The following is a 71,368-nucleotide window of genomic DNA, read 5'->3' on the forward strand; positions in this document are numbered from 1 at the left end:
CCGGTGCCGGATCTCGTTCTTGTGTCGTCGTTCGCGCGAGGCGTTGATGGAGCTCCGTGCGTCTCGCCGACTGTTGATGGCGTGTCGTAGATCACTCGGTGGATGAGCGAGAGGTAGAAGGTGATTAGCTGCCCGGGTGAACAGCCACCGATAGCCCTCGGCGTCTGGAGTCCGGGGGAGGCCATCGGCTATCCGAGCCAATACTCCACCGACCTCACTTGGTGTGTTCATGGCTCGGGCGAAGTCGGGGTTCAGGTTGCGTCCGAAAAGTGGATTCTCTCGGTGTTGCCTCGCTTCCTGCTCAGCCTGCTCTTGAGCTTGTCGACGGTCACGTCGTCGGGAATTCCTCCTTTCCCTGAAGACCCATTCTTCTGGAGTTTCTCCTATCTCCGAGACCTCGTCTCGTGATACGGGCTGCGCCGGGTCCCGCTCTCTGGCCTCATGATGTCGCCGAATATTTCGGCGTCGGTTCCTTCATCGGCGGGATTCCCGCTGAGGAGGTTATTCCCCGAGCGCAGTTGGTTCATCGTCAGAGACGGGGGGCGACTCCACTCTCCTGATGAAGAGGACGTCGGGGTAGAATGGAACCACCGCTGTGACGAGCTTCTTTCCGTTCTCCTTTGAGGACGGAGGCACCGAAAGAGCAGTTTGACAATCCTTTACCTTGTTCGCTTCCTTTTTCCTTGTGATCCGTGTCCATTTTTCCGTCGGAGAGGTGGACAGTGGAGTTCTCCGGGTAGACGGACTCTCAACTCCTAGCTTGCTGAAGGTGGTCTTTGCTCGGAGCGCTAGAGGTTGCGCTTTTTCCTGCTTCACTTCGACTTTCCCGGAGATTTTTGAGGAATACTTTCTCTCTGGCGGATCCGCGATGCGATGTAGAGTTCCTTCTTCATCTGTTACGGACGAAATGGTTCCGAAGCACAACACGGACCCGGGGCGGGGGACGATCCTGTGCTGGAAAGTGACGGCCATTGAGCTAGCTTGGATCAGTGACACACACCCTACCTGGCGCGCCAGCTGTCGGTGTTTTGGGTCCGACCGCGCACCCGGGGTTGCCCCTCGAGGTGCTTTTTGGAGTAGGACGGTGTTACCGACTATAGCTCGATGGTTCGCGCTAGATGCACGAGAGACAGTGGACAATTTTGAACAGGTTCGGGCCGCTTTGAGATGCGTAACACCCTACGTCCTGGCGTGAATACTTTGTGTGGTGGGTTACAAGGAGGTTCTCTAGTACCGAGGATGTTAGAGAACTGGGTGGATGGCTAAGTAGTGAGAGTTCTCTTTGAGGGGATGCCCCCTAGGCCTTATATACTTGACCGTGGGGCATTACATGTGGATATGATAACAATGAGAGCCTAAGTAATAGTGAACCAACTGAACCTACCTTCCTATAATTCTGCCGACATATCCCCGCTCTGTTCCGATGTACGAGGCCCCTGCGCGGGAAGGTCGGATCCTTGTTGCGGTTTTCGTTCAAACTCATCGGGTCGCCTGGGCCAGCGTCGATCCAATCTTGTGTCAATGCACTTTAGCGGGCGCTCCTCCCTCGGCCCACAAAGAAGTGACCTTGCGAATTATTGAGCCCACTAGCCTTTCGCAAGGTCTTTTATCCTTCCAGTGGACCCGGGGGATATCTGTCCCCCACACCCTCGTACTGTTCACGCTTTTTCCTGTAATCGCTCGCGTGCAACACTTGGATTTTTGCCTTCTGTCAAGCCGAAGGTATAAATGTAATTAAATATCATATTCAATATCCAAGTTTACATAATGATAACATGTGAGTGATATTATGTATTTGTTCATATTATCTTTCATATCCCATATATTTCACTTTTCATTATCTTATAACCGTGATCATGAAGGTACGTCCTTTATGACCTTCGTCCGAAGATCGTTATATCCTAAGGGAAATAATGCTTCGAGGGACGAAGGACATTAACATTTAATACTTCGTGTTGCCTTGTTCTTGACTCATAGCATTTGAGAACAAGTCTCCAACATTGGCGCCCACCTCCGGTGAACTCACTTCCACTATTGAGCTGATGGCTTCATCCAACATCCAAGCTGAAGTTGCTTCGGCTACGAAGCTGGTGCTCCCAATAACAGGTGGTTCATGCTCAGAACCAGCCAACAAGAAGCAGAAGGAGGAGGCTCAGAGAAGGGTACAACATGTTGGGGTGCAGGGACCCTTCATCAAGTCAAAATGGTCCCACATCCCAATCACCTTCTCCCAGGAGGACCTTCAGCTCAAGGATTATCCTCATAATGATGCTATGGTCATATCTTGTGTCATCAAGGGATTTCTGGTCCACAATGTTTTGGTTGATACAGGCAGTGCAACTGACATCATATTTGCTAAGGCCTTCAGACAGATGCAAGAGCTAGAGGACAAGATTCATGATGCTACACACCCTCTTTGTGGCTTCGGAGGAAGGCAGATTGCATCGCTCGGCAAAATTATGATGTCAGTGACTTTCGGCTTCGTCCACAATACAAGGACTGAACAGGTTGTATTCGATATTGTTGACATGGAATATCCCTACAATGCAATCATTGGTTGTGGAACACTCAACGCTTTCGAAGCAATACTTCATCCAGCATATCTATGCATGAAGATACCTTCAGAACAAGGACCCATTGCTGTTCATGGCAGTCAGGAAGCTGCTAGAAAAGTTGAAGGAAACTGGATAGATTCAAAAGCAATCCACAACATAGATGGAAATGAAGCTTGTGAACAGTACAAGTACAGAAGAGAGAAGGCTGCCTCAGCTGATCAGCCGAAGCCTATGCTTCTATGTGAAGACATAGCAGAGCAGAAGGTATTGCTAGGATCTCAGTTATCTGAAGAGCAGGAGAAAACCTTGATAAGGTTTTTATTCAACAACAAAGATGTGTTTGCTTGGTCAGCTAATGATCTTTGCGGTGTCAACAGAGATGTCATTGAGCACTCACTCAATGTGGATCCATCTTTCAGGCCAAGAAAACAAAGGCTTCGGAAAATGTCCGATGACAAAGCTGAAGGTGCTCGGAACGAAGTGAAGAGGCTTCTTAGTGCTGGCGTTATCAGAGAGGTCAAATACGCAGAGTGGCTAGCTAACACTATTATGGTGAAGAAGGCAAATGGTAAATGGAGAATGTGCATCGATTTTACAGATCTTAACAAGGCTTGTCCAAAGGATGAGTTCCCATTGCTAAGAATAGATTCTCTAGTAGATGCAGCAGCTTCATCAAAGCTTATGAGTTTACTAGATTGTTATTCAGGCTACCACCAAATCTGGATGAAGAAGGAAGATGAGCTGAAGACCAGCTTCATAACCCCCAGTGGTACATATTGCTATCTTCGGATGCCCGAGGGGCTCAAGAATGCTGGAGGAAGCTTCAGCAGAATGACAGCCAAGGTCCTTCATTCTCAGATAGGCAGAAATGTGCTAACATATGTTGATGACATCATAGTAAAAAGTACGAAGCAAGAAAAACATATCACTGATCTGCAAGAAACATTTGCTAATTTCAGGCAAGCTAGCCTGAAATTAAATCCTGAAAAATATGTCTTTGGAGTAAAGAAGGGTAAGTTTCTTGGTTGCCTAGTTTCAGCGAAGGGAATCGAAGCTAATCCAAGCAAGATCAAAGCCATACTTTGAATGGAACTGCCAAGTACAAAGAAGGGGGCCCAGCGGTTGGCAGGAAGATTGGCTTCATTGAACAAATTTATATCTAGATCAGCAGAAAGAAACTTGCTATTCTTTGAAATACTAAAGTCAGCCGAAGTCTTTCAGTGGGGCCCAGCTCAACAGAAAGCCTTCGAAGAGCTGAAGTAATACTTGATTGATCTAACAACATTAACTCCACCTGCGCCAGGGGCTCTGTTACTATTATATGTGGCAGCTTCGCACTCTGCAGTGAGTGCGGCGCTTGTGCAGGAGAAATTGGAAGGACAAATCAAAACGCAAGCCCTAGTATACTTTGTCTCCAAAGTTCTAAGCTTATCAAAGAAAAATTATACAAAATTGGAGAAGGTGTTGTATGCTGTCTTAATGGCCTCCAGGAAGCTTCGGCATTATTTTCAAGCATTTCATATAATTGTTCCTTCGTCACAGCCTCTGAAGGATATCATGAGGAACAGAGAAGCTACTGGAAGGATTGAAAAGTGGGCTGCGGAACTCAACGAATTCAGCATTGATTATGTGCATAGATCCTCGATTCAATCCCAGGCGCTAGCAGACTTCATTGCTGACTGGACGCCCGGGGCTCAGGAAGAAGAAGCAAATAAAGATGCCGAAGCTTGGATAGTATTCTATGACGGTTCCTGAGGAACCTTTGGGGCAGGTGCAGCTGCTGTCTTGGTTGCACCTTCCAAAGTCAGAACATGCTATGCAATAAGGCTTGATTTCAGCTGCACAAATAATATTGCTGAATACGAAGCTTTGCTTTTGGGGCTTCGGAAGTTAAAGGCAATGGGGATAAGAAGGGTGGTCCTTAAAACCGATTCCCAAGTTATTTCTGGTCATGTTGACAAGAGTTATAGAGCAAGAGACCCGAAGCTTGAGAAATACCTGGATACAGTTCGAAGGCTTGAAGCTTCTTTCGAAGGGTTTTCTGTCAAGAATATCCCACGAGGAGAAAATGAGCACGCTGATCTGCTAGCCAAGTCAGCGACACAGGGGCTGCCTTTACCTTCGGAAGTATTCTTTGAGACAATAAGAGCACCTTCGGTGCAACTTCTTGAAAGAGCAGTGCTCAATATATCTCCTGTTCATAGTGAAGATTGGAGAACCGAGATTATATCTTTTCTCCAAGGCAACTGTCTTTCAGATGATGAAGCTTATAATAAGAGAATAGAGGCAAGAGCTCGACCATATGTAATAATAGAAGGGGAGTTATACAAACATGGAGTCTGCTCTCCACTGCTCAAGTGTCTATCCAGAGCTGAAGGTATAGAATTGATGAAGGAAATACATGCAGGATTGTGTGGATCTCACATTGGATCTAGACCTTTGCTGGGGAAAGTCTTTAGACAAGGATTTAATTGGCCGAAGGCAACTTCGGATGCAGCGGATCTGGTTCAAAAATGTGAAAATTGCCAAAAATGCGCAAGAGACCAGAAACAACCGTCGTCGTTAACCCAACTGATACAACCAACCTGGCCATTGCAAAGATGGGGCCTGGATTTGTTAGGTCCACTTCCACCAGCACAAGGCAATCTAAAATATGTTGTGGTGGCTGTGGAATATTTTTCCAAGTGGATTGAAGCGAAGCCTTTGGCCACAATAACTTCGGTCACAGTCCAGAAATTCTTTTGGCAAAACATTGTTTGTCGCTTCGGCGTACCAAAGGCTATAACTGTGGACAATGGAACACAGTTTGATGCCGAAACCTTCAAGGAATTTTGTGATCAAATCGGCACGAAGATCCATTTTGCGTCAGTCAGACATCCAGAATCAAATGGACTTGTCGAAAGAGCAAATGGTATTATAATGACAGGAATAATGAAGTTAATTTTTAACTAGCCTAGAGGAAAGTGGTCGGAAGAGTTGATTAAAGTGGTGTGGAGCCACAACACGACTGTATCAAGATCAACAGGTTTTACGCCATTCAAGCTATTATTTGGTGACGGAGCCATAACTCCAGAAGAAGCTAAAACGGGGTCAATAAGAACAACAGCTTCGACTGATGACGAAGCTGATTATCATGTAGCAAAAGACACTATAGAAGGGGTCAGACTTCATGTTGTGGAAAATATTAATAAATATCAAGCCGAAACAATAAAATGGCGCGACAGAAAAGTTCGGCTGAAAAATATCAAGCCAGGGCATCTGGTGCTTCGGAGAGTCGCTAATCCGGACACAGTAGGCAAACTACAGTTGAAGTGGGAGGGACCTTTTCTGGTCGTATCTTCATCAAGGCCCGATTCTTACAGACTAAAAGATATGGATGGTAATGATATTCCTAGGTCCTAGAATGCGGATGAGCTTCGACGGTATTATGTATAGATTCATGTAATCTTTTTCTATTTTTCTATGGCACCCTTTTCCTTTCCGAAGGGGGGGAAAGGTTTTTAATGGGGCCATAGTATGTAATCTTTTCCTTTCTTATTCAGCTCCACGAGAGCAAAATCCCCCAAATATGTAAATGTCAAATCTGAGCATGCACCATCGAGTGCAGAGAAAAAGAAAAAACAGGGAGAAGCTCGAAAGTCGTCCCTAAGGGGATGCAGAGCATGACGAAGCTGCAAAAGTCATTCCTAAGGGAGCGCAGCGTAAGTTTTCTGCTCAAAAGTCGTTCCTTAGGGAATGCAGAGCCAAATACCACCGAAATATAAGGCGAAGTGCGAAAAGTCAACGCGAATACCGCCGAAATAGAAGGCGAAGAAGTTCAAAAGACGCTCCTTAGGGAATGCAGAACTTACACCAAAAAATAAACGGTGCAGCCGAAAAATAAACGGTAAAGAGATTTCAGTCATTCCTTAGGGAATGAAGGTTGTGGATGAAGCTTCAGATGTGTGTGTTTGGGCATTCATGTGCACGATACATTACATCATACATTGCATACATAAACATTCATTTAGACATACATAGGATCATCATCATCATCACATCATACAGATACAGACAGTTGCTTCGGCTCTAAGAATGCAGCTTCGAAAGCAGAATCATGCTTCATTGTGTACGAAAAGAAGGGAAGGTGTTTTTCGCCTTTGGCTCAAAAAGTACAAAGTTTCGTTCACATCGAAGCATATCACACATTGATGGAAAGGTAAAAATATATTACAAAGGTATGGACAAAATTTACATAGTTGAATCTAATTCTTAAATTACAATATTCTTTATAAAGGTTAATACAAGAGTTCTTAGAGTTTTTTCCACAGCTAGCTATTCAAGCTTCATCACCATCTATTGTGCTTCGGATCGTCTGCTAAGCTTCGGCTTTGTGCTCTTCGGCTTCATCATCCTGCACATATTAAAGTGTTATAAGGAAAATTCAAGTTTAAAGAAAAAGGTAAGCATAAGGTATGATTTTGTTACCGGCTTAAGATGACTTCGAGCTTCGTCACCAGCTAAGCTTCGTCCACCCTTCGTCCATACTAGCTTTATAAATCTGTTTCCTATGCTTCGGGCAAGACCGGGAATATCAATCAGATCTTCTGGTGATAAGCTAAAGTTTGGTCTATTGACAATCTTCCCATGTGTGCAACCAGATTTCAGGAAGGCAACAGCTGTGCCCCGAGAAGCTACCAGGGCACAGAAATCGCTGTGTCTAGCTATAATTTCATCAAGAGCATCAATTTCACCCTCGATATGTTCGAAGGCCCCTGGCAGGTCTTCAATCGAAGGACTAAATTTTTCATAGCCGGCTCCAACCGAATTGAAGATCTGTTTCAGCCGTTTCACACATTGGTTGCTGAACTCCAGACATTTATTTTGAAGCTCTTTCAATGATTTTTGCAAATTTGAACTTTTTTTGACCTCAGCCTCAAATTTTGCATCAAATTTCTGTTTTTCTTGTTCGAAGCTTTCTGACTTTGAGAGAAGCTCCGTATTCAACTTTGCGATTTTAGCTTCAGCTTCTGCCAATAAACCATCCGCTGTCTGAAGTTCGAAATCCTTCTTTTCAAGAGCAGCTGCTTGATCTTTTATTTTGCTTTCTAAACCCTCAATTATAACTTCATGCTTTTTATCTTCAAGATCTTGTTGCATCCTCAAATCTTTACTCAATAACATGCTCTGTGCAAAAGCAACCTTCGTTAGAAAACACCTTCATTGTTAAAAACAATAAAAAGACGAAGAAAAGTTTTACCTTGAAATTAGAATAGAATAAACTACCGACGATATGCTGTCATCGGTAGTGGCTGATGTCAGTCTCAAGCTTCGGGAAACCAATACTCTTCGACATAGTACCAATAACCTTCGCTCCGGTTCGGTCTCGGAGACAGCCTAAGCTTTCGTCGTCAACACCACCGAAGAGTAACGCCCCTGGTTCATACCCACAGGATATGGCATAGTCTCTCAATTCTTCTTTCTCAGCCTTCGACAATTCTTGTCCAATTAAGTTTTGAAAATTGAAATTTTCTTCTTCCGAAGCATCTTCGGCTATTTCCTTCTCTTTCTCAGGCACTGTGGCCATAGCTTCTTCGGCGGCTGTAGCAGCTTCTTCTGTGGCCATATCAAGAAGTATCTTATCAATATTAGAAAGTGTGCTTTCTAGATTTGCATCTTCGGCCGGTTCAGCTTCGACAGTTGCAGCTTTAGTAGGTACAGCTTCGGTAGCTGTAGCGCTCTCAACAGCTAGTGCCTTTGAAGCTGAAGTTGGTCGTGGTGTTTCTTCAATAGCTTCTGACACAGTAATAATTCTTCATTTTTTTGGCCCAACTGCCTTCTTCGCTATCAAAGGCTCTTTCTTCTTCTGAAAAAGCTTCGTCAGATGTGGCCCCAACGGACTTAGCTTGATAGGCAAGGATTCAGTCATTACCTTTAAAATTTCTTCCACGTCGGTAGCAGAAGGTGTTGCAGGAGTTTAATCTTCTATATCAGTCGCCTTCTGCTTTGGAGCCATAGCTTTTCTCTTCTTCGGAGTAGCTGCCTTCGGCTCAGGGCTCAACTTTCTCTTCTTCAGGTTTTCTTCATCTTCTTTTACCATTCTAGCGGCCTGTCGGCCCACAACACTGACAACTCTTTTTCTTTTCTGCCCTTTGGCGCCCTTGTTCAATCCCTCATAATCAGGATATTCAAAATGTAGAGCATCCATTACTCAATTCAATCTTCGCTTCGATCGGGAGCCGAAGGCTGCAGTCATCAACTGATCTTCTTTTTTCGTATAGTTCCCTAAAATCTCATTGCACATAACTTCGATCGTATCCAACCATTCTTGGCAGGGTTCCTTGAAGTGTTTTTTGAACTTAAAGTTATAGGGCAGCCGAACGAGTTCACTCTTCTTCTCTCCTTCAAGCTTCGGCATACTCCACTCCCTCAGCGTTGGGAATACTCTGTTGGCTAGGTATTCCTAGACTAAATCCCTAGTTCCAATATGTTCAGACACAATTCTAAACTCGTACACAACATGTTGGCATGGATCCCCCGGCATCATGTTGCACTGAGGCCTAGTCAGCCCGAAGATTAGCTTCAACGAGCTCTGAACTAGCTTCTATTTTTTCTCATCAATTTTAACATAAATCCATTCAGATTTCCAACCGGTCGACCATTTAGTACGATAGCTGACCACCGGTGTCTTCATATCCTTCCGATAAGAAAAATTATAGCAGCCGAAGTTCTCATGCAATCCGTCTTCTCTAGCCTTCGTCTGATAGTGAAGTTCATGTACTCGACAGAATGCTTCGGCGAGCGGCTCTACCCCTTGACTTCGGAGAGCCCAGATGTACACGCTGAGCCTAACAATGGCGTTAGGGGTCAGCTGATGAAGGTAAATCCCGAATTTTTCCAAGACTTCTGCAATCATTCCGTGCAGCGGAAATCTCAACCCTGCTTTGAAGAAGCTCTTAAAAACTACAACTTCATCATTTTCTGGTTTCGGAATAGTCTCTTCCCCACCAAAGCGAACCAACCCCTTCTCGGCTTCTCTGAAGTAGCCTAGCTTCGTCATCATAGTCATATCAGCTTCAGACACAGTCGATTTCCCAAAATCCAAATGGCTGGGCTTCGATGGCATAATGACGTTATAATCAATTTCTCCTTCATTAGCATCACCCTCTTCAATATCTGCCTGCTCGGCTTCAGCAGCGGGTGCTTCCTCGTCAGAAGCACCTTCAGTCACAACCAAACTCGATCGCCTCATAACTTTGGAGATCGGAGCAGTTTTAGCAGCTTCGGCTTCCTCTCCGTCGCGAGTAACCCTAGCTATTGAGCGCACCCTGGCCATTTGATGTTGAATTTCTTGCGTTTTGATGAAGTTGAAATTTTTTTATCTTTGCCGAAGCTCCCTCTTGTCACGAAGCTAGAGCAAAATGATCCTTCGATTGAGAATACAGTGAGCAAGCTTCGGCTATGGTCAAATTTTTCGGCAGCACAACGATGCAATAGCAGTAAATGTTGTGGTAACTTCACACCTACCCGTCTGTTTATATAGTGCTACAGGTGGGAAGGCGAATCGTCAAGCCGCTCGCACCCGTTGAACAGTCACCCGCACTCGCTGAACGGTGGACCATAGAGCCCAAGAAGCCGAATCGCCAGATCACGCATAACCGTTGCATGGTGGGACCATCCTTCACTCGGAATATTTTAATCGTTTCTCGGCAACAAGCTCAGGGAAGGTGTTTTTCGGACCTTCGGCATTCCAAAGCCTGAGAGAGTTTTTCATGGGTCGAGCTCGTCATGAAAAACGATCTGGTACCGTGAATGGGCTACTGTTGGGGTCTGCTTCGTCGCCGAAGGTCCCATAAGAAGAAACACCTTTGAAAGATTGACACAAAGCTAAAGCTATCAATCAAAAGGCTTTGGAGTATATTTCCAAATGCACCGACTTAAAGATGAAATGACCAACCGGCCCATGACAACTTATGTTATGATTGTAAACCTTTGTAAGGGGTATGAATGTAATTTCCCACAGGTTGTGTCCTGTGCCTATAAATAGATGAACTGTACCCCTGTACTGTTCACACTTTTTCCTGTAATCGCTCGCGTGCAACACTTGGATTTTTGCCTTCTGTCAAGCCGAAGGTATAAATGTAATTAAATATCATATTCAATATCCAAGTTTACATAATGATAACATGTGAGTGATATTATGTATTTGTTCATATTATCTTTCATATCCCATATATTTCACTTTTCATTATCTTATAACTGTGATCATGAAGGTACGTCCTTTATGACCTTCGTCCTAAGATCGTTGTATCCTAAGGGAAATAATGCTTCGAGGGACGAAGGACATTAACATTTAATACTTCGTGTTGCCTTGTTCTTGACTCATAGCATTTGAGAACAAGTCTCCAACATGTGCGATTTGAAAAAAAATGGGCCCGATTCGAATTCCGAGGCAAAAGTTATGGCCGTTTTAAGTTTGGACTCCGAATCAGGGTTTCTGGCGAGGTGTTGGAAGAGTGGGGGTTCGGTTTTGTGGATAGAGTCGGTTTTAGAGATATGATCTATTTTGTGGATATGGTCGGTTGTAGAGATAGGATCTATTTTGTGGATAGGGTCGGTTTTAGAGATAGGATTTGTTTTGTAGATATGGTCGGTTTAGATACAGGATCTGTTTTGTGGATAGGGTCGGTTTTAGAGATATGATATGTTTTTGTGGATAGGGTCGGTTTTAGGGATATGATCTGTTTTGTGGATAGGGTCGGTTTTGTAGGATTGAAGCGGATGGATAAAATCAAACTGAACCAAAACAAATCTAAACCAGCAACCAAACTCAACCTAGAACACGAACTAAGAACTGCGGACTCTAAAACTGAATTGTGCAAAGGCTAAGGCGATGGCTTTAGGTCGGAATAAACTGATCGTAATTATTTTTTTTTGGCTTTTTGTGGACTATGGGACGAAACAAAACTAATCTAAAGGTAGGATTATACCTCACGGGCAACCTGGAAATCTGATACCAATTGATAGAAGACGCGGCCCGATCTTCCGTGAGATACGATAACTTGATTGAGTGGAGATCTCGACGTTGATGATCCAAGGCTCCAAGCGAACGGTTCCTCGCAATCACTACACCATGGCTCCGTTGGTTATCACCCGTGACACACGAGTGACCTCGCCACGAAGGCTTATCCCTGCAAGCACAATCAAGAACAAAAGCAAGAACAGGAAAGAAACGCAACCAAAATTGTATTGATTACGAGATGGGGTCTAACAAACCGATGACGGCGACACTGTTCAATGACAAAATTAATCTAAGCAAAACCCAAACCTAATGTGGCGGCAACTACTGAATAAATAGAGTATTAGGGCATGCGTGACCCCCGGACTCGCCCCTAATGGGCTCCGACGCAATACACGGCCCAACGGCCCAACAGACGTTGTCGCAGCACCAAAACAGAATCTGAATGCTGAATTATTTCAACGATTCCCGTTGACTCCGAATGCATTTTAGGGTGGAACCAGTTGGTTGGTTAGATAATCTCTTTATCTTTCCAACCATATCAAGTCCATCACAATCGGAGTCCGGATGCATCTTGGGCGTCCATTTTAGTGCAGACTGGTCCTAGAACCCGAGATGGAGTCGCAGCCGAGTCGGACATGATCTCCTCCCTGTTGTGGGCGCCCTTGCTGCTCCTCCTTAACACCTAGGCCTTTCCCAAGTCCTTGCTGGTCCTCTCCAAGGTTCCTAATCATCAAAACATCGATGGCCCCAAGCGTAAGCTCTGAAACACAATTGACTAGGGTAGAACGTACCTGGAGATTTAGCTGTCGTGCACGCGATCGTGTTATCGGTCCATTCATTGTATGTATAGAAGTGATGTCCTCATCACGACCTCCATGCCGGGGAGTGGTGGATGGTGTTGAGTGGGGTTTGGTGCATCGCGGGTGGGGAAGGGGTTTGGGTTGCGCGATGTGCGCGTGAGGCCTCACGAACGCGAGCATCGCGGCGGGGGTAACGGGGGTGGGGGCATCAGGGTAGGGGCCATCCCTCGCACCTCCAACCTCCGAGGCGGGGGTCGGGCGGCGGGATCAGACGGCTGGCGACGGTGAAATCGGGGAAGGAAGAAAGGGAGGGTCGCGATGAATTCGGGGTCCGGGCGGCTCGTGGGCGAGATCGAACGATTGAAATTGCAGAACAACGGAATGGACGGTTGAGGTTGCAGGATGGCAGAATGGTAGAACAACAGGAGACAGACTACTCTTACACTCTTAATAAGTAGTATAGATAGACAGTTGTCATCAAGAGAAGGCAGAATATAACAATTATGCATACTATAACATGACCCAATTTAGTTTAGTAGAAGTACTAGAAATCAGATAAACAAATCTGAATATACATGCCCCAAATGATCTGCCATTTCAAGTAGCATATAAGTGTAACTATTATTTATCAAGGAAAGACTACAATCTTGCCTTAGGACTTGATTTACAATCGAATTAAATCTTAGAGCAAGAAAATCAATATTGTTCTTTGATGTTGCTGCTGGAGTTGGCACATGGTAAGACAACATACACTAATCAAAACTCATGTTAAAATACAATGTGATAATAATTCATGACATAACAAGGCATGTTAAACCTTTGATAGCAGGGATAAAAACTAAAATTTGTAGAGGATGACTGACCTCACTGATGGGAAGATCAAAAGTTGTTCTAGAAAAAGCACCTTTACCTGCTTCAGTAGGTCCAAGAAGAGGAAAGCCTAAAGCACAAAAAGTCAGAAATTGAAGATTAGTGGAGACGATTACAATGTTAGTGTAGACGATCCGCACAACCACGTATAAACACCAGACCAGAAGCATTCCCAAACAACCCATAGTCGATTTCATGATTAGATGTTCATGTAGATTACCTAGACACACAATTAACTTAATTTCTCTAGTAAAATGGGGCTGCCAGACTAAAGCTCGACTGCTAAATAGAAGAGAGGTTCCTGCAACATTTAAAAGATGCATAATATATAGCATGGAAGCCACTGACAGTTTATTCAATATAAGTAAAACCAACCATGCTCCCACAAATTATGCTTCAAGCCTTATTCTGCAACCTGATCTATATAGTACCAGCGTCAAACATTAGAATTTAGACAAACAAGTTAGCAAAAATAAATGTTGAAATTGTAAGTGCCAAACATATGTTTTTATAACTCTACGAAGGTTTGCAATGATATATCACTATATTTGGTCATTCCTGCTGATGATGTAGATGAACTCTTCAGCAGTCTGTTCCGCCTCTTGGAAAAAGTCACCTGCCTACTCATCGAGTTGTCTATCCTCCTTACCACTATCTTCCCCTCCTCATCAAATAGAACTCGATGCCTCTTGATTGACTGCTACAAAATTAAAATCTTGTGAATTACAGCGGGAAATTGGAGCTCACCTTCACGAGCTCACAGTCGTGTGGTGTAGTTGTGGTCGGGAGAGGAGAGCGCCAAGCAGAGAGCGGCGGCAGCGTGCGGCTAGGAGCACATGGCCAACTGCTGATGGGAATTAAACATGACATCCTACATGCTTGCACTAAATTGTGCCTTCTAATGGCAGTAGGCGTGCAAGAGGAAAATGATGTATTTTTGGCATCTCTACATTGTCTTTGTAGGTGATGCTAGATGCTACTTGCTAATAGGTAATAACTCGGAGGAAAAAGGATCTCAAGTATTGATTTTTGGTTGCTTGTGTTCTGATCAAGCAGGAGACGAAGACAGTTCAACTGATATATAGATCAGAGTTGAACTTCATCCATAGATGTACTGATGATTGCTACTTCAGTAATAAGACCCTATAATTACATTGTTGAGCAGCGACAAGCTCATGCATAGCTCTCATATTGATAAAAGTATTATCCCACAGAGGAAAATGAATAAGATAACAAATATAGTCTAGAGAACACGTCGATTCTGTCATTTGCACCAAAGGCTATGTTTCCACAGACTAAAGCAGTGTTATAACTAACTGGTAATGACAAAGCGCTAGAACTATTTTTTAAAAAAAAATAATGCCAAATCACATGACTATTATGTAATAACAACTTAAATTATGGTATTCCCAAACACAAACGAATAGAATCGAAACGAGCACATCGATGAACGAGCCATGGATGCTCACCTGGGGCGGGCAAAGGAGATCTGGAGGGTGTGGGGGATAGATATCCCCTGGGTCCACTAAAGAAGTAAAAGGCCTCACGAAAGGCCCGAGGGCCCAATAATTCGTAAGGTCATTCTTTCGTGGGCCTAGGGAAAGACCGCCAACAAAGAAGAGAAGACGTGAGACCCGAACGGCCCACAACGTCGAACGAATGAATCACAACAAAGACCCGACTTTCCCGCGCTGAAGCCCCCATGAAGCGCAGCATGCGAGGATAAGTCGGCAAGGGTTACGTAGGGATAAACTCAAAGAGGTTCACTATCTTTTAGCTACTTGTTGTTATCATATCACATGTACTGCTCCACGGTCGAGTATATAAGGCCTAGGGGGCACCCCTTCAGAACGATCGACTCTGTTCTACTTAGCCACCCACAAAAACTCTCTGCGCCCTCTACCCAGAGAATCCTCTTGTAACCACGCTCGTATACTCACCAGGACGTAGGGTATTACGCACTTCTAAGCGGCCCGAACCTGTAAATCTTATCCATCGTCCCTCGTGCGATCGGCACGAACCATTTTGCTACAGTCGTCGACACCGTCCTACTCCTAAAAACACCTTGAGGGGCAACCCCGGGTGTGCGGTCGGACCCAAAACACCGACAGCTGGCGCGCCAGGTAGGGGGTGTGTCGACGATCCAAGCTAGCTCAATGGCCGTCACCTTCCACAGCAAGATCACCATGCGTCCCGGATCCATATTCTGCTTCGGGACAATCTCATCCGTGGCGGACGAAGAAGGAATCCTACACCGCCTCGCGGATCTGCCGGAACAGAAGTCTCCTCCAACAAACTCCGAAAATGCTGGAAAGACGCTACCTCCGGCTCTTTGGAACAAGATCGTCTCCGGGGAGGCTGGAGCTAGAAGCTCGCTGACCCGGAAGACTCCGCTGTCTACTTCCCCGACGAAAGAATGGACACAGATCATGAGAAGGAAGGAGATCAGGGAGAGGCCGGTCGTTCTTCCCGTTCCTCCGACCTCAAAGGAGAACGGAAAGAAAGTCGCCGCGGCAGCAATACCGTTCTACCCCAACGTCCTCTTCATCGGGAGGGCAGAGTCGCCCGCCGTCTCCGATGATGAACCGACCGCGCCCGGAGAAGAACCGCCTCAGCGAGAATCCCGCCGACGAAGGAACCGACGCAGAAACGTTCGACGACATCACGCAGCTGGAGAACGGGATCCGGAGCAGCCTGTCTCGCGAGACGAGGTCTCAGAGATAGGAGAAACTCCGGAAGAACGCGTCTTCAGGGAACGAAGGAACTCCCGACGACGTGATCGCCGTCGGACTCAGGAGCAAGCCGAACAAGATGCAAGGCAACGACGCGAGAATCCGCTCTTCGGGCGTAACTTGAACCCTGACTTCGCCCGAGCTATGAACACGCCGAGCGAGGTCGGAGGCGTTCTAGCCCGGATAGCTGACGGACTTCCTCGGATCCCCGACGCCGAGGGATACCGGCGCCTGTTCACTCAGGCAGCCAACCATCTTCTACCGCTCGCTCACCCGCCGAACGATCTGCGACACGCCATCAACAGTCGCCGAGACGCGCGGAGCTCTATCAATGCTTCGCGCGAACGGCGGCACGAGAACGAAATTCGCCGTCGGGAGGAGTATGACCGAGATCATGGCTTCCCGACTCAAAGCCAGGCCACCCGAACTGAGTCAGCAACAGCTTCAACTGGTGGAACCACCCGGGGACGGTCGAGGAACCACCACCGCCACTCCCCTCCCCGGGACAGACGACATCCTCGACGACAGGAGGACACGTGCGGAGTATCTGCCCTTACTCCGCGCCTTAGGGCCATCCAATGGCCTCCCAACTTCAAGGTATCCAATGTCGACAAATATGAACCTAAGCAGGACCCAGGGGGCTGGTTGGCCGTCTACACCACCGCTGCTCGGGCTGCCGGGGCATCCGAGGACGTCATGACTGCGTATCTGCCCATCGTCCTCGGGCAAGACGCGCTACAGTGGCTACGACATCTACCTCGACACTGCATCGACGACTGGGGAGACTTCAGTCGACGTTTCACCGCCAACTTCCAGTCTCTCTCCGACAAGCCAGCGCAACCATGGGACCTCAAATCCATCAAGCGCCGGGGGGATGAGACTCTCCGGTCATACCTTAAAAGGTTCCAGACCATGAGAAACCGCATCCCCGAGGTCACGGAGGCGGCCGTGATCGAGGACTTCTACAGAGGATCTAACGACTCGGCTTTCGTCCGAGCCATACTGCAAAAGGCGCCGACTACCTCCGAGGAGCTGTTTCGGGAAGCCGACCTCTACATCACCGCTGACGAGCGGGCCCAGGACCTCATCGGAGGAGCAAAGCCCGCACCGGCGGCGCCACGACGCGACGCGAACCAGCCGCCCGACAAGCGCTGGGAGAAGAGGCCTCGCGAAGAAGTACACGCTGCCGGACCACCCGCCTCTCGCGCCCGAGGAGGACCTCGTGGAGGCGAACGCACGCTGGACGACATCCTCGACGCCCAGTGCCCGTACCACAAGGATATGCGCCACACTCTCCGCAACTGCCGGGATTTCAAGCACTCCGTCGGGCATGGCCGACCTTTCCAACCTCTACCACCTCCTCCGCCGAGGGGAGGACCAGATGAACCACGACAGCCCCATCAGCCGGAGGAGGGGGGAGGAGGAGCATTCCCGCGCGTTGACAGGGAGGTCAATGTCATCTTCGGTGGACATGGGTCGCAGGAGAACAAGAGACAACAAAAGCTCAACGATCGCCAGATACTGGTGGCGACCACCGGCCCTCCCGCTCCGTACCGGTGGTCGGAGCACCCAATCACGTTCACTCGGGAGGATCAATGGCTCAACTTCGACCACCCGGGCAAATATCTGCTCCTCGTCGATCCGGTGATCCGAGAGAGCCGGGTGAAGAAGGTGCTAGTGGACGGAGGGAGCAGCATCAACGTCACCTTCCCCCGTACGCTCCAAGGCTTGGGAGTTCACCTCAAAGAGCTCCACGAGTCAGACACTCCTTTCTTCGGCATCGTGCCGACGGAAGGGGAGTACCCGCTGGGCCACATCTACATGCCGGTCACCTTCGGGACTCCGGATAACTACAGAACCGAGTTCCTGAGGTTCGAGGTGGCGAACTTCGACTGCGGGTACAACGCCATCATCGGGAGGCCGGGGCTGGCCAAATTCATGGCCATCCCACACTATACGTACATGATACTGAAGATGCCAGGGCCGCAAGGAATCATAACTGTACGCGCCGACTTCCAAGGCGCCGCAGAATGCTTCCGAGTGGCCATCCAAGCAGCCCTCACCACCAAGCCATCAGCGGTTCCTTCAACACCGGCGAACTCTAAGCCTGAAGAAGACCTCGCCGTGCCGGCAAACGAAGCTCAGGCCGCGACCTCTATGCGGCCGACTGAGGACACCAAGCGGATCAACCTAGGGTTCGCTGATGAGCGCAAGACGGCCATCATCAGCTCCAGTTTGAGTGACAAATAGGAAAGCGCGCTCGTCCAGTTCCTGCAAGATAACCGAGACGTATTCACATGGCAACCTGCGGATATGCCGGGAGTCCCAAGAGAACTGGCCGAGCACAAATTGAAGGTCTATCCCCAGGCGAGGCCGATCCAGCAAAAGCTGCGTCGTTTCACGCCCGACAAGAGAGAGGCCATTCGTGCCGAGTTAGCCCGCTTGGTCGTGGCCGGATTTATTAGAGAAGTATTACACCCCGAGTGGTTAGCCAACCCTGTTCTTGTACTCAAAAAGAATAAAGTGGATTGGCGCATGTGCGTCGACTATACTGATCTCAACAAACACTGTCCGAAGGATCCCTTCGGGCTCCCGAGGATAGATCAGGTGGTGGATTCCACCGTTGGATGTTCGATGTTGTCTTTCTTAGATTGCTATTCCGGGTATCATCAGATTAGTTTGGCAAAAGAAGACGAGGAAAAAACGGCGTTCATCACCCCGTTTGGTGCTTTCTGTTATACCTCCATGCCGTTCGGCCTCAAAAACGCTGGAGCGACTTATCAGAGAGCTATTCAAACATGCTTAGCCGATCACTGGGGCAAGCGTGTGGAGGCTTACGTAGACGACGTGGTGATTAAAACGGAGAATCCGGAAAATTTCATTGAAGATTTACAGCTGGTTTTCAATAGCCTGAGAAGATATAGATGGAAGCTCAATCCTGAGAAATGCGTCTTCGGGGTACCAGCAGGAAAGTTACTCGGATTTATTGTCAGCCACCGGGGAATTGAAGCTAATCCAGATAAGATTGAAGCTATCATGAAGATGGAAGCTCCTCGATCGCAAAAGAAGATTCAGCGACTCACTGGATGTATGGCAGCCCTGAGCAGATTCATATCCAGGCTGGGAGAAAAAGGTCTACCATTTTATAAATTGCTGAAGAAGGTGGATAAGTTTCAATGGACTTCAGAGGCACAGGAAGCTCTAGACGCACTGAAGAAATTCCTGACAACACCGCCAGTATTGAAACCGCCGCGGCGAGCTACGCCGACTCAGCCAGCTGAAGATTTGCTGCTATATATCTCTTGCACGACTCACGTGGTAAGCACTGCGTTGGTAGTCGAGCGAGTGGAAGAAGGGCATGCCTACCCGGTACAACATCCCGTCTATTTCATCAGTGAGGTTCTAGGCCCATCGAAGAAAAAGTATCCTCAAGTTCAGAAGCTATTATATGCAGTACTTCTAACTGCCCGCAAGCTGCGCCACTACTTTGACGACCACAAAGTCATAGTAGTTACTGGTTTTCCAATAGGGGACATTCTTCACAACAAGGAAGCCATTGGCCGAATAGCCAAGTGGGCTTGCGAGTTGGGGTCTCATGATATCAAGTTCCGACCTCGCACTGCCATCAAAACTCAAGCACTGGTCGATTTCGTATCAGAGTGGACAGAACAGCAAGTGCCGGATAATCCAGAAACCGCAGAAGTATGGCGAATGTATTTTGATGGCTCGCTGAAGCTGCAGGGAGCAGGAGCAGTGTCACGGAACCTCCCAAGTAATTAGGCCCACCTACAGTTGTCCTTGTCCAACGGACATCAGACAACCCTGTAGGTGCCCCTGAACTACTTGACAAGTTCGGTATCTTTCCTTACCTTACCAGGAACGTCTCACCCATCTTGTAGACATTACAGAACATCGGAGATAAAGAAATGCGGAAGCGAATTACATAATCTTACATTTATTTCAAAAGTAAGCTTGAGTTATATTATTACAGACCAGCCTAAAAGTGAGTGCATAAGAGTAATATTATACAAACCAGGGAGGCAAAAACTCCTCCCGAGAAGATAAAAGCAAAAGATCCTAGGTGGAGGACCGAGTCCTCCCGCACTTTAGTCTTGATTTTCTTCTTTCGGAACCACCTTGGCACAGAAGTAGCAAAAGTCTGCTACTTCCTCACCTAAAAACAACAAAGGGATAAACCCTGAGTATGGAATACTCAGCAAGTCTTACCCGACTAAAGAAAAGACTCTCAAGGGTATGCTGGTTATGTGGGAGTCAAGGTAAGGCTTTTCAATCTTCAAAGACTCTGTTTTGCAGAAATGCTTACTAAAGTGGATCCTTAAAAATCCAGTTTTAATTTGTCAAGTTAAATAAAATTACCTGTACTAGAGTTCTTTCTACCCTAGTTCAATCACTGGTCCTGCACTAGCCAATTTCTTAACAAAAACCCATCATCTTTAGTGGAATGCTACGTGTAAGTCAGTGGCCAAGTCTCCATAACCGCGGAGGTACGGCGATCCGAATCGATTATACTCAGCTGAGGATCTCCAATCACACGACATATGTAGCACTTAACCCTTGCATATGTCAACCCGCCACCGGGGTTCTTAAGACCGGATCAGGTTCACGCAGACCGAGAGCACAGATACACCACCGTCCAGCCTCTTGCCACGGAGGGTACACGCTACTCTCGCCACCGCTCCACGCCCATCTCGTGTTATCTTATTCTGGCCTTAGTCTGCCCGAGGCAAGGCTTACCCATGACGAGGCATGTGACCAGTTAAAGGGTCCTCGGTCAGCAGGCCTACATCGAGACGGTCCTTAATCGACTCAGACGGAGACACTACACCGAGACTCCTTTCTCGTGCAAGTCACCCGCCCGGTCTCAGCTTAATCATTTCAAACCCAAAGTTTGGTACCTGGCAGAGGTACATCTTTTCCGATGTTGAATCCATCACGGCCGTGATGGATCCACCATCAAGTTTTATTTTTGAAAACAACCCTCCCACTTTGCCAAACATCTTTTGTAAAACAAATCCTTTTGTTTTTCTAAAGCAATACTAAGCATAGTAAAACCTTTTTGTAAAAACAGGGTTTCAAGGAGGGTAATCAAAATCAAGGAAGGTAATGCAGGAATTGTTTAACAATCAACTCCTATAACTTAATGCAGCAAGCAAGTGAGAAAGATTTTAAAAACATCAAGGGAGGTGGCAAATGCACCGGGGCTTGCCTTCGTTTACAGGTGATTCAGGCTCGGATCCACAAATGTCGAAGCAGAAACTATTCCTGGCCTGAGTGTCCAAAGGTGGTTGCACTTGCTTTTCAGTTACTTCTATCTCTTCTTCTCGTTCTAATCATAACCATACGTATGTATAAGAATGGATGCCATGGGATGCTCATGAGGATGCAAAGACAATATAAACTTATTATTTATGTCTTGAATACAACTTGCCTTCACGGAGTTCCGGGAACTTAGGGTTTCCGGAGTCGGTAAAGGAGTTCAAAGGGCAGGGGGGTGTTTTGGGGTTTGGTGATCATACAAGGTCCAAATCAATTCAAACTTTACCCAAGGCTTCTAAGTATTGTATAAAACTCATATAAAAAGTTTGGGCAATTTTGGGATTACCATTTATCCTTTAAAAATCCAGAACTACTTCTTTAAGCTATTTTAAATACTCTAAAATTCCCTATTTGATTTAAAAATCATGAGTTTATTTTTATTGAATACTACAGGAATTTAGGGTTCTAGGAAAATTGGTCTCATATTTTTAGGATTTTTCTACCATTTTTAACAATTTTCTAAAGCTTCACTGAAAAAGAAAAAGGAAAAACTCTACACAGTACTGGGCCAAATCTAGCTCAAGCGGCCCACACCAGAGAGAAAACGCGCCCACGCGCGGCCGCGCCCTGGCGGCTTTGCAGAACGACCCCCGCGTTTTTAACTAAATGCAAACGAGTTTCTTTACTATTCCTATGTGTCGCTGACCGATCACAAAAAGGCTCCTGCGTTTCTTCCTATTCCTGATTAAAAGTCCTCGACGGCGCTCGCGCACCGCCGCGCTCTGGTGAGGTCCTGGACCGGCCGAACGGGGCCATGACCGGCGCTCAGCTTTGAACTAAACCAAATTCACGACCTAGAGAGTATTTCCCCTAAGTTAATTGCTTATTTGGTGAGCTATCAAGCTCTGTCCGCGAGAACCGAATGGGTGGCGGATAATTGGGTGCGTTCCCGGCGACCAGAGGGCTCATAGCGCAATTGTGTGGGTCGGCGAGCATCACAGGCATACGAGAGCACTTAAACAAGATTTGAATTTGACAGAGTTTTACCAGAACAGACTAGCCACGGTGAAGGCCGATTCACGGTGTTCTTCGACTGGATTGGGGCGAATGCGAAATTAGAGCTCGCTAGTGAGGGATTTGGGATGCAGGTGGGTGCGTTGGCTTCGCAATTAGCTAGTGCAACAGGCCGGGGGCTCAATTTATAGGCGGAGCAAGCGGTGGCCGCGAATTTGGGCGACGACGCGCGGCGGCCGGAGGTAGAAGAAGAACCTGGGTGCGGTGACTTCGTGGCAAATGGCGTGGCGAGCTCCCCGTCGACGATGGGATGGCTTAGAGGAGTCACGACGGTACGGTGTAAAGACAGAGCCACGCGGCGGACGCCGGTAATGGCTCAACGGCGGTGAAATCCTTATCCGAAGGATCGGTGAGCAAGGGGGAATGGATTACGGCGGGCCGAGGTGGCATCCAGCCCACCGGCGGCAAAGATTTTTACCGAGCGGAGCTTATCCGATGGCCACGACGCACGAATCACGGCGAGCGGTAATCGACGGCGGCGGTCACCGGCGATGGGCAAGGGGGGGGTGAACCTGTGATCTTCTTCAGTACTGTACCATGGCGATCCCATTCAGACAGTCTGTCAGCCGAACTTGGAGCATTATTATCTCTTAATTTCTAATGTCAACACATGTCGAGCTCTGCAGCAAAACTGTAGAGCAATATACCAACTACAATTCGACTATAGGACTTGAACATATTTGAGCACTGGATTATGCTCAAAATCTAGCTTGAAGTCGAGGTCAGCTCACTGCTAGTCTGAAAATTCAGACATAACAGCCTGACAACCCAACTTTAGGCTTGGTTTTCTCCAAATTCTTCTTAACAACTAAGCTCCCAACCTTAAGCAAAGTTGTTCTCCTATAATGGGTCTTCAACTTTGATGTGGTGACCTAGGGCAAAAACCCTATACTTTGTAAGTTACAAAGCCCCAAAGTTGAGTCCATTCACTGATTTTCAGACTTAGAGCAAAACTCAAATGAGGTCCATTTTGCACTTAGGTCCAAAACCTTGGGTTTTGCTTTCAAGTACACATTTTTGTGAACCAAGGGACTTAAGAAACCTATTTGGCTTGGTTTTTGCACTTTAGCCCAAAAGTGGGCTAATTTTGCATATAAGCCCCTAGGGTTTGGTTTAGGGTTTTCCAGGGTTCCAATTAGGGTTTCTGGTATCTCAGGGGTACAAAAGTGATTCAAGTTTATTTTTAGGGTCATTTTATGACTTTTACCCTAAAGTGTTTAGGTTTTCTTAACTTGGGTAAAGTTTTACCCCTAGAATCCCCATTTAGGGTTAAGTTCCTTAACTAGGGTTCTAGTTGCAAAATACTTAAAACAATACAACTTGTTTGAAATTTTTGCCTAGTGAATGCACTCTAGGTGTGTCAAACATATGCAATGCCAATGCTCATGATGCCATGCTCAAGTTTTAGTTATAGTAACACCAGGGGTGTTACATCCTTCCCCCCATAAAAGAATCTCGTCCCGAGATTAAAAATCCTAGGGTAGGTAATGGTAAAGGAAACGCATCACATTTTTATTTCCTTATTTTTGGTACAAGACAGGGGTGATGTGGGGGTTACTTCTTTATTACAACTATACAGGCTTTACAATTTACATGAGGCTAGAAAGCCTGGGAAATTCTTATTCAAGAAGTCTTGGGTTTCCCATGTAGCCTCATCTTCCGAATGCTGGTTCCACTGTATCTTGTAGAACTTGAGAGTCTTTCTTCGGGTGACCCTGTCCTTTTGATCCAGAACTCGAAGAGGATGTTCCGAGTATGTTAAGTCTGGTTCCAGGACAACATCAGTCACTTCAACGGTTCGATCAGGAACCCGAAGACATTTCTTCAATTGTGACACGTGGAGCATATTATGCACAGCAGACAAGGTTTCGGGTAGTTGGAGTCGGTATGCCACTGGTCCACATTGCTCAAGTACCAGGAACGGACCAATGTACCTAGGTGCAAGCTTCCCTTTAATCCCGAAACGCGATACACCCTTTATTGGTGAAACTTTTAAGTAGACATAGTCGTCTACCAGAAAGCATAAGGGTTGTCGTCGTCGGTCTGCATAACTCTTTTGTCAAGTTTGAGCTTTCTTCATATTATGAATAATTCTCTGAACCTCTTCTTCGACCTCTTTCACCATATCAGGTCTAAAGAAGCATCTTTCTCCAGGTTCAGACCAATTTAGCGGAGTACGACATCGTCGTCCATATAAAGCTTCGAAGAGTGCCATCTTGATATTTTCTTGATAGCTATTATTATATGAAAACTCCACTAAGGGCAAACATTCATCCCATTTCTGTGGGAATTCCAGAACACATGCCCGTAGCATATCTTCCAGTACTTGATTGACTCTCTCAGTCTGTCCGCTAGGCCGAACTGTGGAGCAGCTTGGTATCCAGGGAATTATGAAGTTCTTCCCAAAATTTGGATACGAATTGCGATCCACGATCCGACACCATGGTCTTCGAGACACCATGCAGACTAAGAATGTGAGCAATGTATAATTGGGCATAGACAGTAACCGGGTGATTTGTCTTGACTGGCAGAAAATGAGAAATTTTCGTAAGCCGATCAACAATAACCCAGATAGAGTCATACCCTTTTGTATTCCTGGTTAATCCCACAATGAAGTCCATACTAATGTCTTCCCATTTCCACGTGTGCAACTTGCTTTTTCTGATGACACTGTACTATCTGGGTCTGTTGGGTGGTAATCATGCAACTTTACCCAAATAGAATCAGATGCACCATCTTGGGTAAAACGCACCAGAAGAGGTTTACCAACAAGTGGTTACAGTGAGTTCATAGCACACGAGACGAGTGTGAATGTCGAGTAACATCACGGTCAACTCGTGTTAGCCAGGGAATCCAAATTCACGAAAGGTGATATTGATTCAAGAAAAATCACCAGTGGAGGGATCTAAAAATGCGGACTTTGCAACTAGTCCATTTTATCGGGCACTAGACATGGCTCGACCCAATCACTTATGCTGGAAAAGCATACATGAGGCAATCGAGGCACGACTAGAGCGATGGTTAGGTGGTTATTGACCGACTTAATCTCGATTCTTGAAAATTCTTCCTTAAGAGGGGTTGTATAAAAGTGAGCTTAGACAATTCGATAAAACGATCTCTAAACTCAACCTTCGTTCACCAGGCAGTTGCACGTTAGTGAAACCAACTTGTTGAACTACTTTTGACATTGAGCAAGTCCTCTCAGTACCATCGGTAAACCAAGGGTTGAGAGTTCACATTTGCAAGCCAAAGGTCATGCATTTGGATAGAAATCCATTTGGTCAGGTTGTTCATCCGTTTCTTCAAGCGAGATGAATTATCCACTTGGTTAGGGAATACATAGATTAATTGGGAAAGCGAATGAACAAACTCCTGCATTTCAGCAGCAGGGGAAAGTCAATCTCCAATTTGAGAGCTAATTAGTTGTTTTCTTACACTAAAAAGCTCCAAGGCTTCACCTTTGCACAAAGGATGCAAAGGGAACTTGTGAGAGTAGTCACTACCAAGATCAAAAGAAATAAGACCACACATGAAAGTGGTATGCCCTTTTGATCCAATGGAAATGACAGATGTTGCTTGATCTCTTCAAGACAACATAGAGAGTGTTTCAAGGAAAGGTCAATGGAAGACAACACATCAGTGTAATTCCATAATGGATCATGACTAGAGACCTCGATTCCGACATGCGCCAAGCAGCAAAATCCTGGGTGAGGTTCTCAGCTTCGCCGCGGTACCATAAGTTCTTAACCATGTCACCACTAGATTGAGCAAGGGTGATTATACACAACGAAATACTCCACTAATAAAGATGATCACAAGTAAGAAGCCAAATAAATCATGGCCCAAGGCATGGCCATAATCTAAACTTGATAGAAGGAGTACGATGGGAGACTGTTAATTCAGCCCAATCATATTTCTATGCCCATCGCAGAGATCACAAGGTCAAGGCTTAAGTTGGTAGGCCTTCGATAGATATGAAGAAACCAAAGGCATCAAATTTAAGGAAATGGTCGAACATGGCTTTTCTAGGTTGGGTTAATAGAGCAACACGACAATCCGTAAAGAGAGGCCAAATACACTAGAGACTTCAACCTGTATCAGCTGATCAAGAGAATGGCTCTAAAAGGAGACACAACTTGAGATCCTTGTTTGAAATCCAGGTACACTTTAGGTCCGACAAAGAAATTATCTAGGCACGGATTTGTACGAGTGTGGTCATGAAGTGATAACGGAAAATTCGACTTTGGGCCGGGTCATGATTCACTAAATACGAATATAGCCTAATTCTTAGGTTTAGGCAATCAGATCATCAACTCTCTATTGGTTATAACTCAACCTGATGGTTCTCGGATCAAGGTTGAGAATTGCTTTTTGCTGGGCTAACCAGTTCATGCCCAAGATGACATCTATGTCTTGGCCTTTCAGAACGATCATATTAGTAGGAAAGTCCTGTCTGGCCAATGTTAAGGGCACCTGATAAACCACTTCTTTTCACTTTTGGTAGCTTTACTGTCGGGCGTAAAAGACCATTCGTCAACCAACTTCATAGAGGGAGGGGGCCTGAAAAGGTCCGGTTCACCATCACGTGCTCCTCCCGCTACATGAGAAGGTCCGGCTTCTGTCTCGACAAGATTCGCAGGGACGTTCGGGTGCAGTTGTGAATACAACACATGCACTTCTTCATGTAGTGCATTACAACAGACCTGCAAGTTATCCATGGCTAAGCTAAGCTCCTCCACACGGGCTCGAGCTTTGGCTTCCTTAGCCCAGACGAATGGACGAGAGTTAACCGTCCAATCGAGCGCTAGATCTCGTTTCGCGAGTTGGTCTTGCAAGTAGCGGATGGCTGCATCCGCGACCCATAGATCATTCCTGTGACGGAGTTCTGATTGAAGCAGTTTAACTTGTGCTTCCAAATCCCGATAGGATCGTTGCTACCACTGCTGCTACTTTCATGTCGAGGAGCCAATTGATGCCGAGGCACCCCAATTGGTCCCGTGGTACGTGGCGGCATCTTTTCTAAGGGGGAAAATGTTATTAGTATGATTCTTAGCATGATGCATGTATAATTACAGAATCAACCTTAGTCGATTCAACCTTCTATGTGTTGCACTCTTCCTATCTGGTCTTTAAGATAGACTTCTTCAGAATACTTAGGTAAGAAGAGAAAAAATTTTTAGGTAAGACTCTTGAAAATTCTTTTGAAGATGCTTCATAATATCTGCCAAGAAGGGCTACGCTCCGATACCAGCTGTCACGGAACCTCCCAAGTAATTAGGCCCACCTACAGTTGTCCTTGTCCAACGGACATCAGACAACCCTGTAGGTGCCCCTGAACTACTTGACAAGTTCGGTATCTTTCCTTACCTTACCAGGAACGTCTCACCCATCTTGTAGACATTACAGAACATCGGAGATAAAGAAATGCGGAAGCGAATTACATAATCTTACATTTATTTCAAAAGTAAGCTTGAGTTATATTATTACAGACCAGCCTAAAAGTGAGTGCATAAGAGTAATATTATACAAACCAGGGAGGCAAAAACTCCTCCCGAGAAGATAAAAGCAAAAGATCATAGGTGGAGGACCGAGTCCTCCCGCACTTTAGTCTTGATTTTCTTCTTTCGGAACCACCTTGGCACAGAAGTAGCAAAAGTCTGCTACTTCCTCACCTAAAAACAACAAAGGGATAAACCCTGAGTATGGAATACTCAGCAAGTCTTACCCGACTAAAGAAAAGACTCTCAAGGGTATGCTGGTTATGTGGGAGTCAAGGTAAGGCTTTTCAATCTTCAAAGACTCTGTTTTGCAGAAATGCTTACTAAAGTGGATCCTTAAAAATCCAGTTTTAATTTGTCAAGTTAAATAAAATTACCTGTACTAGAGTTCTTTCTACCCTAGTTCAATCACTGGTCCTGCACTAGCCAATTTCTTAACAAAAACCCATCATCTTTAGTGGAATGCTACGTGTAAGTCAGTGGCCAAGTCTCCATAACCGCGGAGGTACGGCGATCCGAATCGATTATACTCAGCTGAGGATCTCCAATCACACGACATATGTAGCACTTAACCCTTGCATATGTCAACCCGCCACCGGGGTTCTTAAGACCGGATCAGGTTCACGCAGACCGAGAGCACAGATACACCACCGTCCAGCCTCTTGCCACGGAGGGTACACGCTACTCTCGCCACCGCTCCACGCCCATCTCGTGTTATCTTATTCCGGCCTTAGTCTGCCCGAGGCAAGGCTTACCCATGACGAGGCATGTGACCAGTTAAAGGGTCCTCGGTCAGCAGGCCTACATCGAGACGGTCCTTAATCGACTCAGACGGAGACACTACACCGAGACTCCTTTCTCGTGCAAGTCACCCGCCCGGTCTCAGCTTAATCATTTCAAACCCAAAGTTTGGTACCTGGCAGAGGTACATCTTTTCCGATGTTGAATCCATCACGGCCGTGATGGATCCACCATCAAGTTTTATTTTTGAAAACAACCCTCCCACTTTGCCAAACATCTTTTGTAAAACAAATCCTTTTGTTTTTCTAAAGCAATACTAAGCATAGTAAAACCTTTTTGTAAAAACAGGGTTTCAAGGAGGGTAATCAAAATCAAGGAAGGTAATGCAGGAATTGTTTAACAATCAACTCCTATAACTTAATGCAGCAAGCAAGTGAGAAAGATTTTAAAAACATCAAGGGAGGTGGCAAATGCACCGGGGCTTGCCTTCGTTTACAGGTGATTCAGGCTCGGATCCACAAATGTCGAAGCAGAAACTATTCCTGGCCTGAGTGTCCAAAGGTGGTTGCACTTGCTTTTCAGTTACTTCTATCTCTTCTTCTCGTTCTAATCATAACCATACGTATGTATAAGAATGGATGCCATGGGATGCTCATGAGGATGCAAAGACAATATAAACTTATTATTTATGTCTTGAATACAACTTGCCTTCACGGAGTTCCGGGAACTTAGGGTTTCCGGAGTCGGTAAAGGAGTTCAAAGGGCAGGGGGGTGTTTTGGGGTTTGGTGATCATACAAGGTCCAAATCAATTCAAACTTTACCCAAGGCTTCTAAGTATTGTATAAAACTCATATAAAAAGTTTGGGCAATTTTGGGATTACCATTTATCCTTTAAAAATCCAGAACTACTTCTTTAAGCTATTTTAAATACTCTAAAATTCCCTATTTGATTTAAAAATCATGAGTTTATTTTTATTGAATACTACAGGAATTTAGGGTTCTAGGAAAATTGGTCTCATATTTTTAGGGTTTTTCTACCATTTTTAACAATTTTCTAAAGCTTCACTGAAAAAGAAAAAGGAAAAACTCTACACAGTACTGGGCCAAATCTAGCTCAAGCGGCCCACACCAGAGAGAAAACGCGCCCACGCGCGGCCGCGCCCTGGCGGCTTTGCAGAACGACCCCCGCGTTTTTAACTAAATGCAAACGAGTTTCTTTACTATTCCTATGTGTCGCTGACCGATCACAAAAAGGCTCCTGCGTTTCTTCCTATTCCTGATTAAAAGTCCTCGACGGCGCTCGCGCACCGCCGCGCTCTGGTGAGGTCCTGGACCGGCCGAACGGGGCCATGACCGGCGCTCAGCTTTGAACTAAACCAAATTCACGACCTAGAGAGTATTTCCCCTAAGTTAATTGCTTATTTGGTGAGCTATCAAGCTCTGTCCGCGAGAACCGAATGGGTGGCGGATAATTGGGTGCGTCCCCGGCGACCAGAGGGCTCATAGCGCAATTGTGTGGGTCGGCGAGCATCACAGGCATACGAGAGCACTTAAACAAGATTTGAATTTGACAGAGTTTTACCAGAACAGACTGGCCACGGTGAAGGCCGATTCACGGTGTTCTTCGACTGGATTGGGGCGAATGCGAAATTAGAGCTCGCTAGTGAGGGATTTGGGATGCAGGTGGGTGCGTTGGCTTCGCAATTAGCTAGTGCAACAGGCCGGGGGCTCAATTTATAGGCGGAGCAAGCGGTGGCCGCGAATTTGGGCGACGACGCGCGGCGGCCGGAGGTAGAAGAAGAACCTGGGTGCGGTGACTTCGTGGCAAATGGCGTGGCGAGCTCCCCGTCGACGATGGGATGGCTTAGAGGAGTCACGACGGTACGGTGTAAAGACAGAGCCACGCGGCGGACGCCGGTAATGGCTCAACGGCGGTGAAATCCTTATCCGAAGGATCGGTGAGCAAGGGGGAATGGATTACGGCGGGCCGAGGTGGCATCCAGCCCACCGGCGGCAAAGATTTTTACCGAGCGGAGCTTATCCGATGGCCACGACGCACGAATCACGGCGAGCGGTAATCGACGGCGGCGGTCACCGGCGATGGGCAAGGGGGGGTGAACCTGTGATCTTCTTCAGTACTGTACCATGGCGATCCCATTCAGACAGTCTATCAGCCGAACTTGGAGCATTATTATCTCTTAATTTCTAATGTCAACACATGTCGAGCTCTATAGCAAAACTGTAGAGCAATATACCAACTACAATTCGACTATAGGACTTGAACATATTTGAGCACTGGATTATGCTCAAAATCTAGCTTGAAGTCGAGGTCAGCTCACTGCTAGTCTGAAAATTCAGACATAACAGCCTGACAACCCAACTTTAGGCTTGGTTTTCTCCAAATTCTTCTTAACAACTAAGCTCCCAACCTTAAGCAAAGTTGTTCTCCTATAATGGGTCTTCAACTTTGATGTGGTGACCTAGGGCAAAAACCCTATACTTTGTAAGTTACAAAGCCCCAAAGTTGAGTCCATTCACTGATTTTCAGACTTAGAGCAAAACTCAAATGAGGTCCATTTTGCACTTAGGTCCAAAACCTTGGGTTTTGCTTTCAAGTACACATTTTTGTGAACCAAGGGACTTAAGAAACCTATTTGGCTTGGTTTTTGCACTTTAGCCCAAAAGTGGGCTAATTTTGCATATAAGCCCCTAGGGTTTGGTTTAGGGTTTTCCAGGGTTCCAATTAGGGTTTCTGGTATCTCAGGGGTACAAAAGTGATTCAAGTTTATTTTTAGGGTCATTTTATGACTTTTACCCTAAAGTGTTTAGGTTTTCTTAACTTGGGTAAAGTTTTACCCCTAGAATCCCCATTTAGGGTTAAGTTCCTTAACTAGGGTTCTAGTTGCAAAATACTTAAAACAATACAACTTGTTTGAAATTTTTGCCTAGTGAATGCACTCTAGGTGTGTCAAACATATGCAATGCCAATGCTCATGATGCCATGCTCAAGTTTTAGTTATAGTAACACCAGGGGTGTTACAAGCAGGAATTCTTTTCACTGCACCTGGAGGCGAGCACCTCAAGTATGCTTTCCAGTTGCTATTCCCGGCATCTAACAATGCTGCCGAGTATGAAGCTTTGATACACGGATTAAACATCGCCATATCACTGGGTGTCAAGAGACTGATGGTGTACGGAGATTCTCTGGTAGTCATCAGTCAAATAAACAAGGAATGGGATTGCTCAAGAGATTCAATGGGAAGATACTGCGCCGCCGTCCGAAAGCTAGAAGATAAATTCGAAGGTCTGGAGTTTCATCATATAGAAAGAGATCGGAACACGGCGGCTGATGTACTGTCCAAGCTCGGATCCGGTCGGACTCAAGTCCCGCCTGGGGTCTTCGTGCAAGAAATCCTTCAGCCGAGCATCTCGACGGATCAAATAGAAGAGTGCAACATCATAGACCAACCCGAGTCAGACTCTGATGACTGGAGGCAACCGATTATTAAGTATATAAAGAATGAAGAAGAACCAGATGACAAGAACTCGGCAGAGCGCGTTGCCAGACAATCAGCTCACTATACACTCATTGGGGAGATATTATACAGGAGGGGCGCGTCAGGCGTCCTCATGAAGTGCGTTCTCCCGTCCACCGGGAAGCAACTTCTGGAGGAAGTCCATGCTGGGCAGTGCGGAGTACATGCAGCATCCAGAACGTTAGTCGGGAAGGTTTTCAGGTCAGGATTCTATTGGCCGACGGCGAAGAATGATGCAGCCGAGCTAGTTCAGAGATGCGAAGCTTGCCAATACCTGTCAAAACAACAGCACATGCCAGCACAGCAGCTACAAACCATACCAGTAACTTGGCCTTTCGCATGCTGGGGATTGGATATGATTGGACCTTTCAAGAAAGCTCAAGGAGGATACACCCATGTATTGGTGGCAATTGACAAGTTCACTAAATGGATAGAGTTTCAGCCCATTGCCTCCTTAACCTCTGCTAAAGCCGTGGAATTCATACAAAGCATAATATTCAGATTTGGAATACCGAACAGTATCATCACTGACTTGGGATCCAACTTCACCAGTTCAGAATTCTTTGACTTCTGCGAGCAAAAAAGCATTCAGATCAAGTATGCATCTGTAGCCCATCCGAGAGCCAACGGGCAGGTTGAGCGAGCCAACGGAATGATATTGGAGGCACTTAGAAAAAGGGTCTTTGATAAAAATGAAAAATTCGCAGGAAAATGGATAAGAGAATTGCCTTATGTTGTTTGGAGCTTGAGAACTCAACCTAGCCGGGCCCTGCATGGAAACACTCCTTTCTTTATGGTCTATGGGTCGGAGGCAGTGCTACCCGCTGATCTCAAGTTTGGGGCGCCAAGATTGATCTTCGAAAGCATAGCAGAAGCCGAAGCCACTAGGCTGGAGGATATTGACGTACTCGAGGAAGAACGACTGAATGCGGTGATTCAATCAGCACGATACCAGCAGACTCTAAGGCGCTACCACGACAAAGCTGTGCGGCAACGTTTCTTTTCGATAGGAGACCTCGTCCTCCGCCGAATTCTAACGGGGGAGGGACGGCACAAGTTATCACCCTTATGGGAAGGACCTTTCATAGTAGCAGAAGTCACTCGTCCCGGATCATATCGCCTCACCCAAATGGATGGTACAGAAGTCGGGAACTCCTGGAACATAGAGCACCTCCGAAAGTTTTACCCCTAGCTATATCTCAAAACAGCCAGGGTGACCATGTATTCTGTATAAGGGAAATACGTCATCAATAAGGAGAGATTTCAAAGATACTTGGCTCATTTATGATTGACTTGCATTCTTACTTAACTCGGGGTGACCACTATGCCCTACCAACGGAGCAATCGACTTAAGTCGGCAACGACTTAAGGCGGTGCAACATGCTCACGCTTACTTAACTCGGGGTGACCACTATGCCCTACCAACGGAGCAATCGACTTAAGTCGGCAACGACTTAAGGCGGTGCAACATGCTCACGCTTACTTAACTCGGGGTGACCACTATGCCCTACAAACGGAGCAATCGACTTAAGTCGGCAACGACGTAAGGCGGTGCAACATGCTCACGCTTACTTAACTCGGGGTGACCACTATGCCCTACAAACGGAGCAATCGACTTAAGTCGGCGACGACTTAAGGCGGTGCAACATGCTCACGCTTACTTAACTCGGGGTGACCACTATGCCCTACAAACGGAGCAATCGACTTAAGTCGGCAACGACTTAAGGCGGTGCAACATGCTCACGCTTACTCTACCGGGGGTGACCACTATGCCCTACTAACGGAAGTTACCGGCTAAAAGTCATTGACGGCTTAAAACAGTATAGCATACTCGCGCTTATGCAGCTCAAGGGATGATCTCCATATCCCACAAACAAACTTCATCATGCAGCGTTACCACAAACTTGCAAACTAATAAATTCTGATACAATAAGGGAGTAATCACGTCATTCGAATGATAAGCCGATAACCTCTAACGAATACTTTATCATGCTAACTGCGCGCTCAGAGCACGCGAACTGTTTCTTTATTTTCTAATGTCTTTCTCAGGAACGACTGACGAAGAAGGGCGATTCGAGGAATCAGGGGCAGCATTCACGTCGGCTCTTATATCTTCAGGGACAGCCACGCCGGGTCTTCTCATCAAGATTCGTCCTGCCCGAATGGCCTTGTCCAGGGCCTTATCGCGCTGAGCTTTGAAAGTGACAGCAGTTTCTTCAGCAACTTTAACAGCCTGCTGAGCAGTTTCTAACTCCTGAGCAATGGATTTCTTAGAAGCTCGGAGTCCCTTGATGGTGGCGTCCTTTGCCGATAGCAACTGTGCAAGGCGGGCCACTTCGTCCGAGGATTCTTGCAGTTGACGGCGCTGATTGTCAAGCTCTTCCATCGTAAAACGGTGGCTCCTCTCCAAGATGGTCAGCGAGTTGCTGGAATCTCGGTACAATCTGTCCAAGTTATCGCGAGAAGCAGCAAGGATGCGTTTTTCTTCCTACAAGCAAAAATCAACTCATTCAGAATCCAAGAGCATCATAAGGCGAAGCACAGGTTTGTAAGCTACCTTCTCAGAATCAAGCTGGACATGAAGAGAAGAACTCAGAGCATTGGCATCATCCAAAGCCGCAGAGACCTGACTCAACTCGATCTGACTTTGAGAATACTTCTCCTCGAAGTCAGTGCATCGTCGAGCCATTTCAGCTTGATCTCGAGAATGTTTTTCTTCAAGAACTGTGATCTGCCGAGTCATCCCTATCAAGAAGTATTCAAACAAAATGAGGTCAGAAGGTAAAACAACCCACGGGCAAGAACAAAGAAGAAGAAGAAAGGACACTAACCAGCATTGGTGGCCTCCAACTCAGATACACGACCCCGAAGCAACACCGGATTCCAACGCCCAAGAGATGAAGCCACCTCCGGGATGGAAGCACCCTGCGACTTCAGCTGGCCGACCATTCCATCCACCAAAGCCTGATAAGAAGAGCGGATGATCATAATGGCAACAATTCGTGCAACATAAAGACCAAACTAAAGCACAGCACAGCACCTGGAAGTTGGAGAAAAGCGAAGGGATCCCCAAGTCAGGAGAAATCGGCTGATGACCAGGTGCCAGACCACCACTCGAAGCAGTTTGCAGCAGACCAGCAGGAACAAGCTCAGTACATTCAGCAGAGCTTAACGCCAAACCAGTGGGGATGCTGCCCTCCAAAGCGACCCCCTGATCCGGAGTTCGAGCCACCATCATGCCGCCAGAGTGTGGAGGTGAACCCACATGAACATCCATGGAAGTACAGGAGGGAGACCTCGCTCGGACACCCTCGGGGGCTGGGTCAAGGTTGGCACTGCCCACTCGAGCCGGGTCACCCCCGGCAACACCCTCGGGGGCTGGGTAGTGGCCTACACTCCTCACCTGAGTTGAGTCCTCCCCGGCGACACCCTCGGGGGCTGGGCACATGTCAGCACTATTCAAAGGATCCAAGCTCTCTGCCATGACCACCTCTAAGGTCGACGGGCCTTCAGCTATTTCCATGGGATTAGGGCGATCCAAGTCATCATCCCGGCCCTCGAGATCGTGCTCTAAGGTCGACGAGGCACGGGACGACCTCAACCCAGCATCTGGCACGGCCGCACAAGTTTCTGTTGCATCAACGTCTGCAGGTTCCAACAGCAAGTTCTCAGGGACCATATCCTCTAGAGCTTGATCAAAATTGGCCATGGACAGTTCTTGCAGACCAATAAGAGCAGATAAGGCAGGAGAAGGAACCCCACTACTACCACCGCTAGCAGCGAACTGCCGACTGTTTTTCCGAGTTAATGGAGTTTCATTCTCTTCCTCCTCATCTTCCACAGCGACAGCACAAACAGCATCCTCATTGGGGTCAGCAGCAGGCGGAGCACACCCATTAGGATCAATGTCAGCAAGGCCAGTTGCAGTCATTTCTTCGGCAGCAGGAGCTAAGGTACTGGCATCCTCATCAAAGCTAGACACTCGCCGGAGGCGTCTTCTTTTCTTCTTCTGCTCATCAGCAGAAGGCTCGGGCTGACTAGTTCGGCTGGGACGCCTCGGGCGAGTATTGACAGGTTTCGAGACATCCAAGGTCGCATCAACCTCTGGAAGCGGCACCACCGCCAATATACCATCAGGAGCAGTATCAGATGAATCCTCAGCTAGCAGATCGAGCATGTCATTTATGTCTGCATCACTAGGGTTCAGGGGCACTTCAAAATAAATCTGCCGTTCATCATCAGGTATCTCCCCGAGCGAAGCAACTAAGGAACGGACCTCTTCAGCAGAAGGTCGAACTCTAAGACCCAAATTGTTGTCTGTCACGGGCGGATTGGACACAAAAAGAGTGAAATCTTTGGGAGAAGGCAGGTTCCAAGCCGAGTATGCCACTGGAGCTCCAACGTTTGAAACTTTACCCCTGAGGATCATCTCGAGTCGGCTCACCAAATCAACAGAAGGAATTCTCCTATTAGTAACTCGGGTTGAGTCGGCCAGCCCTCGGTAAAGATATGCCGGATAGGCCCTGTCCTTCAGCGGCTGAATGTTTTTGAAAACAAAATCTGTGACCACGGCTTCGGCAGTCAGACCTCTCTCTTTCAGTAATCCAACTTCAGTAAGCAACACGCCCGCCTCGGCTACTTCTTGGTCCGTGGGAGATTCAGTCCAACTCGGAGTACGAACGTCTGCCTGTCTCCCTGAGCGGGAAGGGAGAGAATTTCCATAATTATCCATTATAAACCACTCCAGACGCCAACCTTTAATGCTGTCTTTGAGGGGTATCTCGAGATACTCGGTCTTCCGCCCCCGGCGCATCTCTAAACTGGCACCTCCGACCAATTGATGTTGCCCCCCGGCCATCCCAGGACGGCAGTGATACAGATACTTCCACAAGCCAAAATGCGGCAGCACGGCAAGATAAGCTTCGCAAAGGTGAACGAAAATAGAGATTTGGAGAATGGAGTTAGGGTTCAAGTGAGTCAGGTTGATGTGATAAAAATCAAGGATACCACGGAAAAAAGGAGATATGGGAAGGCCGAGGCCGCGAAGAAGGAAAGGAGTGTAAACCACTGACTCGTGGGTATCTTCAGTTGGGACAGTGGTCCCATGGCAAGAACGCCAAGAACAGAGTTCCCGTGGAGGGAGAACCCCGATGGAAACAAGGCGGAGAAGCTCAACTTCAGAAATCACAGACATATGGTTACCTGCGAAAGGTAACTGACTGTTGGGGTCGATGGCGGGGATCACTGCAGCAGACGAGTTCGCGGTTTTCCTCTTGGGCGCCATCTTGTTTCTCGCTGGCGAAACAGAGCAGGAGGCGAGTGGCGGAGAAGACTCAGATGCGGAAATGCAAGAACTAGGGCACGGAAAGCAAAGGCGGCTAAAAGCGCGACTCTTAAGGGATATTCTTGAGCCAGATACCTTTTCAAAAGTGCCCAGTCATCACCCAGCGGTCATCTCCGAAATCCCGGCATGCCACGGGGATATCTAACAGTTATTTCCAAGAAAGCTGATGTGCCACCTCATCACTCGGCCATTTTCCTCAAAGTAACTTGAGAAGCTGGCTATCACTCGGCGCTGCCTCTAAAACGCCGACCACGTGTTCGATCGCTCGGCATTACTTCTAAAATGCCGACGCCGACCTTCAATCACTCGGCGTTGCCTCTAAAACGCCGACCACGTGTTCAATAGCTCGGCATCACTTCTAAAATGCCGACGCCGACCTTCAATCACTCGGCGCTACCTCTAAAACGCCGACCACGTGTTCGATCGCTCGGCATTACTTCTAAAATGCCGACGCCGACCTTCAATCACTCGGCGTTGCCTCTAAAACGCTGACCACGTGTTCAATAGCTCGGCATTACTTCTAAAATGCCGACGCCGACCTTCAATCACTCGGCGCTACATCTAAAACGCCGACCACGTGTTCAATCGCTCGGCATTACTTCTAAAATGCCGACGCCGACCTTCAATCACTCGGTGTTGCCTCTAAAACGCCGACCACGTGTCCAAACACTCAGCATTACTTCTAAAATGCTGATGCCGACATTTAATCACTCGGCGTTATTTCTAAAATATCAGCCCCGTATTTTGTCGCTTGGCATTACTTCTAAAATGCCGATGCCGACCTTCTATCATTCGACATTGCCTCTAAAACGCTGGTCTTGTGTTCGATTGCTCAGTGTTACTTCTAAAAAACGCTGATGTCAATCTTCACATCGCTCGGCGCTGTTTTTTTTTTGCTATATCAAAAGAATCGGTTCAACATTCAGCAAAAGCAGTGACAAGTCATCAAAAAGAGGGGATAAGCGACAATCTTCATTAAAAGGAAGTTGACGAGTTACAAACCAACTCTTTACGAGTTGGTACTTCCCTAATTCTACACTACATTATTACTACTACTAAATTACACTAATTACTACTACATTATTCTAGCTATACTAAACTATACTAATATCTAAGAAGACCAGTGGCGTCTAGCCACTGGCCCTGCCCCTGCCCCTGCCACCGCCGCCGCCTTTGGTGCTGCCCCTGCTGCTGCCCTTGGTGCTGTCCCCGCTGCCGCCGCCGCCGCCCTTGGTGCTCCCCCTGCTGCTGCCCTTGGTGCTGTCCCTGCTGCCGTCGCCGTCGCCCCTGCCACTGCTGTCGTCGTCGTCGTTGTCGTCGTCGTCTTCACCCTCGTCGCCGCCGTCCGAGTCCTCCTCATCCGAGGAGTACTCCGACTCATCCGAGCCTTCGAGCCCGGCGCGCTCGACGGCCCGGATATATGTCCAGACCTCCGCGGCTATCCCCTGGGAGTCGTCCGAGTCATCGGACGACGCCGGGGGAGAGACGGGAGCCGGAGACCCCTCGGGCTCGGAGGAGAACTCCTCCTCCGAGTATTCTGAGTCACCAAACTCCTCCGATGGAGGAGTCGGCTCACGCTTGCGCTTGTTGTTCTTGCCCATGGTTAAAGTTTTGGGAGAGAAGAAAGGGAAGAGACAGTAAGGAGCAGCGAAGAGATGTGAAGAAACCAGAGAAGCAAAGGGGTTATTTATAGAAGGGAAAGGCAACCGCTCACTTCTAACCGCGGTCACTGAACAGTCGCAAGGCATTCAATAAGCACTTCCACCCACCCGAAGACACGTCAGACGGCGGACGCCGTTTCATGCAACTCTACACCCATTGGGACTCCAGTCAACAGCGCAAAGGATATGATTACACTAGCCGTCCCATCGCATTACTACTCAGAGGCAACCGGCTAAAACACTCAGCGTACCAAGCCGTCCCTTGCCCACACCCATTGGGGGGGGGACGCCCAGGAATTATCAGTATATTTTTCAAACGGTCACATCCGTGCAGGGCATGCAGTGAATACCTCAAGACAAAAATGAGATATCAGTAAGGATCAGAGGAAAGCCAAATATAACCAGCAAAGTACAAGATATGGCCTACAGAAGCGACGTGAAGACTAGACAGAGAACGTCCGTCAAACGTCCAATCAAATCGCAGAAGCAAATAAATTGCACTACCTAGCAAGATATGGACGGATTGCAAACTCGGCTGCTAAAGACAAAATATACGCTGACCTGGGCAGCAAAATATTGATGACATAATGCTGACCTCCAAAGCATAATGCAAAATAGCCTCATGCCAAGTTTCCACAAGCGAAAGAAAGACCTTCGAATGGATTATCCTTAAAAAATCCATTTGAAGGTCGGGGGCTACACCCATTGGGTGCACCTCCGGTGCACCCAATAAAATCCAGGGTCTTACAATCCAAAAATGCCGACCTCTAAGGCACAAGCACAAAACCAAACTTTGGTCGGACGAGCGATCAGAGTCAAAGAAAACAGCAGGAAGTCATTTTTTGGACCTTGGATCTTTGGGTCGATTACCTCTAAATCAACCCAAAGATCGGGGGCTTGTGGGGGATAGATATCCCCTGGGTCCACTAAAGAAGTAAAAGGCCTCACGAAAGGCCCGAGGGCCCAATAATTCGTAAGGTCATTCTTTCGTGGGCCTAGGGAAAGACCACCAACAAAGAAGAGAAGACGTGAGACCCGGACGGCCCACAACGTCGAACGAATGAATCACAACAAAGACCCGACTTTCCCGCGCTGAAGCCCCCATGAAGCGCAGCATGCGAGGATAAGTCGGCAAGGGTTACGTAGGGATAAACTCAAAGAGGTTCACTATCTTTTAGCTACTTGTTGTTATCATATCACATGTACTGCTCCACGGTCGAGTATATAAGGCCTAGGGGGCACCCCTTCAGAACGATCGACTCTGTTCTACTTAGCCACCCACAAAAACTCTCTGCGCCCTCTACCCAGAGAATCCTCTTGTAACCACGCTCGTATACTCACCAGGACGTAGGGTATTACGCACTTCTAAGCGGCCCGAACCTGTAAATCTTGTCCATCGTCCCTCGTGCGATCGGCACGAACCATTTTGCTACAGTCGTCGACACCGTCCTACTCCTAAAAACACCTTGAGGGGCAACCCCGGGTGTGCGGTCGGACCCAAAACACCGACAGAGGGGACGATGCCGGATGTCAAGGCCTACCTCTTCTTTAGATGGTTAAAGATCCATGAAAAAACCCTAAAAAGAAGTCAAAGATGAAGTGATTAGTAAGAAACATTACATATCAGAGCATGGGTTGGCCTGGTTTAATTGGATGATGAAGTGCTCCCAACTTATGTAAGGTAGACGAGTATCAACTGGCAGCTACATGTGTAAAATTTTCCACTTATATTTAGGAAAATGAGAAGTATCAATTGATACCTACACGCGCAAAATCTTTAGAAACAATAACAACTCAAATTAGCATATTATGTGGCATAAGGTCCATCTAGTAATCAATTGTACAGTAAGCGTAAGAAACACACCTGAGAACACTGTCGTCCTTGACTTTACTAGCCTCTTCGTGCTTCTGAACACCCTAGGAGACAATACATGAATACAAGGCAAAACACTCAGTATTTTCTACATATCTCAGCACAGAGTATGAAGCATGAAGAAGAAACGAGATGACCAGCAATGTGTGCTAGTCATTTTTTCAAATATTCAGAAGAATTGCGTTAGTTATTACAGGATGATGTCTCCCTTCTCATGATATCAAGTATAAAGTATCAAGAGATTCTCATCTCTAGAATAACCATGTTCTTAAAATTCGAACCATGCATATACCCAATTTTGTGGAAGAACATATAGCCCATGGTGAAATTGTACTAATTATCGATGGTGTTAGTAATGTATTTCAATATTCAGAAGAAATGCAACAGAATATAGCAACGTGACTTCTCTTTTGTCATGATATTAAGTACCAACTATCAAGCCAAGCCCTTCATATTTGAATTGTACTGCTCTCTGATTTTGAGGGAGAACACGTAGCCCATAGTGATACTATACTAATCATTGACTGAATTGGTCATTTCTTCCCAACGTCCAGAAGCCTACCTAAATTGTATGCTATAAAGGAGTAATAACAAATTAACGATGCTGCAACTTAGAAAAACGAAGACAGAAGCATAGCGGTTTAAAGGCAATACAAGGATCAGCTTAACTTGACCAGGGCCATAAATCCTCATGCCTACATCGATGGAACTGTGTTTGTTCAGGTAAGATTGTAATAGTATGCTATAAAGGAGTAATAACAAATTAAGGATGCTGCAACTTAGAAAAACGAACACACAAGCATAACGGTGGCATCTCAATACATATACCTAAAGGCAGTAGAAGGATCAGCTTAACTTGACCCTTATTAATGCAAAATGGATACACTAATCACAAAATTCTTACAATCTTACCTGAACAAACACCGTCTCATTGGTGTAGGCATGAGGATTGATGGCCCTGGTCGTACACTGCCCGCACACGCTGCAGGCAAAGGCCACCCGCATGTGCCACCGTGGTGATTTCGTCAAGAGGGACCAAGGTAGTGTCAACACCACCCGCATGTGCCACCGTGGTGATTTTGTGAAGACTAAAGAGGGACCAAGGCAGTGTCAACACCTCTTGTCTGCCTGTCCCACCGACTCTGCTCACCGTCGGTGGCCCCTCCATTCCTGACCCCGTCGTCCAGCCGCTCCCCAAGGCGGCGCACACCACCAGGCCCATAGCCGCGTACTGCCCATGCGACACAGGAGTCAGGTCAACCAACATCACATCATCAATCAGTCCCAGACGGGCACCATTCGAGGAGTGTGGAGAGCACATCAGCCATAGGAGAGGGAGCAGCAAGCACGAGAAAGGGTGGGATGGGAATGGAAGACAACCTAGCCATAATAAATCTCTGCCTCTCATGGCCCAAACGTGTGACCCACCAGGTCTAGGACTTCGAAGATATGGGAGCTGTCTACGGAACTGATCCCGCCCTCGGCGCTATGGCTGGCGCAGGGTGAGGCACGGTGAGATTTAAGAGAATGAAGAGTGTGCCCTCATGCTCTCCTTCCCCGCTTTGGCGTCGACTTCGATGGCCTACAAGATATGGACGGGGTCGATGGAGGAGAACATGCCTGTCGGCCCCTCACCCGAGGCGATGCCGAAGTGCCAGAGGTGACCCTTTTGCGGCGATGAGGTTGTCCTCGCAGTCCACCGCCACGTCGAGCGCCAGTGCTGCGACGGCATAGATCGTCCCCATCCGCATCCCCCCCCTTCCTTGCGGCATCTGGCGGCACCGTCGGCAATGACGGGGCAGTGGATGAGGCGGAGCTAGAGAGCGTGAGGCGGAGGTTACCTGGGCTTGGAGGTTGAGGGGGGGAGCGGGCGAGCAGCGACTGGGTAGACCTAGGTCTTGCACGATCTGGGGGAAGACGGCGGGGCAGACCAGGTAGCGAGCACGGTGAAAATCTTGGGAGTGGAGCGGAGTGCGCGGTTCTGCGGGCGAGCTACAGCAGGAGACAGACGCTCGAAGATGGGGCCCACCTGTCGGGGGTGGGCAGAACCGCAGAACCAGTCGATGGCAGAACAGCGTGATGGTGAGGCAGTCGGCTTCCGTGCTGTCGAGTCCGAGCCAGGAGGCCAAGGCCGAGGCCGGCTTTACCGTCTTCTTCTCCGGCTCCTCCGCGGGGGATGATGGGCGGGCGTAGGGCGCGCGCTCGACGAGGCGATCCTTGCGCTTGGCCAGGAACCGCTGCAGCGACGCCTTGCGGGCGATGGGTAGGTCGTCGCCGGCCGCGAGGCACATGACCTCGGCCGCCTTCTCCGCCGGGAAGTCCTCGAACACCACCACCATGCCGCCGTAGAAGATGGTGAGCGGCGGCGCCACGGCGGGGGCGGGCCCGGGCATCTCCTCAGCCCTCACGGCGGCCGGCTCCTGCTGCTCGTCGGCGCCGACGTCCGCTCCGGAGGTGGAGGTGGAGGAAGGGAGCGGTTGCTAGCGTGCGTGTTGGGAGGAGAATTGCGAACGGGAGGGGGTAGAGGGAGCCATGTTGCGCGTGCAGAAGGGGGAGGGCGGACGGTAGACGACGGACGGACGACACACAAAAACGGGGCTTTGGGATGGACGGTGCAGATTGAGGGAATGCAAAACCAAAAGAGGCAGAACGGCAGACTACTATTATAGCCTTAATATATATATATATATATATATATATATATATATATATATATATATATATATATATATATATATATATATATATATATATACGGCGGCACTAAAATGCACCTGGATGCATTCTCTATATTGAATGCACCCACCTGCAATAACACCCCGAGCACGCCTCGGCCCTCCTGTATGCGCGCCTCCCTGCCCCCCGCCGCCGCGCGCCTCTCTGTCCCCGCGCCACCCTCTCCTCCACCGCCGCCGAGCGCCACCCTCTCCCCCACCGCTGCCGAGCGCCTCCCTGTCCCCGCGCCGCCGCGTGCCTCCCTGTCCCCGCGCCACCGCGTGCCTCTCTGTCAGCGCGCCTCCCTGTCCTCCGCATTAGGTGTGATTGCAACTGCTGTATAATTCTACCTAAATATCTGTTAAAAATGTAAACAAAATGATTGCAACTGCTGGTGTGTTGTAATTGCAACTGCTGGTGTGGTGTGGATGCAACTGCTGAGTTGCTCTGATGTGATTGCAAGTACTGAATAACTCTGGTAAATTTTGTTAAAAAAATATGATTGCAACTGCTGGTCTGGTGTGATTGCAACTTCTATATAACTATGTCCAAAAATCTGTTAAACAAACAATGATTGCAACTGCTGTCTGGTGTAATTGCAACTGCTGGTCTGGTGTGATTGCAACTTCTTTATAACTATGTCCAAAAATCTATTAAACAAACAATGATTGCAACTGCTGTCTGGTGTAATTGCATCTGCTGGTCTGGTGTGATTGCAACTTCTATATAACTATGTCCAAAAATCTGTTAAACAAACAATGATTGCAACTGCTGTCTGGTGTGATTGCATCTGCTTTCTGGTGTAATTGCAACTGCTGGTCTGGTGTGATTGCAACTTCTATATAACTATGTCCAAAAATCTGTTAAACAAAACAATGATTGCAACTGCTGTCTGGTGTAATTGCAACTGCTGGTCTGGTGTGATTGCAACTTATGTGAAGAGGTTGAGCCGTTCGTGGAGAAAGAGGGGCGTGGGCGGGAAAGTGAAAAAGTTCTGTCGGGAGCGTGCGGGAGCGACGAAGACGTGCGGGAGGGACGAAGACGGCCTGGGTGGGACGGTTGGCTCGGACCTGGCGCGTAGGTTCGGCCTGGGTGCATTCTCTATATTGAATGCACCCAGGTGTAATATATAAATACAGTTTATATATATATATATATATATATATATATATATATATACTGTTTTTATATATTACACCTGGGTGCATTCAATATAGAAAATGCACCCAGGCCGAACCTACGCGCCAGGTCCGAGCCAACCGTCCCACCCAGGTCGTCTTCGTCCGTCTTCGTCCCTCCCGCACGTCTTCGTCGCTCCCGCCCGCTCCCGACAGAACCTTTTCACTTTCCCGCCCACGCCCCTCTTTCTCCACGAACGACTCAACCTCTTCACATAAGTTGCAATCACATCAGACCAGCAGTTGCAATTACACCAGACAGTAGTTGCAATCATTGTTTTGTTTAACAGATTTTTGGACATAGTTATATAGAAGTTGGAATCACACCAGACCAGCAGTTGCAATTACACTAGAAAGCAGTTGCAATCACACCAGACAACAGTTGCAATCATTGTTTGTTTAACAGATTTTTGGACATAGTTATATAGAAGTTGCAATCACACCAGACCAGCAGTTGCAATTACACCAGACAACAGTTGCAATCATTGTTTGTTTAACAAATTTTTGAACATAGTTATAAAGAAGTTGCAATCACACCAGACCAACAGTTGCAATTACACCAGACAGCAGTTGCAATCATTGTTTGTTTAACAAAATTTTGGACATAGTTATATAGAAGTTGCAATCACACCAGACCAGCAGTTGCAATTACACCAGACCAGCAGTTGCAATCATATTTTTTTAACAAAATTTTCAGAGTTATTCAGTACTTGCAATCACATCAGAGCAATTCAGCAGTTGCATCCACACCACACCAGCAGTTGCAATTACAACACACCAGCAGTTGCAATCATTGTGTTTACATTTTTAACAGATATTTGGGTAGAATTGTACAACAGTTGCAATCACACCTAATGCGAGGGACATGGAGGCGCGCTGACAGAGAGGCGCGCGGCGGCGCGGGGACAGGGAGGCACGCGACGGCGCGGGGACAGGGAGGCGCTCGGCGGCGGTGGGGAAGAGGGTGGCGCTCGGCGGCGGTGGGGGAGAGGGTGGCACTCGGCGGCGGTGAGGGAGAGGGTGGCGCGCGGCGGCGGGGGGCAGGAAGACGCGCATACAGGAGGCCGAGACGTGCTCGAGATGTTATTGCAGGTGGGTGCATTCAATATAGAGAATGCACCCAGGTGCATTTTAGTGCCGCCGTATATATATATATATATATATATATATATATATATATATATATATATATATATATATATATATATATATATATATATATATATATATATATATATATATATATATATATATATATATATATATAGGCGCATGCTCTCTTTAATCCTTTCGTCCTTCAGGTTTTCATCAGATCACGCTACGAACCTGTTTGATTCGCCAACAGCCCCGTTCCCGTGTGATGCGATGACAGCCAAAGCCGCTTTAATTAGCATGGCTCACGGGTGTTTTGCAATCAGTGTAACAACTAAAGATATTCAGGCAGAGGTAGCGTAGCTAGCGGATCGGATGCGTAGACATGGACAGAAAGTTCCCTCGGTGCCGACCCCATCGATGTGCCAATTTGTTTGGCCACTGTTTCTGATTGATGCCATGAATGCCAGCAGAAAAAAACACAGGACAGTGAAGAGAGAGCACAATGGCACTTGGCGGGCTACTGCACTGTGCTACTGGCAGTTACTGACTGCGTACTACTGCTGATACTATGCATCCCAGCACGAAATTTACTGCTATTGTTTAACCGTAGTTCCATTAGAGTTTCAAATATGTATCGGTTTGCTGCATCTTTAATCCGTTTACGGCTGCGGCTGCGAATACTACAATAGTTACATACATTTAATGTGCCGGGCTGAGATATTAGCGTTGTTTTTCTTGGTCTGGTCAGGAACAGGCTACTCCACCATTATATAAAGACATACTGTAACATAGAGTATGTCCGAAAAGGTTTCTTGTTCTTGTAGCCACGAAATCCAGACCAGATTATTTGTCTAGTCACTTCCTCTTTGGTAAACTAAAAACATGGCATGCAGCAGCCGCAACTGATCAAGAGAGACGGCAAAAGGTTTCCATTCCCTAAAAATAATCACGGAACCACCAGCGGAGCTCAGAGTGCCGAGAGAGGAGTTTGTCCAACTCCTCCAACCAAACGAAACCATTAATCTCCAGTCCGACCTGGCCAACCCCTCCTCCACGCGTCACATCACCGGCACACTCTCCTTGAACGCGGTCTACGGTTCACGGCCACTGTTCCGTGGTCCCCACAGAAATCGTGCCAGGCCCAGGGCACGCGCCTCCGAATCCAAATGTAAACGAGCCTACCAGACACACCGAATAAGGTCCATGGGCACAGCTCAACCGTTCGGCTGGTCCGGGTGCATGAGCCGGGTCCACTCGGGAAGTGACCGGGACCTCGCAGCATCTCCCTCGCCCCACCCCAACCTCCACCTCCACCGCCACCCATTGAAAAGCAGAGCGGCAGACTGGCAGAGGCAGGCGCTCTCGGCTCTCCTCGTGGACAAAACCACCGGCTCCCGATATCCAAATTGGAACAGGTAAGAAGAAAGGGGCTGTTAAAAATTTCGACTTCTGGTGCACCGTTCACGGTTCATCAATCAGTGTTTTTCTCCCGAATGGCCGGTTGCAGGGGATTCTGAACTTGGGGTTTGTTCCGGGGACCGATTCTGGCATCGGCAGACGGGATGTCAGCCCCCCTCGACCGACTTGCTAGGCCATGTGAGTATGAAGTGCTTCTTCCCGTTGGGACGCAACCAATCGATTCCCGACGAATTAGCGCGTGCTATTGGTTCATCTTGTTCTTCCTTGTTTCTTTCAAATTGAGGGAGTTCTGTTTGGGTAATAGTGTTCCTGCATGGTTATAGCCTTATAGGTTCGGGGGCTAGGAAAAAAAATCCAACGTACTTTGTTTTTGAAAAAAAAATCTTAATACAGAAGTAGATTGTTTACCAACTGCCTAAGCTGTGCCTGTTCCCCATCTACAACAGTGTCTTAAATCAGTGCTCTATCTTGAAATATAGAGCTCAACTCATAAAAACAGTGCTTTGTTTTATAAATTTTTATCAAACAAATATAGGGCACACCATAAAGTGATCCAAATATATTACAACCCGGTTAGTGCTCTATACTTATTTTCTACATCATTCTCGACATTTTCGTTCATAATAATGTAATATACTTCCTAAAATACATGATTTAGGGTCTAAATGTTGGAGCTCAATTTATTTTTAGTGGCCTAAACACTTTAAATAATGTAGTGTTTAAATTTTTGGGCATTATTTTGAGACACCTTGTTGGAGAATGGAGATGCTCTTTAGAGGGCTTAAACCTTATGCTTGAAGCTGAGTTAATGCAGATAATCGACATATAGCAATGTTGTAACATGTGCAAATTAACAAGTTCATAAATCATTCAACCACTCAATGCCTCAACTATTATTAGTTTATTACCATGTACTCTTTGTGTCTATGAAGGTCTGTTCATACCGATATTAACATCTCTCAGAGCGCCTCTGGTTTAGCATTCATCTAATAGACAGGTTGCAGTTCTAGCTTCTCATTGTAAAGCACAATTTTCTGTCTAGTCTAACCCACCTAAGAGTAACTGCTGCTACGGAACAAAAATAGCTCTTTGCTTGGATTTTGAGATGGAAAACTGAGACAGCCTTTGCAGGTTTTGAAGGGTTTGTACATAACGATGAAAGGAAAGAGAGCAGATCTGATGCAGACAACTCAGAAGGAGATAAGAAGACTAAGATCGGATCTTTCAAGAAAAAAGCAATTAACGCGGGGAACAAATTCAGGCATTCCCTGAGAAGGAGAAGCAAAAAGAAGACCGAAAGGGGGGATTCCATCAAGGATATAAGGGACATTAAAGAACTTCAAGATGTTGAGACATTTCGACAATGCTTAATTGACGAGGATTTGCTGCCGCCACAGCATGACGATTATCACATGATGTTAAGGTACAACATTTCGTGTTCACAGTTTTTTTTCTTTTCTTTTGAATAACCTTCAAAAGACAGGAAGTTTCTTGTTCGCAAGGTTTTGATTTCTATTTATGCTGCATATATTCTTCCATTTTCATACCTTTCTAATAGCCACACACAAAACTTTGTACATGTGCTTGAGAGGCCATGATTGGAAGAAAGTGGTCGCCATCCTAGTTGACTGGGCTGGGATTCTCATTTGCATTGCAGATTCCTAAAAGCACGGAAATTTGATGTTGAGAAAGCTAAGAATATGTGGTCAGACATGCTTAAATGGAGGAAGGAATTCGGGGTTGACAAAATAGAGGTAAAGCTGAAGTTAAATTAGCATACCATAATATTTCATAGTTATCAATCTTTCTCAGAGTAACCTCTATATTTTAACCCTTCTTGGTTCTATAACTCAGGAATTTGAGTACGCCGAGTTAGATGAAGTTAAAAAGTATTACCCACAATTTTATCATGGGGTAGATAAAGAGGGAAGACCTGTCTACATAGAATTAATAGGGAAAGTTGATGCGAACAAGCTAGTACAAGTGACAACTCTAGATCGGTATGTGAAATACCATGTCAAGGAATTTGAGAGGTGCTTCCAGATGAGATTTCCTGCTTGCTCCATTGCTGCAAAAAAGCACATAGATTCGTCGACTTCTATTTTTGATGTGCAAGGCGTGGTATGCTGCATTATATGATAGCTAAATATTGTTGTTTACATATAAATCCACATTACTAAGAATTAATGCTTTGTTCTTTATTTCTTTGTAAATTAAGGGTTTCAAGAACTTCTCAAAATCTGCCAGGGAATTAATCACACGATTACAGAAGATCGACAACGATAACTACCCAGAGGTTGGTAACACTGTCAAGGATCCTGAATGACAAGTTTTGTTCCAACATCTTGATTGTTTTCAAATAATATTTCCATTAATAGATTAAAAAAATCAAAAAGAAGAAATATACTTCCTTCTTGGCACTATGTTTATCTTGGCCTAACTTTACAATCCCTAATGTATTCTGGATGTGTTTTTTGAGGGGGCATCACACTCATTTCCCATTTTGGATGCTGTTACAGACATTGTGCCAGATGTATATAATTAATGCGGGCCAAGGCTTCAAGATGTTATGGAGCACAATAAAATCATTCCTTGATCCAAAAACTGCTTCCAAGATTCATGTATGTAGTGCTTTGTTAAGCATTTGCATCTTTCTTTAGTAATATGATATCCAGATAGTAGTCAGTTAGTGATCCTTTCTCATTTTCTTTTGAAGGTTCTTGGGAATAAGTATCAACATAAGTTGCTCGAAATAATTGACGAGTGGTTAGTATTTTGTTTCTTGGTCGTACATTTATGTTGTTTACTTCCATTCTAATTTCTGCTTAATGCATTAATGCAGTGAATTGCCAGAATTTCTTGGTGGCAAATGCAAGTGTATTGAAGGTTGCGAAAGATCTGACAAAGGTCCTTGGAAGGATCCCAACATAATAAAGGTAAAAATATCATGTCGCTTGACCTGTCCTGAGTCCCCAAGTGTTATGAAAAAAGAAAACATGAATAAATATCAAAGAAGAAAAGAGAGATGTTTCCAGATGAGATTTTCAGCTGGACAATGCCTTCTGTTGCTAACTTTTGATGCGCCTTCGTTCTGTCCAGAGAGTCCTCAATGGCGAGGCGAACTATGGCAGGCAAATTGTGACCATATCCAGCACTGATGGAAGGATAGTCAGTTATGCTTGGCCAGTGCACCCAAATGTAAGTCTGAATGCCTGAGTGTAGAAATTTCGAGAAACATCATTCTCGATCCTCAGTCAGTACTTACTCCATTATTTACTGAAGCAGAGAAAAGGCAGTGATGCATCTGCCGAGTCTGGGTCTGAAGTGGAAGACGTAACATCTCCTACTGCATCAAGGAACCTGATTACACATCCTATTTTGACCCCTGTTCACGAGGAGGCAAGTGGCTAACCCTGTACAGTCTAGTATAAGAATAAAAACTGGACATTACTAGCATAATCTGGAAATTATTGATGAAAGGCCACTAAATTATAATTACTCTGTAAACATTCATTGGATGGGAAATGGTACCACACCCCCATTGTTTTCTTGTTGCTTTTGGTAATATGTGAATTTAACCAGTTCACTTCCCAAACCAGTTGGAATGTACCTTTGGGTTATACTCTTTTTGTTATTGTCAACCAGACTACCAGTATTAATGTGTAACCTCTGTTGCTACCTCCAGTCAAAATTGTCGGCACATGGTTCTTCATCTGTTGTTCATGCTTCTATTGGAGAAAACATTCCTGTTGTGGACAAGATTGTTGATGATGGATGGGGTAGTCCCAGATCTAGTCCACAAGCTGCTTCTTCAGGTATTCTATGTTGGTATATAATTGTTTATTTTATTGTGAATCTCTTGCCTAAAGTTTTTGTTCTTCATTTTACATCCGCTCAGTTTTAGTTAGCCCATGTGTTTTCCCACACAAAAAAAATCTAATCTTTATAGATAGATAATTAGACTAGCAAAGTATCTATTGCTGTACTTCATCAATCCTAAAAAAATTTAGCTCCTATGCCAATGTGCTTACATCCATACCAATGTTTTTTAGCTACATCCTCTGGTTGATTACTTTTTTTTTACTTTTATAAAAAAACGAACTTTGAGGGCCACAGCTTACAACTTAAGCTGGAAAGTGTTCTCTAGTTAGGATTTAGTTCTCAAAATTACGGAAACATGCGATACATATGCAAGAATATTGTTCTGTATTTTGTTCAGTTGTTCTGTATTACTTTGTGCTGAACCCTGAACCTTTTACAATTCTCCACACCAGGTTCTTTGTCCCTGAGGAATTTGCATGGCACATTTGAAGGACTCAGAGCTCAAACTATCACATGGCTGACATTCTTGATGATGACCCTTTTTGCCATGCTTTGTTCTGTCCCAAGCAAGATGGCTAGAAGGATCTCCAACCAATCTGGTAAGCATGACGACTATCATGTTGAGTATCCTCAAGAGCAGGAGTGCAAGGAGGAGTTTCGACCTCCATCTCCTGCCCCATCCTACACAGAAAATGATGTGATTTCATCGATGCTGAGACGGCTGGGTGAGTTGGAGGACAAGGTGCAGGTGCTTGAAACGAAGCCGTCTGAGATGCCGTTTGAAAAGGAAGAATTGCTCAATGCAGCCGTCCGCCGTGTGGATGCATTGGAAGCTGAGCTGATTTCCACAAAGAAAGTGAGCTTGTTCTTTTCAATCTTTGGTCTCAATTGGTACAAATCAGAAATACATGAAAACTATTACTCCATGACAACAACACATGAAAACTATTGTTCTAGCCTTTTTTCCCTGAAAAATTAAATAAGTCTGTAGAGGCTGGGATAATGTTTATTTATTCCATCATATAGGGAAAAAAGGAAGTACTAACAATGTGATGAACTTGACTATCTACTCAATTTCCATGAGCAGGCCCTTTATGATGCTTTGATGCGACAGGATGAGCTACTCGCGTACATTGATAGGCAGGAGCTGATCAAATTTCGTGTATGTTACTGTTCTCCCACCTTTTTCCATCTTTTGAGATATAAATATGTAATTACATTTCCACCCGCTCAATGTCTGATCATTAAGTTTTTGAGTCCCATCTAATTGATTGTTGTCCACTATGTTTGATTGTTTGCCTTGTGCAGAAAAAGAAGTTCTGCTTCTAAGATTTGACCGTGGAGCAGCTGTTCATGTCCGGAGCCGTTTATGTGTATATTGGATTGCGGCTAATATGTAGTAGAATGTAATGTGTCCATCTTTAGAAGTGTGTAAAGTATAGTAGGAAAGAAAATAGGTGCGTTGTGGTGTGCGCCTCTCCTCCCCGAGGTGAATGTGTGGTCTAGCACTTGTGTGCTACCCTAAATTGTAATCTTGGAAGTTGGTGTATAGCTGATTGCGTGCTAATACGTAGTTGTAAATGAAATCGCATGTGCTCGTGTTTACATGAAAAACTAAATATAGCAGCACCAAAAATAAAACCGGTTATTTGGTTAGAATCATATCATGTAGCGTAATGCTTTCATGCAATCATCAAGTTTAGTGATACACCCCTAGGTACAGGTACCTAAACCTGTAAAAATGGTGCATCCCACGTCCATTTTTACTCTATGGTGTGTCACTCAACATGTTTAAGTATCTAAAAATACATTTTCAAAGTTCGTGAATCTAAGTTAAATCTTTTAACAAATTCAGGGTCACTCATATGTATTCAACTCTCTTAATTTTGCCCACACCAAAATTTTGTTGCACCGAAGAAACCAAATCAAAATGTGGGTTTAAACCAATTACCTAGTCTTAATACCGTAATTTTTAATTGCAGTATAAAGAGATATTTTTACTAGCGGTAAGTTATATAAGTCGCTAGCTGTAGGTTATATGAGCCGCTAGTATGAATATTAAACTTCATGCCTAGCGTAGAATATGGAGAAAATCCCTTCAATGCTATGCAAAATTATACCAATTCCTATGCCATCAAATTTAAATTTTAATCCATTAAATGTCATTGTCGTTAGTTTGAAGCTAACGCCGTTAGTTCCATTTAAATCAAATCATTCCAATGGCATCAAAATTTATACCGATCTCTTTAATGTCATTAGAAATTAGTTCGATCTATTTGAGTTTAAAAAATTCTAGAATATAAAAATTGTTGGGTAGTTGCATGACGTACAAATGTCATTTATTAGACTTACTTCAACGCTTCCCGCCAGACGCCCCCTCCCCTTGGTTTACCGTGTGTAGAGCAACCCTACGTGCTGCAGCGCTTGCCCCTAAAACCTCCCCTACCAGCTACAGTCAAAGAGGATTGCACAGTGCTACACCAGATTTGGGGGAGCGGTAGCCGGCCCCCTGCCCTCGAACGCTGTGCACGATAGTGATTTTGAGTAGACGGAAAATTGGTAAAAGGTGATGAATAGTTATAGAAAATAATATTTTATAGTTATAGTGGGTATAGAGGTTTGATATAGGGGGAATCGTTGTACAGCGTGAAGATATAGGGGAAAGAGAACGCTGACGTGGCACGTGAGTAGGATATAAGGGGAGAAATTTAGGGGGAACAACTGAACACAGTCTTACGCGGTCGACGGAGACGTATATTGTTCACGTATCTAGTGCTAGCATTTGTCAGCAAAACAAATTATGCACTTGTGTTTCTGTGGCCCTAGCTTTAACAAGGAAATAATTTTTAGAGTCAATTAGCTATTTTGTGTAATGAACAACATATACGTGTGACATACAAAATTTTGTTTCTCCAATAGATAATTCATATGCAAATTTATGCATTGCAGAGACTCTTTATATTTTTTCTAATTGATATGAATAGAGATTTTAAATAAATTTTTAAAATTTCAACATATTTTTTAGAACCCAGAAAACTATGTGGTTATTCGTTTATACCGATTCGATCTATTCAATCTTTCTTATTTTTTCAAAATTATTCGGAAGCAAATGGATCGAACTAATATATTGGAGTAATTTTAGGGTTTCAAAAAGTATGGAATGAAATTTGGTCTATATTTTTTTATTCTAGATTTTTTAAAAAAAAAACTTAAATAGATCGAACAATTTTCTAGTGACATTGAAGGGATCGATATAGATTTTGTTAGCATTAGAAATATTTGTGTTAAATTGAACTAAAGGTGTTAGCTTGAAACTAATACAATAGTGACATTCTTTGTTTCCCTCTATATCTTTGGATTCTTGTCTAATGACCCAGGACGTAATCCTGGGCGTGAGGAGTAAAAATCAAAAAAATTGAAATTTTTTCTTATAAATTTAAATTGGATTTATTTTGTACATTTATTTATGAGAAAATCTGGGGGGTCAGAATTCCTTACAATTCGAAAGTCCTAAATGGAGGGGGCAAAAAGAGAGGGATTCGAACCCTCGGTACAAAAAAATTGTACAACAGATTAGCAATCCGCCGCTTTAGAATGCGTTTGGTTGAATGTACAAGAAGGGATGGAATAAGGCGGCCACGTTTTCTATAGTGTTTGGTTGAGAGTTAAGCGGGGGCGAGATGAACACCAGAGTGATTTTTGGGGGCGGCGTGATCCCAAAAAATCGAGGGGACGGTGTCGCCCCTGACTCATCCAACTTTGACCTCAAACCAAACACACCATTAGTCCACTCAGCCACCTCTCCCGTTCCAAAACGAAAGGTTTTCATTCCAAAACGAAAGGTTTTCATGATATGACAGACCGCCAATCAGACACCGTCACATGCCACATGCGTGTGTTGGCAATTTTCATAAAAATGTTTTTTTTTAAATGAAACTACAAAGTTTCAAAGGTTTAACAGTACGACCGTCCATAAACTGTATAGGCTAACCTAAGGCACTGAACATCAAGGGCACAAAATGATTGGGACCAACCAATGAACCAAGCAAACACTGCAAGCCAACAGAGGCCGCGAAACAAATTCAAAAGTATGTTATTGCTACCTAAGGCTATGGCCAGCAGGTACATGTGCCCTGCAAATCACTATTTTGCACTGCACTCTTTATGTAGTGGGGTTTAAAATATGAGATGTGGATGCTGCTGAGCTAACTTAACAACTTCATTACACATACACGTCCAAGACCCGATAGACAGCACACAAGCAGGCAAATATACTAATATGGCGCGATCATCCAGAGCCATGAGCTGCCGATCCTATCTTGATTGCTCATCCACTGTCATCTAATAGTAGAGTATGTGATGAACTCCCTGGAAGTAAAATGAAACGGCTGGTGGGGAACAGGATTCCTGAAACAAGAACACCATAAAAAAATCAAGATTTTAATTGTACATAAAGTTCTATCATTCTATCTAGGTCATGTGGCATGTGATGAGTACAAGCATCAAATCCTATGTAGACCATGTGGCATTGTATGGGTACAAGCGTCTATTAACTCTATTGTAGCTCCATAGATCTTGGTTTAGTCAAACATACTCATGTATTACAAAATAATACTCCCTCCGATTTTTTTATATGACACCGCTTAGTTCAATATATGACACCGCTTAGTTCAAAATTGAACTGACCAACGACATATAAACAAACAGAGGTAGTAATAGATATGCAAGGTATATCCATCTTACGGTCTTGGCCCGTAGATCTTGATCTGTCGGACATGAGTATCCCTCCCATTCAGATGATTGGATAAAACAGCAATTTGGAGCATAAATGTGTGAATGAATGTTTCTCTGCATACATACCCAAAAAAAGACAGTAATATATCTGCCTACATTACAGAAGTAAAATCAAGTAGTACAAGCTTTAAATAGAGTGTCCCTTCCACTAACTTCTAAAATAGTTTCACTTCCTAAATTATTATGATGATAAAATTCTTCAAGCATTCACTACATAAAATATTTTAACTCTTTCCTGGTGATATTTGTTACTAACCTTGGGATTGACGATTGATAATCAGTCCCTAAGGACTATAGGTTATATATATAGGCAGCAGGCCTGGGCCTAATGGGCCTTAACAATATTATGGATGTAGTATTATCTGGCTCAAATGTTCGGTATGGAACGACAAACCCGACAGGATATCCAAGTCTTTTCAAATTCAACACATAGATTCAAACCAAAACAACAAACCAAGGCTGTTAGCTAAGCTCTGCACATTTGTTTTGTCCTCCTACATGTATAAAGGGAGTATACACATAATTTTAGGAACGGTTATTCATCTTCATATTACAATGCATACCGTGGATCAATCCCGGATAATGATATGTGGACCCATCCAACTGGCTTTGCAAGCTCCACCGTTCTAATCTCCTGGAATCATGAGATACGTTACTGTAAATATTCAAATGATGCCAAAACTGGCAGTTAGTAAGCTCAACATTTCAATTTTCAAACGACTAGTTCATACAGCAGTACTTGCAATGCAGAAGCAAACCTCCAGGTAATGTCAGGTCATATTAACTGTATCTAACTTCTAGGAAGGCACAAAATACCAGAAAAACGATCTAGTTACAGTGTATAAAATCAGTTCAAGTTTACCCTCAGAATGATTATTTCGCAGGTTTCGGAACTCGGACTCTGTGTCATACTCAACTCGGACGAATCAACATGTATAATCTTGTTTAAATCTATTACAGCCGACTAGGTTCTGAACATCCTTCAAATGATATCTCATGGAGAAAAAGCGTACCTTTAGGTTGTGGAAGCCATCCCCGGCCCGGATGGAGATCTTGCTCGGCGTGTAACTCTCGTCGAGCTTGAAATCCACGTAGAGCACAACGAGCTACCGCACAACATAGAACCAATTAGTCTCAAAACCATCGAATCACAAGGCAAAGGAGTAGCATCTCTACTGAAGCAGGCACCTGCAGCTGCACCTTCTTCTGGAACTGGATGTTCACCAGGTGCGGCTGCGCCCCATCAGACCTGAAACCAAATCGCAGGACCCGAATCACCAACTCTGACCTTCTAGCTTCAACTAATTCGACAAAGAAAAAAAAAGGTGATCCACTGACTGCCAGTAGGTGTCGAGGTTGTCGTCGCGCAGGGCCGCGACGCCGTTGCCGGCCTTGCAGGAACTGACGCTCCACGCGGCCGTCTTCGCCATCTCTCGCATGTCCGCGTCCACAGTCAGTTCCGGGTTCCCCTTCAGACGCCCAGCGCCTGGGGTCGCCGCCGCTGCTGGGGTCGCCGCCGCTTCCTCCTCGGCGTCGGATTCCATCGGACCAGTGCGAGGTGAAGAATCGGAGGAGTGAAGAACGCTCACCAGGGCGGAGTCAGAGTCTCGGACAGTCAGACAGGACAGGGCGAGAGGCAGTGCAGGGCGGAATCGGGACTGGGCAGCGCTTGACGCCTTGGCCCGGCGCCGGCGGCGCACGCGACCACACCGGGGTGCCGCTGTCGCACGGCGATAGGCCGTCCGCACTCGCCTATCGTATCTCCCCTCGGCCGGTTGCCGGTCGTGTCGCCCTCGCGGCGGTCGCTGTTCGTGGCGGCGGCGCGGCGTATGGTATGGGGATCCCCCGGCGCAGGAGTCGCCGTTTCGTCGAGTGCCCAAGTGGGGGTCTCAGTTTTTTTTTATTTTTTAATAATTAGATGCGTACCGTTAAAAGATTATAACTTTAAATATATACCATTGATTATACATGTCATTGACTCATGTAAACCTCACATGTAAGTGAGATAAAAATGATATATATCTACGGTTGTAATCTTTTAATGGTACAAATCCATATTTCCCATTTTTGATATTTTAGCTCTTTTTCGAGAGAAAATAATTATGTTTAGGCCCTTAGACGACTTAATTCCGTTTTTTGACCTTATGCTCGACACCACACCCCGTGGCACCAAGTTAACACGGCTGTGGTGTACGTGCCAAGCTGGCAAGCAAGGGTCGACATGGCGCCAACGTGCGCCACAGACCTTGGTGTCGAGCTACGCCCGATCATTTGTCTCCCTCATTTCCATCTGCTTCCATACAACCGAGAGATGCTCCAATCTCTGTATTCGAGTTGGAAAACTTTGATTTGATCTGTATAGCTTTAAGACCAAGATATGGTGTCTCATTAACTCGTTTGTTACGTATATTGCTTAGTATGGTTTTGATTAATTGATTTTGATTGGTGCACATATTGTTATTAGTTATGATTTCTAAAATATATGGTTGATATGATGACTACAATTTGTTAGATAGGTTTTGAATCACGGGTTTATAAAATATTTAGTGTTATGAAACTATGAATACCATGGTATTTATAAGCTAAAATAATTTCTGCTATTTTTCTATAGTTGTGTTAATATATAGTAGTTTCTTACATGGATGACTGGTTACCTCATTTAAATCGTTGAATTTCCATGACATAAGAACCTGCAAAATATCAGTCATTAGGATTGCAAAGAAGTGCCTTTTATAAATATCAGTAATAAAAACCTGTGTCTCCCGCCCGAGGTTGGCCTCGGGCGAGGCCTGACTGCGTCTCCTGTCCGAGGTTAGCCTCGGGCGAGGCGTGAATGTGTCTCCCGCCCAAGGGTAGCCTCGGGCGAGGCATGACTGCGTCTCCCGACCAAGGTTAGCCTGGGACAAGGCGTGACTGCATCTCCCACCGAGGGTGGCCTCGGGCGAGCCGTGACTGCGTCTCCTGCCTCAAGTTGGCCTCGAGTAAGGCATGACTGCGTCTCCCGCCCGAGGTGATTGCGTCTCCTGTCCGAGGATGGCCTCGGGCGAGGCATGACTGCGTTTCCCGCCCGAGGCCACCCTCGGGCAAGGTGTGACTCTGTCTCCCACCTCAAGGTGGCCTCGACCAATCTGTGACTGCGTCTTCCACCCGAGGGTGGCCTCAGGCGAGGTGTGACTGCGTCTCTCGCCCGAGGGTGGCTGCGGGCAAGCCGTGATTGTAGTCTCCCGCTGAAAGGGAAATAGGCTTACACCTTTTCCTAATTGATTTTGGTGGTTGAATTGCCCAACACAAATAATTGGACTAACTAGTTTGCTCTAGACTATAAGTTCTACAGGTGCCAAAGGTTCACAATAAACCAATAAAAAGACCAAGAAAGGGTTCAAACAAAGGGAGCAAAAGACAACCGAAGTGTGCCCTGTCTGGTGCACCGGACAGTGTCCGGTGCACCAGGGAACCCGACTCCGAACTGCTCACCTTCGAGAATTCTGGGAGCCGCTCCGCTATAATTCACCGGACTGTCCGGTGTGCCAACGGAGCAACGGCTACTTCGCGCCAACGGTCGTCTGCAAGGGCATTAAATGTGCTACAGTGCGCGCAGAAGTCAGGCACGCGCCAGAAGGCGCACCAGGCAGTCTACAGGACCTGTCTAGTGCACCACCGGACTGTCCGGTGACCCAGATGTCAGAAGCTCCAACGGTCAGAATCCAACGGCTGGGTGACGTGGCTGGCGCACCGGACAATGTCTGGTGGCGCACCGGACTGTCCGGTGTGCCATGCGATAGAAGCCCTCACCAACGGTTCTTTTGGTGGTTGGGGCTATAAATACCCCCAACCTCCACACTTCAATGCATCCAAGTTTTCAGCCTTCAGACACCTTACAAGAGCTATAGCATTCAATACAAGACACAACCAAAGAGATCAAATCCTCTCCCAAGTCAAAAGATCATTCCAATCAAATAGTGACTCGTGAGAGAGAGAGACTTGTGTTCATTTGAGCTCTTGCGCTTGGATTGCTTTTCTTCTTCATTCTTTCTTGATTCTAACTCAATTGTAACCAAGGCAAGAGACACCAATTGTATGGTGGTCCTTGTGGGGACTTAGTGTCCCGGTTGATTGAGAAGAAAAGCTCACTCGGTCTAAGTGACCGTTTGAGAGAGGGAAAGGGTTGAAAGAGACCCGGTCTTTGTGACCACCTCAACGGGGAGTAGGTTTGCAAGAACCGAACCTCGGTAAAACAAATCACCGTGTCACACTCCTCATTTGCTTGTGATTTGTTTTTGCCCTCTCTTTCGGACTCGGTTTTATTTCTAACGCTAACCCTGACTTGTAGTTGTGTTTAAAGTTTGTAAACTTCAGATTCGCCCTATTCACCCACCCTCTAGGCGACTTTCAATTGGTATCGGAGCTCGGTACTTCATTAGAGCCTAACCGCTCGAAGTGATGTCGGGAGCATCCGCCAAGAGGGAGATCGGGACCGGCGACAAGTCCGCAAGCTCGGGGAGAACGCACTCAAGGGAGTCCGCCCACAAGCACAAGGAGGAATCCTCTTCCTCCATCAAGTCCCAACGGAAGGGTGACAAGAAGAAGAAGATGAAGAAGGTGGTCTACTACGAGACCGACTCTTCGTCACCCTCTACCTCTGGCTCGGAATCGGCATCCGCAACTTCTAAGCGCCATGAGCGCAAGAAGTATAGTAAGATGCCCCTTCACTATCCTCGTATTTCAAAACGCACTCTATTACTTTCCGTTCCATTAGGCAAACCACCTATGCTTGAAGGTGAAGATTATTCTATGTGGAGTGATAAAATGAGGCATCACCTAACCTCACTCCACAAAAGCATATGAGATATTGTTGAGTATGGAGCGCAGGTACCAAAGAAGGGAGACAAGGATTACGACTCGGAGGAGGTCAAACAAATCCAACACTTCAACTCCCAAGCCACTACTATACTCCTCGCCTCTCTAAGTTGAGAGGAGTATAATAAGGTGCAAGGGTTGAAGAGCGCAAAGGAAATTTGGGACGTGCTCAAGACCGCGCACGAAGGAGACGAGGTGACCAAGATCACCAAGCGGGAGACGATCGAGGGGGAGCTCGGTCGCTTCATGCTTCACCAAGGGGAGGAGCCACAAGCAATGTACAACCGACTCAAGACCTTGGTGAACCAAGTGCGCAACCTCGGGAGCACCAAATGGGATGACCATGAAATGGTCAAGGTTATTCTTAGATCACTCGTTTTCCTTAACCCTACGCAAGTTCAATTAATTCGTGGTGATCCTAGATACACACTAATGTCTCCCGAGGAAGTAATAGGAAAATTGTGAGCTTTGAGTTGATGATCAAAGGCTCCAAGAAAATCATCGAGCAAGGCGCCTCCTCCACACCCGATGTGCAACCGTGGCATTCAAGGCAATGGAGGAGAAGAAAGAAAACTCTACACCGAGTAGGGTCCCTATCGACGCCTCCAAGCTCGACAATGAGGAGATGACGCTCATCATCAAGAGCTTCCGCCAAATCCTCAAGCAAAGGAGGGGGAAGGACTACAAGCCCTGCTCCAAGAAAGTTTGCTACAAGTGTCGTAAGCCCGGTAATTTTGTTGCAAAATGTCCATTATCAAGTGATAGTGATAGGGGCGACGACAAGAAGGGAAAGAGAAGAGAAAAGAAGAGATACTTGAAGAAGAAGGGTGGTGATGCCCATATTTGCCAGGAGTGGGACTCAGACGAGAGCTCCACCGACTCCTCCTCCGACGAGGACGACACAAACATTGCCGTCACCAAGGACCTTCTCTTCCCCAACGTCGGCCACAAGTGCCTCATGGCAAAGGACGGCAAGAAGAAGAAGGTAAAATCTAGATCCTCCACTAAGTATGCAACATCTAGTGATGAGGCTAATTCTAGTGATGATGAGTGAAAGGGAATTAGGCTTACACCTATTTCCTAATTGATTTTGGTGGTTGAATTGCCCAACACAAATAATTGGACTAACTAGTTTGCTCTAGTCTATAAGTTAAACAGGTGCCAAAGGTTCACAAAAAGCCAATAAAAAGACCAAGAAAAGGGTTCAACAAAAAGAGCAAGAGATAACCGAAGTGTGCCCTGGTCTGGCGCACCGGACTGTATGGTGTGCCACCGGACAGTGTCCGGTGCACCAGGGAACTCCAAGCTGAATTCAACACCTTCGAGAATTCTCAGAGGCGCTTCGCTATAATTCACCGGACAGTCCGGTGCTCCAGGGGAGAGCAACTCTGAACTCGCCAGCTTCAGGAATCCGCTCTGCTATAATTCATCGGACATGTCCGGTGCACACCGGACTGTCCGGTGAGCCAGCGGAGCAACGACTACTTCCCGCCAACGGTCGACTGCAACGCATTAAATGCGCGCCTGCGCGCGCAGAGGAGCAGTGCACGCGCGGGTGGCACACCGAACAGTCTACAGGACTTGTCCGGTGCGCCACCGGACAGCCAGGCGGGCCCACACGTCAAAGCTCCAACGGTCGGAACCCAACGGCCAGGTGACGTGGCTGGCGCACCAGACACTGTCCGGTGGCGCACCAGACTGTCCGGTGCGCCATGCGACAGCAGCCTCCACCAAACGGCTAGTTTGGTGGTTGGGGTTATAAATACCCCCAACCACCCCACATTCAAGTCATCCAAGTTTTTCACCTTCCAACCACTTACAAGAGCTAAGCATTCAATACAAGACACACCAAAGTGATCAAATCCTCTCCCAATTCCACACAAGGCTTTAGTGATTAGTGAGAGAGATTTGTTGTGTTCTTTTGAGCTCTTGCGCTTGGATTGCTTCCTTCTTTCATTCTTTCTTGTGAACAACTCAAATGTAACCAAGGCAAGAGACACCAATTGTGTGGTGGTCCTTGCGGGGAAGTTTTGTTCCCGTTTGATTGAGAAGATAAGCTCACTCGGTCCGAGGGACCGTTTGAGAGAGGGAAAGGGTTGAAAGAGACCTGGTCTTTGTGACCACCTCAACGGGGAGAAGGTTTGCGAGAACCGAACCTCGGTAAAACAAATCCGAGTGTCACACTCTTTATTCGCTTGAGATTTGTTTTACACCCTCTCTCTCGGACTCGATTATATTTCTAACGCTAACCCGGCTTGTAGTTGTGATTAAGTTTGTAAATTTCAGATTTGCCCGATTCACCCCCCCTCTAGGCGACTTTCAATTGGTATCAAAGCCGATGCTTCATTAGAGCTTAACCGCTCAAAGTGATGTCGGGAGATCACGCCAAGAAGGAGATGGAGACCGGCGACAAGCCCACTACAAGCCACGGGAAAGCTTCATCGGAAGAGTCCCGCAACAAGGGGAAGGGGAAGGAGAAGAAAGCCTCTTCCCACAAGTCGCATCGGAGTGGCGACAAGAAAAAGAAGATGAGGAAGGTGGTCTACTACGAGACCGATACTTCATCACCTTCCACCTCCGGCTCCAATGCGCCATCCATTACTTCTAAGCGCCATGAGCGCAAGAAGTTTAGTAAGATCCCCTTACGCTATCCTCACATTCCTAAACATACGCCTTTACTTTCTGTCCCATTAGGCAAACCACCAACTTTTGATGGTGAAGATTATGCTAGGTGGAGTGATTTGATGCGATTTCATCTAACCTCACTCCACAAAAGTATATGGGATGTCGTTGAGTTTGGTGTACATGTACCATCCGTAGGGGATGAAGACTATGATGAGGACGAAGTGGCCCAAATCCAACACTTCAACTCCCAAGCCTCAACTATACTCCTCGCCTCTCTAAGTCGAGAGGAGTATAATAAGGTGCAAGGGTTGAAAATGCTAAGGAGATTTGGGACACACTAAAGACCGCACACGAAGGAGACGAGGTGACCAAAATCACCAAGCGGGAAACGATCGAGGGGGAGCTCGGTCGCTTCCGACTTCGCCAAGGGGAGGAGCCACAAGACATGTACAACCGGCTCAAAACCTTGGTGAACCAAGTGCGCAACCTCGGGAGCAAAAAATGGGATGACCACGAAATGGTTAAGGTTATTTTAAGATCACTCGTTTTCCTTAACCCTACTCAAGTTCAATTAATTCGTGGCAATCCTAGATATACACTAATGACTCCCGAAGAAGTAATCGGGAATTTTGTGAGCTTTGAATTGATGATCAAAGGCTCAAAGAAGATCAACGAGCTTGATGGCCCCTCCACGTCCGAAGCTCAACCGGTCGCATTCAAGGCGACGAAAGAAAAGAAGGAGGAATCTACTCCAAGTCGAACACCCATCGACGCCTTCAAGCTCGACAACGAGGAAATGGCGCTCGTCATCAAGAGCTTCCGCCAAATCCTCAAGCAAAGGAGGGGGAAATATTACAAGCCCCGCTCCAAGAAAGTGTGCTACAGATGTGGTAAGCCCAGTCACTTTATAGCAAAATGTGCTATTGCTAGTGACAGTGACAGGGGCGACGACAAGAAGGGGAGAAGAAAGGAAAAGAAGAGGTACTACAAGAAGAAGGGCGGCGATGCCCATGTTTGCCGGGAGTGGGACTCCGACGAGAGCTCCACCGACTCCTCCTCCGACGAGGACGCCGCAAACATCGCCGTCACCAAAGGTCTTCTCTTCCCCAACGTCGGCCACAAGTGCCTCATGGCAAAGGACGGCAAAAGGAAGAAGGTAAAATCAAGATCCTCCACTAAATATGAAACCTCTAGTGATGAGGATGATGCTAGCAATGAGGAGGATAACTTGCGCATTCTTTTTGCCAACCTAAACATGCAACAAAAAGAAAAATTAAATGAATTGATTAGTGCTATTCATGAGAAGGATGATCTCTTGGACACCCAAGAGGACTTCCTTATTAAAGAGAACAAAAAGCATGTTAAGGTTAAAAATGCTTACGCTCTAGAAGTAGAAAAATGTGAAAAACTATCTAGTGAGCTAAGCACTTGCCATGAGACTATAGACAACCTTAGGAATGAGAATGCTAATTTGTTAGCTAAGGTTGATTCAAATGTTTGTGATGTTTCAATTCCCAATCTTAGAAATGATAATGATGATTTGCTTGCTAAGATTGAAGAATTAAACATTTCTCTTGCTAGCCTTAGGATTGAGAATGAAAAATTGCTTGCTAAGGCTAAAGAACTTGATGTTTGCAATATTACAATTTCCGATCTTAGAGATAAAAATGATATATTGCGTGCTAAGATTGTTGAACTTAATTCTTGCAAACCCTCTACATCTACCACTGAGCATGTCACTATTTGTACTAGATGTAGAGATATTGATATTGATGCTATTCATGATCATATGGTATTAATTAAGCAACAAAATGATCATATAGCAAAATTAGATGCTAAAATTGCCGAGCATGAACTTGAAAATGAAAAATTTAAATTTGCTCGTAGTATGCTTTATAGTGGGAGACGCCCTGGCATTAAGGACTGCATTGGCTTCCAAAAGGGGGACAATGTCAAAATTAATGCCCCTCCAAAAAGATTGTCTAATTTTGTTAAGGGCAAGGCTCCCATGCCTCAGGATAACGAGGGTTACATTTTGTACCCTGCCGGTTATCCCGAGAGCAAAATTAAGAGAATTCATTCTAGGAAGTCTCACTCTGGCCCTAACCATGCTTTTATGTATAAGGGTGAGACATCTAGCTCTAGGCAACCAACCCGTGCTAAGTTGCCTAAGAAGAAAACTCCTAGTGCATCAAATGACCATGATATTTCATTTAAGACCTTTGATGCATCTTATGTTTTAATTAACAAATCCGGCAAGATAGTTGCCAAGTATGTTGGGGGCAAACACAAGGGATCAAAGACTTGTGTTTGGGTACCCAAAGTTCTTGTGTCTAATGACAAAGGACCCAAAACCATTTGGGTACCTAAAGTCAAGAACTAAAATTGTTTTGTAGGTTTATGCATCCGGGCTCAAGTTGGATCATCGATAGCGGGTGCACAAACCATATGACTGGGGAGAAGAAAATCTTCTCCTCCTACGAGAAAAACCAAGATCCTCAACGAGCTATCACATTCGGGGATGGAAATCAAGGTTTGGTCAAATGATTTGGTAAACTTGCTATATCACCTGACCATTCTATTTCCAATGTTTTTCTTGTAGATTCTTTAGATTACAATTTGCTTTCTGTATCTCAATTATGTCAAATGGGCTACAACTGTCTTTTTACTGATGTAGGTGTCACTGTCTTTAGAAGAAGTGATGATTCAGTAGCATTTAAGGGAGTGTTGGAGGGTCAGCTATACTTGGTAGATTTTGATAGAGCTGAACTCGACACTTGCTTAATTACTAAGACTAACATGGGTTGGATCTGGCACCGCCGACTAGCCTATGTTGGGATGAAGAATCTTCATAAGCTTCTAAAGGGAGAGCACATTTTAGGATTAACAAATGTTCATTTTGAGAAAGACAGGATTTGTAGCGCATGCCAAGCAGGGAAGCAAGTTGGTGCTCATCATCCACACAAGAACATCATGACGACTGACAGGCCACTTGAGCTCCTACACATGGATCTATTCGGCCCGATCGCTTACATAAGCATCGGTGGGAGTAAGTACTGTCTAGTTATTGTGGATGATTATTCTCGCTTCACTTGGGTATTCTTTTTGCAAGAAAAATCTCATACCCAAGATACTCTAAAGGGATTCTTGAGACGAGCTCAAAACGAGTTCGGCTTAAGGATCAAGAAAATTAGAAGCGACAATGGGACGGAGTTCAAGAACTCTCAAATTGAAGGCTTCCTTGAGGAGGAGGGCATCAAGCATGAGTTCTCTTCTCCCTACACGCCACAACAAAATGGTGTAGTGGAGAGGAAGAATAGAACTCTATTGGACATGGCAAGAACCATGCTTGATGAGTACAAGACTTCGGATCGGTTTTGGGCCGAGGCGGTCAACACCGCCTGCTACGCCATCAACCGGTTATCTACACCGAATCCTCAAGAAGACATCATACGAACTCCTAACCGGTAAAAAGCCCAACATTTCATATTTTAGAGTCTTTGGTAGCAAATGCTTCATTCTTGTTAAAAGAGGTAGAAAATCTAAATTTGCTCCTAAGACTGTAGAAGGCTTTTTACTAGGATATGATTCAAACACAAGGGCTTATAGAGTCTTTAACAAGTCCTCTAGACAAGTTGAAGTTTCTTGTGACATTGTGTTTGATGAGACTAACGGCTCTCAAGTAGAGCAAGTTGATCTTGATGAGATAGGTGATGAAGAGGCTCCGTGCATCACGCTAAGGAACATGTCCATTGGGGATGTGTGTCCTAAGGAATCCGAAGAGCCTCCAACTGCACAGGATCAACCATCCTCCTCCACGCAAGCATCTCCACCAACTCAAGATGAGGATGAAGCTCAAAATGATGATCAAGGAGTTGAACCACCTCAAGAGGAGAGCATTGATCAAGGGGGAGATACAAATGATCAAGACAAGGAGGATGAAGAACCAAGGCCGCCACACCCAAGAGTCCACCAAGCAATCCAACGAGATCACCCCGTCGACACCATCCTTGGCGACATTCATAAGGGGGTAACCACTAGATCTCGTGTTGCACACTTTTGTGAGCATTACTCTTTTGTTTCCTCTATTGAGCCACACAGGGTAGAGGAAGCACTACAAGATTCGGATTGGGTGGTGGCGATGCAAGAGGAGCTCAACAACTTCACTAGGAATGAGGTATGGCATTTGGTTCCACGTCCTAATCAAAATGTTGTAGGAACCAAGTGGGTCTTCCGTAACAAGCAAGACGAGCATGGTGTGGTGACAAGGAACAAAGCCCGACTTGTGGCCAAGGGATACTCCCAAGTCGAAGGTTTGGATTTCGGTGAAACCTATGCACCCGTAGCTAGGCTTGAGTCAATTCGTATATTATTAGCCTATGCTACTTACCATGGCTTCAAGCTTTATCAAATGGACGTGAAGAGTGCCTTCCTCAATGGACCAATCAAGGAAGAGGTCTATGTTGAGCAACCTCCCGGCTTTGAAGATAGTGAGTACCCTAACCATGTTTATAAACTCTCTAAGGCGCTTTATGGGCTCAAGCAAGCCCCAAGAGCATGGTATGAATGCCTTAGAGATTTACTTATCACTAATGGCTTCAAAGTCGGAAAGGCCGATCCTACACTCTTTACCAAAACACTTGAAAATGATTTGTTTGTATGCCAAATTTATGTTGATGATATTATATTTGGGTCTACTAACGAATCTACATGTGAAGAGTTTAGTAGGATCATGACACAGAAATTCGAGATGTCAATGATGGGGGAGTTGAAGTACTTCTTGGGATTTCAAGTGAAGCAACTCCAAGAGGGCACCTTCCTAAGCCAAACGAAGTATACTCAAGATATTCTAAGCAAGTTTGGGATGAAGGATGTCAAGCCTATCAAGACACCCATGGGAACCAATGGGCATCTCGACCTCGACACGGAAGGTAAATCCGTCGATCAAAAGGTATACCGGTCGATGATAGGATCTTTACTCTATCTTTGTGCATCTCGACCGGATATTATGCTTTCCGTATGCATGTGTGCAAGATTCCAAGCCGACCCTAAGGAAGCTCACCTTACGGTCGTAAAACAAATTTTGAGATACTTAGTTTATACTCCTAAGTTTGGGCTTTGGTATCCTAGGGGATCCACCTTTGAGTTAATTGGTTATTCGGATGCCGATTGGGAGGGGTGTAAAATTAATAGAAAGAGCACATCGGGGACTTGCCAGTTCTTGGGAAGATCCTTGGTGTCTTGGGCTTCAAAGAAGCAAAATTCCGTAGCTCTTTCTACCGCCGAAGCCGAGTACATTGCCGCAGGCCATTGTTGCGCGCAACTACTTTGGATGAGGCAAACCCTTAGGGACTACGGTTACAAATTAACCAAAGATCCTCTTCTATGTGATAATGAGAGTGCAATCCGCATGGCGGATAATCCCGTTGAGCATAGCCGCACTAAACACATAGCCATTCGGTATCATTTTCTAAGGGATCACCAACAAAAGGGAGATATCGAGATTGCATATATTAACACTAAAGATCAATTAGCCGATATCTTTACCAAGCCACTTGATGAACAAACTTTTAACAAACTTAGGCATGAGCTAAATATTCTTGATTCTAGGAATTTCTTTTGATGTCTTGCACATATAGCTCATAAGTATACCTTTGATCATGTCTCTTTTATATATGTTATGCCTAATGTGTTTTCAAGTGAATTTCAAACCAAGTCATAGGTGTATTGAAAGGGAATTGGAGTCTTCGGCAAAGACAAATGCTTCCACTCCACTCCATGACTCATCCTTTGCCGTCGCTCCGCATCACTCTCCAACTTTGGTATAATCTTCACTCATATGTTTTATTTGCCAAAGGGGAGAAAGTAGTTATCCAAGGGCTTATATTTCACTCAAAGTATCCGTTTTTGGCGATTCATGCCAAAGGGGGAGAAAGTATTAGCCCAAAGCAAAAGGACCGCACCACCACCTAATTTTAAAAACTAATGATTTTTCAATTGGTAAATTTCAAATTGGTATCTTATTCGAAAAGGGGAGAAAGTAGTATTTTCAAAATTGATATCTTAAAAACTCTCTTGAACACTAAGAGGAGGATTTTATTAAGGGGGAGTTTTGTTTAGTCAAAGGAAAAGCATTTGAAACAGGGGGAGAAAATTTTGTAAATGCTTCTCAAAAATCTTATTCATTTACCTTTGACTATATTGCAAAAAGATTTTGAAAAGGATTTACAAAAGAATTTGCAAAAACAAAACATGTGGTGCAAGCGTGGTCCAAAATGTTAAAGAAAGAAACAATCCATGTATATCCTATGAGAATTATTATTGGCTCAATTCTAAGTAACCTTTTCACTTACATTATGCAAACTAGTTCAATTACGCACTTCTATATTTGCTTTGGTTTGTGTTGGCATCAATCACCAAAAAGGGGAGATTGAAAGGGAATGAGGCTTACACCTATTTCCTAATTGATTTTGGAGGTTGAATTGCCCAACACAAATAATTGCACTAACTAGTTTGCTCTAGTCTATAAGTTAAACAGGTGCCAAAGGTTCACAAAAAGGCAATAAAAAGACCAAGAAAAGGGATCAACAAAAAGAGCAAGGGATAACCGAAGTGTGCCCTGGTCTGGCGCACCGTACTGTCCGGTGTGCCACCGGACAATGTCCGGTGCACTAGGGAACTCCAAGCTGAATTCAACACCTTCGGGAATTCTCAGAGGCGCTTCGCTATAATTCACCGGACTGTCCGGTGCTCCAGGGGAGAGCAACTCTGAACTCGCCAGCTTCGGGAATCCGCTCCGCTATAATTCATCGGACATGTCCGGTGCACACCGGACTGTCCGGTGAGCCAGCGGAGCAACGACTACTTCGCGCCAACGGTCGACTGCAACGCATTAAATGCGCGCCTGTGAGCGCAGAGGAGCAGTGCACGCGCGGGTGGCACACCGAACAGTCTACAGGACTTGTCCGGTGCGCCACCGGACAGCCAGGCGGGCCCACACGTCAGAGCTCCAACGGTCGGAACCCAACGGCCAGGTGACGTGGCTGGCGCACCGGACACTGTCAGGTGCGCCATGCGACAAAAGCCTCCACCAAACAGCTAGTTTGGTGGTTGGGGTTATAAATACCCCCAACCACCCCACATTCAAGTCATCCAAGTTTTCCACCTTCCAACCACTTACAAGAGCTAAGCATTCAATACAAGACACACCAAAGTGATCAAATCCTCTCCCAATTCCACACAAGGCTTTAGTGATTAGTGAGAGAGATTTGTTGTGTTCTTTTGAGCTCTTGCGCTTGGATTGCTTCCTTCTTTCATTCTTTCTTGTGAACAACTCAATTGTAACCAAGGTAAGAGACACCAATTGTGTGGTGGTCCTTGCGGGGAAGTTTTGTTCCCGTTTGATTGAGAAGAGAAGCTCACTCGGTCCGAGGGACCGTTTGAGAGAGGGAAAGGGTTGAAAGAGACCCGGTCTTTGTGACCACCTCAACGGGGAGTAGGTTTGCGAGAACTGAACCTCGGTAAAACAAATCCGCGTGTCACACTCTTTATTCACTTGAGATTTGTTTTACACCCTCTCTCTCGGACTCGATTATATTTCTAATGCTAACCCGGCTTGTAGTTGTGATTAAGTTTGTAAATTTCAGATTCGCCCTATTCACCCCCCTCTAGGCGACTTTCAATGAGGATGATTTATTGACACTTTTTGCCAACCTAAACATGCAACAAAAGGAGAAATTAAAGGATTAATTAGTGCTATTCGTGATAAGGATGAACTCTTAGATAGTCAAGAGGACTTCCTAATTAAAGAAAATAAAAAGCATGTTAAGGTTAAAAATGCTTATGCTCTAGAGGTAGAAAAATGTGAAAAATAGTCTAGTGAGCTAAGCACTTGCCATGA

At 45.9% G+C, this 71,368-nt stretch overlaps 3 protein-coding genes across 5 annotated transcripts; 1 reads left to right on the forward strand and 2 right to left on the reverse strand.

Annotated features, from left to right (window-relative positions):
* Positions 1-42,051: 42,051 nt before the first annotated feature.
* On the reverse strand, positions 42,052-45,912 carry LOC103636978 (protein TIFY 11b). The gene is made up of 3 exons (XM_020542998.1): positions 45,790-45,912; positions 42,993-43,443; positions 42,052-42,194 (listed from the first exon to the last, which is right to left on the reverse strand). The coding sequence occupies exons 1-3, from the start codon at positions 45,910-45,912 to the stop codon at positions 42,052-42,054; spliced, it is 717 nt and encodes a 238-aa protein (XP_020398587.1).
* Positions 45,913-47,180: 1,268 nt separating this feature from the next.
* Positions 47,181-52,854, forward strand: LOC103635290 (phosphatidylinositol/phosphatidylcholine transfer protein SFH6). Of its 3 annotated transcripts, XM_008657783.3 has the most exons (16): positions 47,185-47,366; positions 47,459-47,547; positions 48,502-48,793; positions 49,028-49,124; positions 49,225-49,491; positions 49,589-49,666; positions 49,890-49,991; positions 50,087-50,136; positions 50,213-50,306; positions 50,470-50,568; positions 50,656-50,769; positions 51,056-51,185; positions 51,645-51,791; positions 51,882-52,048; positions 52,280-52,354; positions 52,501-52,854. In XM_008657783.3, exons 2-16 carry the CDS (start codon positions 47,514-47,516, stop codon positions 52,519-52,521), a joined length of 1,767 nt encoding a protein of 588 aa, XP_008656005.1. In that variant the 5' UTR covers positions 47,185-47,366; positions 47,459-47,513; the 3' UTR covers positions 52,522-52,854. The 3 variants fall into 3 exon arrangements, with proteins under 3 accessions (XP_008656004.1, XP_020398073.1, XP_008656005.1); XM_008657782.3 differs by having other exon boundaries at positions 47,181-47,366; positions 51,645-52,048; XM_020542484.2 differs by lacking the exon at positions 49,225-49,491 and having other exon boundaries at positions 47,181-47,366; positions 51,645-52,048.
* Positions 52,855-55,101: 2,247 nt separating this feature from the next.
* LOC100282264 (anaphase-promoting complex subunit 10) lies at positions 55,102-57,910 on the reverse strand. The gene is made up of 6 exons (NM_001155176.2): positions 57,325-57,910; positions 57,175-57,235; positions 57,000-57,092; positions 56,550-56,620; positions 55,936-56,040; positions 55,102-55,599 (listed from the first exon to the last, which is right to left on the reverse strand). The coding sequence occupies exons 1-6, from the start codon at positions 57,528-57,530 to the stop codon at positions 55,530-55,532; spliced, it is 606 nt and encodes a 201-aa protein (NP_001148648.2). The 5' UTR covers positions 57,531-57,910; the 3' UTR covers positions 55,102-55,529.
* Positions 57,911-71,368: the final 13,458 nt, after the last annotated feature.

This window comes from Zea mays, chromosome 8 (assembly GCF_902167145.1).
Source record: "Zea mays cultivar B73 chromosome 8, Zm-B73-REFERENCE-NAM-5.0, whole genome shotgun sequence".
Taxonomy (NCBI): Eukaryota; Viridiplantae; Streptophyta; class Magnoliopsida; order Poales; family Poaceae; genus Zea; species Zea mays.

What these genes read in the sequence shown, in the direction of transcription:
- LOC103636978 (XM_020542998.1), bottom strand. Translation starts at nt 45,912, where the DNA reads ATGCGCGTCTTCCTGCCCCCCGCCGCCGCGCGCCACCCTCTCCCTCAC. An exon ending in CCGCCGCCGAGCGCCTCCCT is followed by an intron (nt 43,444 to 45,789) that starts GTCCCCGCGCCG and finishes CACGCACGCTAG; the next exon opens with CAACCGCTCCCTTCCTCCAC. An exon ending in GTTCTGCCCACCCCCGACAG is followed by an intron (nt 42,195 to 42,992) that starts GTGGGCCCCATC and finishes TCGCATGGGCAG; the next exon opens with TACGCGGCTATGGGCCTGGT.
- LOC103635290 (XM_008657782.3), top strand. Translation starts at nt 47,514, where the DNA reads ATGTCAGCCCCCCTCGACCGACTTGCTAGGCCAT. An exon ending in TCGGGGTTGACAAAATAGAG is followed by an intron (nt 49,125 to 49,224) that starts GTAAAGCTGAAG and finishes TCTATAACTCAG; the next exon opens with GAATTTGAGTACGCCGAGTT. An exon ending in TGACCCCTGTTCACGAGGAG is followed by an intron (nt 50,770 to 51,055) that starts GCAAGTGGCTAA and finishes TGCTACCTCCAG; the next exon opens with TCAAAATTGTCGGCACATGG.
- LOC100282264 (NM_001155176.2), bottom strand. Translation starts at nt 57,530, where the DNA reads ATGGAATCCGACGCCGAGGAGGAAGCGGCGGCGACCCCAGCAGCGGCG. An exon ending in AACCTCGACACCTACTGGCA is followed by an intron (nt 57,236 to 57,324) that starts GTCAGTGGATCA and finishes ATTTGGTTTCAG; the next exon opens with GTCTGATGGGGCGCAGCCGC. An exon ending in AGAAGAAGGTGCAGCTGCAG is followed by an intron (nt 57,093 to 57,174) that starts GTGCCTGCTTCA and finishes GTTGTGCGGTAG; the next exon opens with CTCGTTGTGCTCTACGTGGA.